The sequence below is a fragment of the Bubalus kerabau genome, chromosome 6, assembly GCF_029407905.1.
Source record: "Bubalus kerabau isolate K-KA32 ecotype Philippines breed swamp buffalo chromosome 6, PCC_UOA_SB_1v2, whole genome shotgun sequence".
Taxonomy (NCBI): Eukaryota; Metazoa; Chordata; class Mammalia; order Artiodactyla; family Bovidae; genus Bubalus; species Bubalus kerabau.
In genome coordinates, this window is record NC_073629.1 from 12368885 (window position 1) to 12440793 (window position 71909).

Genomic DNA, 71909 nt, shown 5'->3' on the forward strand with positions numbered 1-71909 from the left:
GCTTTTGAATATGCTATCTAGGTTGGTCATAACTTTCCTTCCAAGGAGTAAGCGTCTTTTAATTTGATGGCTGCAGTCACCATCTGCAGTGATTTTCGATCCCAGAAACATAAAGTCTGACACTGTCTCCACTGTTTCCCCATCTGTTTCCCATGAAGTGGTGGGACCGGATGCCATGATCTTCGTTTTCTGAATGTTGAGCTTTAAGCCAACTTTTTCACTCTCCACTTTCTTTCGTCAAGAGGCTTTTGAGTTCCTCTTCACTTTCTGCCATAAGGGTGGTGTCATCTGCATATCTGAGGTTATTGAGATTTCTCCCAGCAACCTTGATTCCAGTTTGTGTTTCTTCAAGTCAACTATAGTTAGTTCAATTTGAAAAATGATATTTCAGCAGAAGCAAAAAAAAAGTTTTAAATAAGAAATCAAAGACATGTCACCATGAATTGTGTACATCATTTCATTTATTCCAAGGTATATTCTTTCTCACAAATAACATCTATGAAATCTGAGTGGATCCTGCTAGTGGTATTGTCTCATAATAACAATTTTCATTTATGTTTCTGCTAGGGTATAAATTATGATTTATCTTGCAACCTACAGCAACAATGATTTGATCAAATGTGATGATTATTTGATGAAATATGATGAGCTTGACTCCTAGACTGACAACTTGAGTTTCAGGGTTCCTGGATACTTATTCCAAATGGAAAAGGAGACATGGTCAGGGCTCACAAGATATTTCATATGACCTGTTAAGAACACAAGCAAAAAAATGATCAACTTAAGAGATATTTGTACACTATGTTCATAGCAGCAATATTCACAACAGCTAAAATGTGAATTAACCCAAGTGTCTGTTGAGAGATGAACAGGTAAACAAAACAACATTTAAAAGGAAAGAAATTCTAATACAGGCCACCACATGAATGAATTATGAGGACATAATACTAGGTGGAGTAAGCCATTCACAAAATGACAAATGATTTCATTTCTATGAGGTACCTAGAGTAGACAGATTCATATAGACAGAAAGTAGAATGATGGTTGGCAAGGCCTGAGGGAGAAAGGATTGGGGAAAGTGGTTTAATAGGCATAGACTTCTAGTTGTTCAAGATGAAAAGAATTCTAAGGATTGGCTGCATAAATGTGAATGTACTTAATACTACTAAACTATATGTGTAAAAATGGCTAATGCAGTAAATTTCCCAAGACATATTTTACTCAATTTAAAAAAAATAAATTTACCTACAGATGAGAGTTGGGGACAAAAGGGAAATGTTCTAGCAGAAATTTTGAGACTAAAGAGATGTAATATTAATAGATAAAAAGGAGGGAAAGAATAAAAGGATGGACAGAAAAAAAAAAAGATTAAAAAATGAAAACTCACCTGCGTCTCCAGAACCATAATGCAAGGCATATCAAAAGGATCAAGGAGGGTACTATTATTGCCACAAGTATCAAGCCAATGGATGTGGGGGGTCCTGGCAATTGGGAGAAGACAAAGGAATGTCACTTCAAACCCATTCTCTAGTTCTCCAGGCCTTCTTGCCCATCTGAGTGTCAGCACCATCATTAACTGCTTCTGATGCATGGGCATCTCCGGGTCCCTTTCTCATATTCCCAGAGGTCTTATACGCACAGCCACCCTTAATCTTTCCTTCTTGCTGAATCCCACCGAGACTACAGTGGGACTACTACTCTAGTAGTGAAGACTACTTCATTTTTATCTACTGTACAGCTTAGATCAGCTATTTTCATTCCTCTGGCACTGTAGTCCTAGAAATAAATCTCAAACTCTGTCTCTCTGACTCTGTCTCTTTCTGTCTCCCTGATTCTCTTTCCTCCCCGCCTATCCTCTCTCCATGCCTGTCTTCCTCTCTCCATCCTTCCCTCATCCATCAAATCCCTCCCCTTCCTGTGTCCCCCTCTCTGTTCTTGAGGGCCATTTCCTCCCATTCCCAGTTGGGCCGCAGTTCCTTCTTACCCCAGTACAGGATGATGTCCTGGTCTCCTAGACTGCTGTGCTTCACTCGGCAATTCAGGCCAGCTGCCTCCCCAGCTGCCACGTTTAGGGTTACTCGGAGATACCAAGTCCAGTCTGCATTGGGCATGAGGTCTCCTTGCTGAGTGCCAGGCTGCTCCTGCTCGCCCCTCATCCACATCACCCGCACAGGTTTTGGGTAGAATCCTGAGACGTGGCACACCAGCAGTAGGCGGCCAGGCCCAGGAGTGGGGCCACTGGACAGCCAGGCTTCAGGCTTCACTGGGGTAGGAAGGAGCAGTAAGAATGTCAGATTATGACTCTAATCCAGAGCATGGGGACTCAGAAACCCACAAATTTGGACAGTTTCCTCTTCCACTCCTATGGGCACCAAATGACTTATTGATTAATCATCTCTCTATTTAGGTACTTCTCACTTTTGAATTTAAAGAAAGTTGTGAGAGGAGAAATAGAAACATCTTGGGGAGAGCACGAGACTAACCTTGCCTCTGCAGTTCTGCCTTCCCTGCATCGAGGACACCCAGGAGATATCGAGGACAGGTTTCTGAGAGGAGTCTCTCAATGATATCAGAGATGCCTTGATACTGAGTCATGAGTGCACAAAACTTCTGCCCCCTGCTGCTGCTGTCTGGTGCAGGCACACAGGAATGATTCTGGATACTCACAAAATCCAGTCCTCCTAAAGCTCCTCTCAAAGAGCTTTCTATGGCCTCCCCAGAATGCAGCTCACAGCCTGCTGTGACCTGGATCACAAAGGGGTCTGTGTAAAGGAAAACTGAGACAAGTTATTAAAAAGCAAACAGGAAAGAAAGAGACGAGAAAAAGGCATAGGATTTTTTACTTTAGTGGCAAGAAGTTGAGGGGTGAAATTATTCACATAAAACCAATTGCAGTATTCAGGACTTTTCAGAAAGAGCACTGGGGAGAGGTATGCATATCATCAATGGTGGGGTTAAGCTGTTTTAAGGATGTAGAGGGGGCAAGAGGGGAGAGGGGCAACGTGTGATGGAGTCAGAAGTGCAGCATTCCACGGTGTAGGGAATGGTTACGTGTAGAGAAGGGATCAGGCAGAAGATGCTTGAGCACATCAATTGGAGGAGTAGGAAGTCACACTTAAGTTCACTCAAGCACAGAGTAGGAAAAGGAGATTCTTCCTTGGGGTTTTAGAGAAGCAAGTTACATAGATGCAAATAAGAAATAACCACAAGAGTCGTCATGTACACAGAAGAGAGCAAGAAACAGGAACAATCTCAGATACTAGATGGAGGTATGGAGTCGGGGTTGAAGGCTACTCTGGACAAGTGTGTACATGAAGTTGGATAAAGAGGGGGGAAAGGGACCATCATCAGAGGGAGCAGTAGCCTGACACAAGAAAAGAAAAGTCATTGAGAGTCTTTCCAGATCACAGGACTATACTCACATTCCAACTGGAACTCATTGACTCGATCCTGCACTTCCCGAGTGAATCCAATGAAGTAGGCTCGGAAGAAGTCCTCCAGCTCAGTCATCTCATCATCACTAAAGTTGCCCTTGGACCAGGGCTTCAGGAAGATGGCAGTGCCCGAGTCACTCTCCCAGCCATGAATCTGCAAGTCATCCAACCAGCCTGAGCCTTGATTTTGAGCACATGTGCTATTGACAAAGGTTGAAATCGGCATGAGATGAAAGGAGGTTGGCCCCTGGAACACTATAGTGGTGGAAAGATAAGAAGAATGAGGGGGAAATGTGGAATCAGGATAGTATGAAAAAGAACCCAGAGTCTGAGCAACAATACAGAACTTGAAACGGTCCCCTGCCCCCAAAGCTTCTGGCTCCATCTCCAGCCTCCAGAATAGGGGAAAGGGCTGGAGACAGCAGAGCCCAGACCCTTAGTGGTAGGTAAAGCATGCTTTTATCCAGAACCCCTGCACCTGTGCTGGGAGCAGCCAGAGTTATTCTTACCATCCTCATTGTCACCACCTGGGAGGATAACTCCAAGTAACAGAAGTGGTAGAAGCAGCATTTCACTGGGAAATAGAACTTCTGACTCTCAGAGCTGGTATTTGATCTCTAATTTCAGCATTTTTTTTTCAGTACTCTAAATTGACTTCCTCTCTTCCCCAACTGAAAAATCTTTGACCCACATTGCACATCTCAGAAAAACTGTGCCTCCCACAGCTCTGAACTCCCACTCCATCTCATTTCCATTCTTTGGTCTTCATCTCTTTTATATGTACTACCCTGGAAAAGCTCCCTTGTGATGCTGAAGAGTTATTTCACCTTCCTAATCCTTTATTGTCACATCTATTCAGTAAGAAGGTAATACTAAACAATTGCTCAACTTCCAGTCTCTTTTAATCTAGAAGTATTCCTTTGGTTTGCCCACCTATCTCATTCTCTCATACGGCAAATATAACACTGACAGTGATGTAGCAGTAACAGAGAGGTTGTGCAGGTAGTCTTGGAGAGAATACCAAATGGATCAGTGTGAGTGGCCACAGTACCTTGGTGTACATTCACAGAGAGACCTCCTCTGAGAATGGAGACATACCATAGAAAGGGAGATTCTGAGAACCCTAGCCCCATTTCAGGGAGTCAGACACTGGAAAAGTGAACCTATGCTCTCTATACCATTTTTATCATCACCATTAGTATCTCCTGCTTGGCTAATACTTGGCTAAAGGTACTGACAGACTCACTGGAACACGAAGATGATGTCCAGGAAGTATGGTGCTCAGAGCTTGATTTTCACTCCGCACTAATACTACAAAGGCTGCTCTCTCAATGGCCCTTGGTACCAAAGTGAAAACCTGAGTGGAAACAAATTATTTTAAATCTCAATTACTCCAATCAAGAGGATCAGTAAACAAGATCTTGCCTTTAATGGTGAAAATTAGACTGAGATGGTAGAGATAAAAAGGTGAAAATTTACCTCTGATTCCCTTAAGTTCCCTTTAAAAATAAATACAACAAGTACCTTAAACTCTACTCCAAAAGTAAGGAAGACACACACCTCAGGTCCAGAAGTAAGATTTCTGCAAACACCAGAGTTCCTTCCACTGAAGTACAAGGCAAGCTTGTATCTAATGGTTGCCTGAGGACAGCTACTGAGCAATCCTATACAGTCTGAGTGGTGGTCACATATCTAAAGAGTGTTAAAACTACATAAACATGGAGTATGGATGTGAGAATTTCCTGAACAGATGAAAACGTTTAAGCTGTGTAAGAAAACTAAAACCAACTTATTTCACAAAAGTAAGTGAAACTCATGCCAGGTTTGTTTTGTAAATGGCTCTGACAATCATAAAAGAAACAGCAGTCAACCACATAAAAATGGCAAGAGAAACTTCTACTGTAGTAACCAATCATTGTAAAAATTAATAACTTCCTCATTTTTGCTCTGTAAGTCATTCTGTAATTTCATGCCCCTGAACTTCACATCAATCTTTTAATTTGGAATCTCCCCATTTGTGAACTGCTTTCATATCCACAATAAATTCTTACTAAATATTACTCACTGATTTGGTGGTTTTAATTTTTCCATTTCTGGATTTGGGGCATGTTGATAAACTAAACAAAGGAAACTCAAGCAACATGTAACCTGTGCTATAACTTTTGTTTTTAATGTTGTAATTTAAACCCTGTGCCAAAAGTTAACCTCTAGATGTCCAAGCTGGATTTAGAAAAGGTAGGGGAACCAGAGATCAAATTGTTAACATCTGCTGGAACATAGATAAAGGAAGGGAACTCCAAACAAAGAACAACAACAAAAAAAGAGTATTAAAACTACATACATATGGAGTATGGATGTGAGAATTTCCTTCTGCATCACTGAAGATCTCCCTTGTGGCTCAGCTAGTAAAGAATCCACCTGCAATGCAGGAGACTTGGGTTTGATCCCTGGGTTGGGAGGATCCCCTAGAGAAGGCAAAAGCTACCCTCTCCAGTATTTTGGTCTAGAGAATTCCATGGACTGTATAGTCCATGGGGTGGCAAAGGGTCTGACACAGCTGAGAGACTTTCACTTTCTGCTTCACTGACTATGCTAAAACCTTTGACTGTGTGGATCACAACAATTTTTTGAAAATTCTTCAAGAGTTGGTTTGAGAAACCTGTATGCAGGTCGAGGAGCAACAGTTAGAACTGGACGTGGGACAACAAACTGGTGAAAACTGGGAAAGGAGTACATCAAGGCTGTATATTGTCAACCTGCTTATTTAGCTTCTGTGCAGAGTACATCATACAAAAAGCCAGCCTGGATGAAGCACAAGCTGTAATCAAGATTGCCAGGAGAAATATCAATAACCTAAGATGTGCAGATGACACTACCCTTATGGAAAAAGTGAAGTGCAACTAAAGAGTCTCTTCATGAAGGTGAAATAGGAGAGTGAAAAGGCTGGCTTAAAACTCAATATTCAGAAAACTAAGATCATGGCAGCTGGTCCCATCACTTGACAGCAAATGCTGCTGCTGCTGCTAAGTCGCATCAGTCGTGTCCGACTCTTAGCAACCCCATGGACTGCAGCCCACCAGGTTCCTCCGTCCATAGGATTTTCCAGGCAAGAGTACTGGAGTGGGGTGCCATTGCCTTCTCTGTGACAGCAAATAGACGGGGAAAAATGGAAACAGTGGCAGATTTCATTTTCTTGGGCTCCAAAATCACTGTGGACAATGACTGCAGCCACAAAATTAAGACACTTGCCCTTGGAAGAAAAGCAATGACAACCATAGACAGCATATTGAAAAGAAGAGACATCACCTTGACAACAAAGGTCTGTATTGTCACAGTTATGGTTTTTCCAGTAGTCGTGTACAGATGTGAGATTTGGACCATGAAGAAAGCTGAGTGCCTAAGAAAAGATGCTTTCAAACTGTGGTGCCAAAGAAGACTCTTGATAGTCCCTTGGACAGCAAAGAGATCAAACCAGTGTATCTTAAAGGAAGCCAAACTTGAACATTCATTGGAAGGATGGATGCTGAAGCTCCTATACTTTGGCCACCTGATGCGACAAGTTGACTCATTGGAAAAGACCTTGATGCTGGGAAAGATCGAAGGCAAGAGGAGAAAGGGGCAACACAGGATGAGATGATTGGATAGCATCACTGATTAAATGGACATGAGTTTGAGAAAACTCCAGATTTGTGATGAACAGGGAAACCTGGTAGGTATGCTGCAGTCCATGGGGTCACAAAGAGTCGGACAGGACTGAGAGACTGAGCAACAGCAACAATGTATGGATGTAAGATTTGGACTGTTCAGAAGGTTGAGTGACAAAGAATTGATGTTTTCTAACTGAAGGGCTGAATAAGACTCTTGAGAGTTCCTTGGACTGCAAAGACATCAAACCAGTCAGGCTTAAAGGAAGTCAACCCTGAATATTCATTGGATAGACTGATGATGAAGCTGAAGCTCCAGCACTTTGGCCACCTGATGCAAGGAGCCGATGAATTGGAAAAGACTCTGATGCTGGGAAAGATGGAAGGCAAAAGGAGAAGGGAGTGTCACAGGATGAGATGATTAGATAGCTTCACTGATTCAGTGGACATGAATTTGAGCAATCTCCAGGAGACCATGAAGGACACTGAAGCCTGGCATGTTGCAGTCCATGGGGTCAAAAAGATTCAACACAACTTAGCTATTAAACAACAACATCAAATCCTAGCCATTGTTTCTCTTGAGACTCAAACTGTCCCAATTATGACGTGGGAGTTTTTTCAACCCAGTCGCGTATTAATCCTTTTATCATACATTTATCATTGAGCTTCCCTTCACCTTCAGGTATAGCAAAGGTGTTCCAGACTCTTGGAGAAACTTCCTGCTCCAAACTAGAAATCAGCCATTTCTCCAAGGTACTTTGGTTCCTTGTAGTGGGAAAATATTATGTGAAAGCCTTAATCTGAGTTCTAAGCCTTCATTTTAGGGTTTTCTAAGTGGCCAGGACCTTTTTTTTAACTCTTAATATTATGATTTTTTATTTATACTTGCAATTCAAGTTTAAAACTACAGTTTTACTCATTTACTCACATCAACTTTTCCACATAGAAAAATTCTAGTTTCCTGGGAATCAACACAATTATGTACTCACTTAAATCCACTATACGCTATATTTCATACTATCCACCTGTCTCACTATACACCATATCTCACTAGCCTATACACACAGATAGCTTTAGAATAACAGTAAAAACACTACACACAAAAATATGATTTGGGCCAGAGATCCACCAAAAGCCAGTTCTTCTCTTAAGGAACTTATAAGTAGAAAGAAAAGAAAAACAATAAGAACTGTAGTGTTCTGGGTATGAGTAAAGTGGGTCTATGCAGGATACCAGTCAAGGGAGGGTTACTTCCACTGTAGCACTAAGGAAGGCTTTCTGGAGAAACAAGTTGCTCAGCTAACCATTATAGTTAGAAAATCATCAGGCCAAGATGGAGACATTTTGTTAAAAATGCCCAGCAGCTCTGCAAATACAATTACCTCAGCATAATTACAGTTAGTTCAATTTGAAAAATGATATTTCAGCAGAAGCAAAAAAAAGTTTTAAATAAGAAGTCAAAGGCATGTCACCATGAAGTAGTGTACATCATTTCATTTATTTCAAGGTATGTTCTTTCTCCAACTCACATCTATGAAATCTGAGTGGATCCTGCTAGTGATATTGTCTCATAATAACAATTTTCATTTATGTTTCTGCTAGTGTATAAATTATGATTTATCTTACAACCTACAGGAACAATGATTTGATCAAATGTGATGATCATTTGATGAAATATGATGAGACTGACTCCTAGGCTGACAACTTGAGTTTCAGGGTTCCTGGATACTTATTCCAAATGGAAAAGGAGACATTCAGGGCTCATGAGATATTCTGATATGACCTGTTAAGAACATAAGTGAAAAATTGCTCTTCTTAAGTAATATTTGTACACTATGTTTATAGCAGCATAATTCACAACAGGCAAAAGGTGACTGTTGAATTAACCCAAGTGTCTGTTGAGAGATCAACAGGTAAACAAAACAATCTTTAAAAGGAAAGAAATTCTAATACAGATCATCACACGAATGAAATATGAGGACATAATGCTAAATGTAATAACCATTCACAAAAAGGCAAATGATTCCACTTCTAGAGGTACCTAGAGTATAGAGATTCATATAGACTGAAAATAGAATGGTGGTTGCCAGGGTCTGAGGGAGCAAGGATTGGGGAAAATAGTTTAATGGGCATAGACTTCTAGTTTTTCAAGATGAAAAGAGTTCTAGAGATTGGCTGCATAAAATGTGAATTTACTTAAGACTACTAAACTATATGTGTAAAAATGGCTAATGCAGTAAATTTTCCATGATGTATTTTACTGCAATTTTTTAAAAATAAATTTACCTACAGATAGGAGTTGGGGAAAGTTTCTAGTGGAAATATTGAGGCTAAAAAAGGCATAATATTAATAGATAAAATGCAGGGAAAGAATAAAAGGATGGACAGAAAAGAAAGATTAAAAAATGAAAACTCACCAGCATCTCCAAAACCATAATGCAAGGCATATCGAAAGGATCAAGGAGGGCACTATTATTGCCACAAGTATCAAACCAATGGATGTGGGATGTCCTGGCAATTGGGAGAACACAAAGGGATATCACTTCAAATCCATCCTCTAGTTCTCCATGGCTTCTTGCCCACCCAAGTGTCAACACCCACTGTTACCTGCTTTTGATGACTGGACATCTCTGATCCCCTTTCTCATATTCCCCGATGTCATATTCTCACAGCCACCCACAGTCTGTTCTTGCTCCATCCCACCTAGTTTATAGTCCTTCATTCCTACCTATTGCCTGCCTTAGATCAGCTATTTTCATTCCTCTGGCACTGGAGTCTCAGAAATAAATCCCAAACTCTATCTCTCTTTCTTTGTCTCTCCCTTCCTACCTCTCCTTCTGTCACTCTTTCTTCCCCCTCTCCTTCCCTCCCTCCATAGTTCATCCATCAAGTCTCTCCCCTTCCTCAGGACTGCCCTCTGTTCTTGAAGACCACCTTCTCCCATCCCCAGCTGGGCTCCAGTTCTTTCTCACCCCAGTACAGGATGATGTTCTGGTCTCCTAGACTGCTGTGCTTCACTCGACAACTCAGGCCAGCCACATCCCCAGCCGCCACATCAAAGGTTACTTGGAGATACCAAGTCCAGTCAGCATTGGGCATGATATCTCCTTGCTGAGTGCCAGGCTGCTCCTGCTCACCCCTCATCCACATCACCCACACAGGTTTGGGTAGAATCCTGAGACATGGCAGACCAGCAGTAGGCAGCCAGGCCCAGGAGTGGGGCCACTGGACAGCCAGGCTTCAGGCTTCACTGGGGTAGGAAGGAGCAGTAAGAATGTGAAATGTAAGAATGACTCTAATCCAGAGCATGGGGACTCAGAAACCCACAAATTTGGATAGTTGCCTCTTCCACTTCTATGGAAATCAGATCATTTATTGATTAAACACCTCTCAATTTAGGTATTCTCCACTTTTTAATTTAAAGAAGGTGATAGGAGGTAAAATAGAAAAGTCTTGGGGAGAGAACAAGACTAACCTTGCTTCTGCAGTTCTGCCTTCCCTGCATCGAGGACACCCAGGAGATATCGAAGACAGGTTTCTGAGAGGAGCCTCTCAATGATATCAGAGATGCCTGGATACTGACTCTTGAGTGCACAAAACTTCTGCCCCCTGCTGCTGCTGTCTGGGGCAGGCACACAGGAATGATTCTGGATCCTCACAAAATCCAGTCCTCCTAAAGCTCCTCTCAAAGAGCTTCCTATGGCCTCCCCAGAATGCAGCTCACAGCCTGCTATGACCTGGATCACAAAGGGGTCTGTGTAAAGGAAAACTGAGACAAGTTATTAAAATGCAAACAATGAAGAAAAGGATGAGGAAAAGGCATAGGCCTTTGGATTTTAGTGGCAAGAAAGGTCTGAGATGTGAAATTATCAGTCAAAAACCAATTGCAGTATTCAGGACTTTTCAGGAAAAAGAGCATTGGTTAGAGGTATGCCTATTGTGAACGGTGGGGATTTGCTCTTTTAAGGATCTGCAGTGGACAAGAGGGAAGAAGAGGAGCAATGTGTGATGGAGTCAGGAGGGCAGCATTCCAGGATGAAGGGGAAGCTTACACTGAGAGAGGAGATTAGGCAGCAGATGCTTGAGGATACGAATTGGAGGATGGGGAAGTCATACTTTAGTTCATTCAGGCACACAGTAGGAAAAGGAGTTTTTCCTAGGTTTTGAGAGTGGCAAGTGACATACACGCAAAACAGGAAACGGCTACAAAGCATGAACATCATCTATTACACAAAAGTGCAAGAAACAGGAAGAATATGGGATACTGGGTGGAGATAAGGAGTCAGGGTTGGAGACTACTCTGGAGAGCTGTGTGCATGCAGTTGAGTAAAGAGGGAAGGAGTAGACCATGATCAGAGGGAACAGTAGCCTGACCAAGGGAGAGAAAAGTCATTGAGAGTCTCTCCAGATCAGAGGACTGTACTCAAATTCCAACTGGAACTCACTGACATGGTCCTGCACAACCCAAGTGAATCCAATGAAGTAGACTCGGAATAGGTCCTGCAGCTCAGTCATCGCCTCATCACTAAAGTTCCCCTTGGACGAGGGCTTCAGGAAAATGGTAGTGCCCAAGTCAGAATCCCAGCCTTGAATTTGCAAATTATCCAACCAGCCTGAGCCTTGGTTTTGAGCCCAGGAGCTGTTGGCAAAGGTCCAAATATGGATGATATGGTAGGAGGTTGGCCAGTGGAACACTGTGTTGGTGGAAGATTGAAAAGAACGAGGAAAAATGTAGAATCAGGATGGAATGAAAAGGCACCCAGAGTCTGAACAATATAGAGCCTGAAACAGTTCTCTCCCCCAGCCCTCTGACTCAATCCCCAGCCTCCAGAATAGGGGAGAGGGCTGGAGACAGCAGAGCCCAGACCTTGAGTGGTAGGTGTGGCATGCTTTTATCCAGAACCCCTGCACCTGTGCTGGGAGCAGCCAGAGTTATGCTTACCATCCTTACTGTCACCATGTGGGAGGATAATCACTAGCAATAGAAGAGGTAGAGGCAGCATTTCACTGGGAAGTAGAACTTCTGACTCTCAGAGCTGGTATGTAATCTCTTATTTCAGCAAACCCTTTTCTCAGTACTCTAAAGTGACTTCCTCTCTTCCCCAGCTGAAAAATCTCGGAACCAAATTGCACGTCTCAGAAAAACTGTACCTCCCACAGCTCTAGACTCCCACTCTGCTTCTCATTTCCATTCCTTGAACTCAGTCTCCTTTATACTTACTACCCTGGAAAAGCATTTTCCAAGGTAGCAAATGATGATGAAAGGTTATTTCACCTTCCCAGTTCTTATTTCCACATCTTTGAAATAAAAGGATAATATTAAACAATTGCTTAGCTTCCCATCTCTGTAATATAGAATACCTTTGGCTTCTCTACCTGTCTTGTTCTCCCTCCCCATGGCCTTCTCACCACTGGCACTTTGTCATTACCTCTTCCCAACATCTCAATGGTCCTTCTTTCTTATCTCATTCTTCTTACCTGGCTTTTTAATTCCACGTTAAATTTTCTGAGTGTGCATGTGTGTTAACAATCACTGTCTTTTTTATATTGATTCTGGGGCCCAAATCCCAGAATTAAATATAATAAATACTTTATATTCTGACCAAAATTCTCTTACACCACAGGAATTTTTGAGGTTGACAATTACATTGGCCAATGGTATGTGACCTTCTGTTCAGTAGCTCTTCTCCTCTACTACTTTCAGTAACCAATCTTCATGAGACAAATAAAACTTCAGGAATTATGCCCCAGCTTCAGGCCAAGTCAAAATAACTTTTTGTAGTAGGCTCATTAACAGTAGAACTTCCTTCTCCTTTTGTAATATTTTATAATCTCCATCTATATTTTGATCTTTCCTATTACCAAATAAAGCATTGTTATGTCAGCAAGTAACTTGGCATTTTTTCACCAAAATTCAGAGATGTTTTTCTTAAGATGTCATATCCTACATCCTCTTTATATACATTTGGCAAGTTTCAACAATACATTTAGCATTCACTGGAGAAATATTCGGACTGTAATCAATATGTTGGCTCTCAGGATAATTCTTGGTTTTCTCCACTCAGGAAAATATTCCAAATTTGTGGATATATATCATCTATATTTTGAGTGTAAAGAGAGGTTTTCACTAGTCATCCTATTTACATAGATAAGAAGATACAATATGAGTAATAAAACATTCTTTTTTCCTGGAAATAAATCAAATAGACTTCATCCTTCAATACTCAAAGTCCCTCAAGCTAGGCTTCAACAGCACATGAACCAAGAGCTCCCAGATGTATAACTTGGATATAGAAAAGGCAGAGGAACAGCAGATCAAATTGCTAACATCTATTGGATCATAGATCACAAGAAAAAAAAACAGGGGAAATCCAGAAAAACATCTACTTGTGCTTTATTGACTACACTAAAGCCTTTGGCTGGGTGGAGCAGAACAAACTGTGGAAAATTCTTCAAGAGATGGGAATACCAGGCCATCTTACCTGCCTCCTGAGAAACCTGTATGCAGGTCAAGAAGCAGCAGTTAGAAACAAACTTGGAAAAACGAACTGGTTCAACATTGGGAAAGAACTACATCAGGGATGTATATTGTCAACCTGATTATTTGACGTCACTGCAGAATACATCATGTGAAATGCTGGGCTGGGTAAAGCTCAGCTTGGAATCAAGGTTGCCAGGAAAAATATCAACAACCACAGATAAGCAGATGATACAACTCTAATGGCAGAAAGTGAAGAGAACTAAAAAGCCTCTTGATGAGGACGAAAGAGGAGAGTGAAAAAGCTGGCCTGAAACTCAGTATTCTAAAACTAAGATCATGGCAACCAGTCCCATCACTTACTGGCAAATTGTTGCCACGGTTCAGTTGCTCAGTTGTGTCTGCCTGTTTGCAACCCCATGGACTGCAGCATACCAGGCTTCCCTGTCCTTCACCATTTCCCAGAGCTTGCTCAAACTCATATCCATTGAGTTGGAGATGCCATCTGAACATCTCATCCTCTGTCACCCCCTTCTCCTCCTGCCCTCAATATTTCCCAGCATTGGAGCCTTTTCTAAAGACTCAGCTCTTCATATCAGGTAGCCACAATATTGGATCTTCAGCTTCAGCAACAGTCCTCCCAATGAATATTCAGGATTGATTTCTTTAAGATTGCCTGGTTTGATCTCCTTGTTGTCCAAGGGACTCTCAAGACTTTTCTCCAAGAGCACAGTTCAAAAGCATCAATTCTACAGCACTCAGCCTTCTTTATGGTTCAATTCTCACATCCAAACATGACTTCTGAAAAATCATAGCTTTGACTCTATGGACCTTTGTTGGTAAAGTAATGTCTCTGCTTTTTAATACGTTGTATAGGTTTGTCATAGCTTTTCTTCCAAGGAGCAAGTGTCCTTTAATTTCATGGCTGCAGTCACCATCTGCAGTGATTTTGGAGCCCCCCAAAGTACAGTCTGTCAGTGTTTCCACTGTTTCCCCATCTATTTGCTGTCAAGTGATGGGACCAGATGCCATGATCTTATTTTTCTGAATGTTGAGCTTTAAGACAACTTTTTCACTCTCTTCTTTCACTTTCATCAAGAGGCTTTTTAGTTCTTTTTCACTTTCTGCCATAAGGGTGAGGTCATCTGCATATCTGAGGTTATTGGTATTTCCCCCGGCAGTCTTGATTCAAACTCGTGCTCATCCAGCCCAGTATTTCTCATGATGTACTCTGCATATAAGTTAAATAAGCATATAAGTTAAATAAGGTGACAATATACAGCCTTTTTTTCCCCAATTTTGAATCAGTTTTTTACTCTTTATCTGGTTCAAACTGCTGCTTCTTGACCTACATACAGGTTTCTCAGGAGGCAGGTCAGGTGGTCTGGTATTCCCATCTCTTGAGGAACTTTCCACATTTTGTTCTACTCCACACAGCCAAAGGCTTTAGCATAGTTAATGAAGCAGAAGGGGGTATTCTTCTGGAATTCTCTTGCTTTTCCTATGATTCAATGGATGTTGGCAATTTGATCTCTGGTTACTCTGCCTTTTCTAAATCCAGCTTTTACATCTGGAAGTTCTAGGTCCACATACTGTTGAAACTTAGCTTGGAGAATTTTGAGCATGACCTTGATAGCATGAGAAATGACTGCAATTGTAAGTAGTTTGAAATTCTTTGGAATTGCCCTTCTTTGGGATTGGAATGAAAACTGACATTTTCCAGGCCTGTAGCCTGTGCTGAGTTTTCCAAATTTGCTGGCATATTCAGTGCAGCACTTTCACAGCATCATCTTTTATGATTTGAAATAGCTCAGCTAGAATTCCATCACCTCCACTAGCTTTGTTCGAAGTGCTGTTTCCTGAGGCTCACTAGACTTCTCACTCCAGGATGTCTGGCTGTAGGTGACTGATCACACCTTTTGGTTATCCAGATCATTTTTGTGTAGTTCTTCTGTTATTCTTGCCACTTTTCTTAATGTCTTCTGTTTCTGTTAGGTCCATACCATTTCTGTCCTTTATTGTGCCCATCTTTGCATGAAATGTTGCCTTGGTATTTTTATTTTCTTGAAGAGAATGCTAATCTTTCCCATTCTATTTTTTTCCTCTATGTCTTTACATTGTTCACTTAGAAAGGTTTTCTTATCTCTCCTTGCTCTTCTTTAGAACTCTCCATTCAGATGGGTATATCTTTCCTTTTCTCCTTTGCCTTTCACTTCTTGTCTTTCCTCAGCTATTTGTAAGGCTTCCTCAGACAACCATTTTGCCTTTTTGCATTTCTTTTTCCTGGGCATGGTTTTGATCACTGCCTCCTGTACAATGTTACAAACCTCTGTTCATAGTTCCTCAGGCACTCTATCTGTCAAATCTAATCCCTTGAATCTATTTCTCACTTCCACTGTATAATTGTAAGGGAATCGATTTAGGTCATACCTGAATGACCTAGTGGTTTTGCCTACTTTCTTCGATTTAAGTCTGATAGTTGCAATAAGGATCTGAGCCACAGTCAGATCCCAGTCTCCTTTTTTCTGACTGTGTAGAATTTCTTTTGGCTGCAAAAAATATGATCGATCTGATTTCAATATTGACCATCTGATGATGTCCATGTGTAAAGTCATCCCTTTTGTTGTTGGAAGTGTTTCTTTGCTATGACCAGTGCATTCTCTGGGCAAAACGTTGTTAGCCTTTGCCCTGCTTCATTTTGGACTCCAAAGCCAAACTTGCCTGTTACTCCAGGTATCTCTCAACTTGCTACTTTTGCATTCCAGTCTCCTATGATGAAAAGGACATCTTTTTTGGTGTTAGCTCTAGAAGTTCTTGTAGGTCTTAGAACTATTCAACTTCAGTTTCTTTGGCATTAGTGGTTGGGGCATAGACTTGGATTACTATGATACTGAACATTCTGTCATTTTTGAGATTTCACCCATATACTGCATTTCAAACTCTTTTGTTGACTATGAGGGTTACTCCATTTCATCTAAGGGATTCTTGCCCACATTCTTGCCCATTTGAATTAAATTCGCCCTTTCCAGTCCATTTTAGTTCACTGATTTCTAAAATGTCAATGTTCACTCACCATCTCCTGTTTGACCACTTCCAATTTATCTTGATTCATGGACCTAACATTCCAGGTTCCTATGCACTATTGCTCTTTATAGCATCAGAATTTAATTTCACCACCAGGCACATTCACAGCTGGACTTTTTTTTTCCACTTTGGGCCATACTTTTCTTTTCTTTTCTTTTAATTTTATTTTATTTTTAAACTTTACATAATTGTATTAGTTTGGCCAAATATCAAAATGAATCCACCACAGGTATACATGTGTTCCCCATCCTGAACCCTCCTCCCTCCTCCCTCCTCCCTCCCCATACCATCCCTCTGGGTCGTCCCAGTGCACCAGCCCCAAGCATCAGGGATCGTGCATCGAACCTGGACTGGTGACTCATTTCATACATGATATTTTACATGTTTCAATGCCATTCTCCCAAATCTCCCCACCCTCTCCCTCTCTCACAGTCCATAAGACTGTTCTATACATCAGTGTCTCTTTTGCTGTCTCATACACAGGGTTATTGTTAACATCTTTCTAAATTCCATATATATGCATTAGTATACTGTATTGGTGTTTTTCTTTCTGGCTTACTTCACTCTGTATAATAGGCTCCAGTTTCATCCACCTCATTAGAACTGATTCAAGTGTATTCTTTTTAATGGCCGAGTAATACTCCATTGTGTATATGTACCACTGCTTTCTTATCCATTCATCTGCTGATGGACATCTAGGTTGCTTCCATGTCCTGGCTATTATAAACAGTGCTGCGATGAACATTGGGGTACACGTGTCTCTTTCCCTTCTGGTTTCCTCAGTGTGTATGCCCAGCAGTGGGATTGCTGGATCATAAGGCAGTTCTATTTCCAGTTTTTTAAGGAATCTCCACACTGTTCTCCATGGTGGCTGTACTAGTTTGCATTCCCACCAACAGTGTAAGAGGGTTCCCTTTTCTCCACACCCTCTCCAGCATTTATTACTTGTAGACTTTTGGATCGCAGCCATTCTGACTGGTGTGAAATGATACCTCCTAGTGGTTTTGATTTGCATTTCTCTGATAATGAGTGATGTTGAGCATCTTTTCATGTGTTTGTTAGCCATCTGTATGTCTTCTTTGGAGAAATGTCTATTTAGTTCTTTGGCCCATTTTTTGATTGGGTCATTTATTTTTCTGGAGTTGAGCTGTAGAAGTTGCTTGTATATTTTTGAGATTAGTTATTTGTCAGTTGCTTCATTTACTATTATTTTCTCCCATTCTGAAGTCTGTCTTTTCACCTTGCTAATAGTTTCCTTTGATGTGAAGAAGCTTTTAAGGTTAATTGGGTCCCATTTGTTTATTTTTGCTTTTATTTCCATACTTTCATTCCATCTGGAGCTACATCTCTGCTCTTCTCCAGCAGTATATTGGGCACCTACTTTCCTGTGGACTTCATCTTTCAATTTCATACCTTTTTATCTTTTCATATTGTCCATGGGGTCCTCAAGACAAGAATGCTGAAGTGATTTGCCATTCCCTTCTCCAGTGGACAACATTTTGTCAGAACTCCCCACCATCCGTCTTGGGTGGCCCTACATGGCATGCCTCATAGTTTCACTGAGTTAGACAAAACTGTGATCCATGTGATCAGTTTGGTTTTCTGGGATTGTGGTTTGCATTCTGTCTGCCCTCTAATGGATGAGGATAAAAGCTTGTGGAAGCTTCCTGGTGGGAGATACTGACCGTGGTGAAAACCGTGTCTTGCTCTGATGGGCAAGGTCATGCTCAGTAAATCTTTAATCCAATTTTCTGCTGATGGGAGGGCCTAAAGCCAAACCCTGGTAGGGGTAATGGCAACCTCCTCCAGGACTTATGCCAGCATGCTGCATATCCCAGGACTATTGTACTCAATGTCTCTGGCCTGGGACAGGCCAATGTGGACCCACACCTCTGCCAGAGACTCCCAAATACTCACAGGCAAGTCTGGTTCAGTCTCTTGTGGGATCAGTGCTCTTTTCTCCTGGGTCCTGGTGCACACAATGTTTTGTTTGTGCCTTCCAATAGTCTGTTTACCCAGTCTTGTGGAAGTTCTGTAATCAAATCCCACTGGCCTTCAAAGGTATATTCTCTGGGGGTTCTTAGCCCCTCTGCAAGATCCCCAGGTTGGGAAATTTCTTGTGGCCCCAGAACTTTCACAGTGAGAAAGAACTGTTGTTAAATTTGTTATACCAGAACTCCTTTGATTCTCCAGCTTGTGGGTCGTATGCTCAGTTGCTCTATTCAGTTCAGTCACAATCATGTTCAACTCTTTGCAAACCCATGGACTGCAGCACATCAGACTTCCCTGTCCATCAGCAACTCCTAGATCTTACTCAAAGTCACATTCATGAAGTCAGTGATGCCATCCAACCATCTTATCCTTTATTGTCCCCTTCTCCTCCTGTCTTCAATCTTTCCCACCTTCAGGGTCTTTTCAAATGAGTCAGTTCTTCGCATCAGGTGGCCACAGTATTGGAGCTTCAGCTTCAGCATCAGTCCTTCCAGAGAATATTCAGGACTGATTTCCCTTAGGATTGACTGGTTTGATTTCCTTGCAGTCCGAGAAACTCAAGAGTCTTCTCCAACACCACAGTTCAAAAGTATCAATTCTTTGGTGCTCAGTATTCTTTATGGTCCAGCTTTGACATCCTTATATGACTACTGGAAAAATCACAGCTTTGACTAGATGCACCTTTGTCAGCAAAGTAACGCCTCTGCTTTTTAATATGCTGTCTAGATTAGTCACAGGATTTCTTACAAGGAGCAAGTGTTTTAATTTCATGGTTGCAATCGCCATCTACAGTGATTATGGAGCCCAAGAAAATAAAGTCTCTCACTGTTTCTATTATTTCCCCATCTATTTACCATGAAGTGATGGGACCAGATGCCATGGTCTTCGTTTTCTGAATGTTGAGTTTTAAGCCAACTTTTTCACTCTCCTCTTTCACTTTCGTCAAGAGGCTCTTTAGTTCCTCTTCAATTTCTGCCGAAAGGGTGGTGTCATCTGCATATCTGAGGCTCTGTAGTGGGGCTAAAGGTGACCTCCTCCAAGAGGACTTATGCCACACACTGCAACTCTCAGGACTGCTGCTGCCAAAGTCCTTGTCACCATGACAGGCCACTACTTACCCCCACAACCTCCACAGGAGACACTCAAATACTCAAAGGCAGGTCTGGCTCAGTCAGCTGTGCAGGTCACTGCTCCCTCCCTAGAACCTGGTGCACACAAGTTTCCTTTGCATGCTCCAAGTGTCTCTAGAGGGTATGAGGTTTATTTTAAGTGCAATTGCCTCACTCTTGCCATCTTGTTTCAGGTTCTCCTTTGCCCTTGGACATGAGGTATCTTTTTTTGGTGGGATCCAATATTCTGTCTATGCTTTTTCAGCAGCCCATTGAAATATTGCTGTTCTTGACAGAGAAGATAAATGTGCATTCTTCTACTCTGCCATCTTATGGGTATGAGATGGTAAATAGAAAGGGAAATAGAAGTTGAAACAGTGAGATATTTTTGTGTGTGTGCTCCAAAATCGCTGCATACTGTGACTGCAGCCATGAAATTAAAAGGTGCTTGCTCCTTTGAAGGAAAGCTATGACAGACTTGTACAGCATGTTACAAAAAACAGAGATATCCCTTTGCCAACTAAGGTCCACATAGTCAAAGCTTTGGTTTTTCCAGTAGTCATGTACAGATAAAAGAGTTGGACCACAAAGAAGGTTGAGCATCAAAGAATTGACGCTTTTGAATTGTGGTGCTGGAGAAGACTTGAGAGTTCCCTGGACTGCAAGGAGATCAAGCCAGTCAATTATAAAGGATATCCACCCTGATTATTCATTAGAAGCACCGATGCTGAATCTGATGCTCTGATAATTTGGCCACATAATGTGAAGAGCTGATGCACTGGGAAAAAAAAAACCCTGATGATGGGAAAGATTGACGACAAAAGGAGAGGAGGCAACAGAGGATGAAATGGTTAGATAATATCATTAATATAATCAATATAATATCATTAACTCAATGTGACAAAATTCAGGAAAAAGCGAAGTAGAGGGAAGACTAGCATGCTGTAAAGTCCCTGGGATTACAAGGAGTCAGACTCCTGTGTAACTGTTGTTCAGTTACACAGGAGTGACTGAACAACAACAAATGCTAGCCATTGTTTCTTGAGGCTCAAACTGTCCCAACTGTGACATGGGAGCCTTTTCACACCAGTCATTTGTGAATTCTTTCAACACACATTTATCATTGAGCTTCCCTTTATCTTATGGCATGCAGAGTTCCAAAGAATAGCAAGGAGAGATAAGAAAGCCTTCCTCAGTGATCAATGTAAAGAAATAGAGGAAAACAACAGAATGGGAAAGACTAGAGCTCTCTTCAAGAATATTAGCGATACCAAGGGAACATTTCATGCTAAGATGGGCTTGATAAAGGACAGACATGGTATGGACCTAACAGAAGCAGAAGATATTAAGAAGAGGTGGCAAGAATACACAGAAGAAGTGTACAAAAAGGATCTTCACGACCAAGATAATCACGATGGTGTGATCACTCACCAGAACCAGACATCCTGGAATGTGAAGTCAAGTGGGCCTTGGAAAGCATCGCTACGAACAAAGCTAGTGGAAGTGATAGAATTCCAGTTGAGCTCTTTCAAATCCAAAAAAGATGATGCTGTGAAAGTGCTACACTCAATATGCCAGCAAATTTGGAAAACTCATCAGTGGCCACAGCACTGGAAAAGGTCAGTTTTCTTTCCAATCCCTAAGAAACGCAATGCCAAAAATGCTCAAACTACCACACAATTGCACTCATCTCACATGCTAGCAAAGTAATGCTCAAATTTCTCTAAGTTAGGCTTCAGAAATACGTGAACCATGAACTTACAGATGTTCAAGCTTGTTTTAGAAAAGGCAGAGGAACCAGAGATCAAATTGCCAACACCCATTGGAACATCAAAAAAGCAAGAGAGTTCCAGAAAAAAACATCTATTTCTGCTTTATTAACTATGCCAGAGCCTTTGACTGTGCAGATCACAATAAACTGTGGAAAATTCTGAAAGAGATTGGAATACCAGACCACCTGACCTGCCTCTTGAGAAACCTATATTCAGGTCAGGAAGCAACAGTTAGAACTGGACATGGAACAACAGACTGGTTCCAAATAGGAAATGGAGTATGTCAAGGCTATATATTGTCACCCTGCTTATTTAACTTAATGCAGAGAGCATCATGAGAAACCCTGGGCTGGAAGAGGCACAAGCTGGAATCAGGATTGCCAGGAGAAATCTCAATAACCTCAGATATGCAGATGACACCACCCTTATGGCAGAAAGTGAAGACGAACTAAAAAACCTCTTGATGAAAGTGAAAGTGGAGAGTGAAAAAGTTGGCTTAAAGCTCAACATTCAGAAAACGAAGATCATGGCATCTGGTCCCATCACTTTATGGCAAATAGATGGGGAAACAGTGAAAAAAGTGTCAGATTTTATTTTTTGGGCTCCAAAATCACTGTAGATGGTGACTGCAGCCATGAAATTAAAAGATGCTTACTCCTTGGAAGGAAAGTTACGACCAACCTAGATAGCATATTCAAAAGCAGAGACATTGCTTTGCCAACAAAGGTCCATCTAGTCAAAGCTATGGTTTTTCCAGTGGTCATGTATGGATGTGAGAGTTGGACTGTGAAGAAGGCCGAGCACTGAAGAATTGATGCTTTTGAACTGTGGTGTTGGAAAAGACTCTTGAGATTCCCTTGGACTGCAAGGAGATCCAAATAGTCCATTCTAAAGGAGATCATTCCTGGGTGTTCTTTGGAAAGACTGATGCTAAAGCTGAAACTCCAATACTTTGGCCACCTCATGCGAAGAGTTGACTCATTGGAAAAGACTCTAATGCTGGTAGGGATTAGGGACAGGAGGAGAAGGGGACGACAAAGGATGAGATGGCTGGATGGCATCACCAACTCGAAGGACATGAGATTGGGTGAACTCTGGGAGTTGGTGATGGACAGGGAGGCCTGGTGTGCTGGAATTCATGGGGTCACAAAGAGTTGGACATGACTGAGCAAATGAACTGAACTAAACTGAATTGATGGCAAAGTTTTTTCAGATTCTTGAAGAATCTTTCTGCCCCAACTAGAAATCAGCCATTTCTTCAAGGTGTTTTGGTTCCTTTAGTGTGAAAATATGTCAAAGCCATAATGTGAGCACTAAGTCTTGGTTTTGTGGTTTTTTAAGTAGTCAGGACATTTTTTAAGCCTAAATATTATGATTTTTTAATTATGCTTGCAATTCAAGTTTAAGATTAAAGAGTTTAATATTACATCTATCTCACATCACCTTCTCTAAACAGAAAATTTGGTTCCAAGTGAATTAACACAACTATATAATCACCTAAACTATCCACCTATCACACTGTATACTATATTTCACTAGCCTATACAAACATGATAATCTTAAAATAACAGTAATAACTCTACCATCAAAAAAAAGTTTTTGACAGAGATCCACTGAGAACAAGCCATTCTCTCAAGGAACTCATGAGTAGAAGGAAAAGAAAAAGAAAAGGAACTGCAGTGTTCTGGGTACAGAGTAAAATGAATCTCTGCACAATACCAGTCAAGGGAGAGTTACTTCTACTCTAACAGTAAGGAAGGCTATCTAGAGAAACAAGCTGCTCAGCTGACCCTCATAGTTAGAAAATCATCCAAATAAAGAGATTGAAATTATGTTAAAAATGTTCAGCAACTCTTCAAATACAATTACCTCAGCATAACTATCAGATCAGATCAGATCAGTCACTCAGTCCTGTCCAACTCTTTGCGACCCCATGAATCGCAGCACGCCAGGCCTCCCTGTCCATCACCAACTCCCGGAGTTCACTCAGACTCACATCCATCGAGTCAGTGATGCCATCCAGCCATCTCATCCTCTGTCGTCCCCTTCTCCTCCTGCCCCCAATCCATCCCAGCATCAGAGTCTTTTCCAATGAGTCAACTCTTCGCATGAGGTGGCCAAAGTACTGGAGTTTCAGCTTTAGCATCATTCCTTCCAAAGAAATCCCAGGGCTGATCTCCTTCAGAATGGACTGGTTGGATATCCTTGCAGTGCAAGGGACTCTCAAGAGTCTTCTCCAACACCACAGTTCAAAAGCATCAATTCTTCGGCGCTCAGCCTTCTTCACAGTCCAACTCTCACATCCATACATGACCACAGGAAAAACCATAGCCTTGACTAGATGAAACTTTGTTGGCAAAGTAATGTCTCTGCTTTTGAATATGCTATCTAGGTTGGTCATAACTTTCCTTCCAAGGAGTAAGCGTCTTTTAATTTGATGGCTGCAGTCACCATCTGCAGTGATTTTCGATCCCAGAAACATAAAGTCTGACACTGTCTCCACTGTTTCCCCATCTGTTTCCCATGAAGTGGTGGGACCGGATGCCATGATCTTCGTTTTCTGAATGTTGAGCTTTAAGCCAACTTTTTCACTCTCCACTTTCTTTCGTCAAGAGGCTTTTGAGTTCCTCTTCACTTTCTGCCATAAGGGTGGTGTCATCTGCATATCTGAGGTTATTGAGATTTCTCCCAGCAACCTTGATTCCAGTTTGTGTTTCTTCAAGTCAACTATAGTTAGTTCAATTTGAAAAATGATATTTCAGCAGAAGCAAAAAAAAAGTTTTAAATAAGAAATCAAAGACATGTCACCATGAATTGTGTACATCATTTCATTTATTCCAAGGTATATTCTTTCTCACAAATAACATCTATGAAATCTGAGTGGATCCTGCTAGTGGTATTGTCTCATAATAACAATTTTCATTTATGTTTCTGCTAGGGTATAAATTATGATTTATCTTGCAACCTACAGCAACAATGATTTGATCAAATGTGATGATTATTTGATGAAATATGATGAGCTTGACTCCTAGACTGACAACTTGAGTTTCAGGGTTCCTGGATACTTATTCCAAATGGAAAAGGAGACATGGTCAGGGCTCACAAGATATTTCATATGACCTGTTAAGAACACAAGCAAAAAAATGATCAACTTAAGAGATATTTGTACACTATGTTCATAGCAGCAATATTCACAACAGCTAAAATGTGAATTAACCCAAGTGTCTGTTGAGAGATGAACAGGTAAACAAAACAACATTTAAAAGGAAAGAAATTCTAATACAGGCCACCACATGAATGAATTATGAGGACATAATACTAGGTGGAGTAAGCCATTCACAAAATGACAAATGATTTCATTTCTATGAGGTACCTAGAGTAGACAGATTCATATAGACAGAAAGTAGAATGATGGTTGGCAAGGCCTGAGGGAGAAAGGATTGGGGAAAGTGGTTTAATAGGCATAGACTTCTAGTTGTTCAAGATGAAAAGAATTCTAAGGATTGGCTGCATAAATGTGAATGTACTTAATACTACTAAACTATATGTGTAAAAATGGCTAATGCAGTAAATTTCCCAAGACATATTTTACTCAATTTAAAAAAAATAAATTTACCTACAGATGAGAGTTGGGGACAAAAGGGAAATGTTCTAGCAGAAATTTTGAGACTAAAGAGATGTAATATTAATAGATAAAAAGGAGGGAAAGAATAAAAGGATGGACAGAAAAAAAAAAAGATTAAAAAATGAAAACTCACCTGCGTCTCCAGAACCATAATGCAAGGCATATCAAAAGGATCAAGGAGGGTACTATTATTGCCACAAGTATCAAGCCAATGGATGTGGGGGGTCCTGGCAATTGGGAGAAGACAAAGGAATGTCACTTCAAACCCATTCTCTAGTTCTCCAGGCCTTCTTGCCCATCTGAGTGTCAGCACCATCATTAACTGCTTCTGATGCATGGGCATCTCCGGGTCCCTTTCTCATATTCCCAGAGGTCTTATACGCACAGCCACCCTTAATCTTTCCTTCTTGCTGAATCCCACCGAGACTACAGTGGGACTACTACTCTAGTAGTGAAGACTACTTCATTTTTATCTACTGTACAGCTTAGATCAGCTATTTTCATTCCTCTGGCACTGTAGTCCTAGAAATAAATCTCAAACTCTGTCTCTCTGACTCTGTCTCTTTCTGTCTCCCTGATTCTCTTTCCTCCCCGCCTATCCTCTCTCCATGCCTGTCTTCCTCTCTCCATCCTTCCCTCATCCATCAAATCCCTCCCCTTCCTGTGTCCCCCTCTCTGTTCTTGAGGGCCATTTCCTCCCATTCCCAGTTGGGCCGCAGTTCCTTCTTACCCCAGTACAGGATGATGTCCTGGTCTCCTAGACTGCTGTGCTTCACTCGGCAATTCAGGCCAGCTGCCTCCCCAGCTGCCACGTTTAGGGTTACTCGGAGATACCAAGTCCAGTCTGCATTGGGCATGAGGTCTCCTTGCTGAGTGCCAGGCTGCTCCTGCTCGCCCCTCATCCACATCACCCGCACAGGTTTTGGGTAGAATCCTGAGACGTGGCACACCAGCAGTAGGCGGCCAGGCCCAGGAGTGGGGCCACTGGACAGCCAGGCTTCAGGCTTCACTGGGGTAGGAAGGAGCAGTAAGAATGTCAGATTATGACTCTAATCCAGAGCATGGGGACTCAGAAACCCACAAATTTGGACAGTTTCCTCTTCCACTCCTATGGGCACCAAATGACTTATTGATTAATCATCTCTCTATTTAGGTACTTCTCACTTTTGAATTTAAAGAAAGTTGTGAGAGGAGAAATAGAAACATCTTGGGGAGAGCACGAGACTAACCTTGCCTCTGCAGTTCTGCCTTCCCTGCATCGAGGACACCCAGGAGATATCGAGGACAGGTTTCTGAGAGGAGTCTCTCAATGATATCAGAGATGCCTTGATACTGAGTCATGAGTGCACAAAACTTCTGCCCCCTGCTGCTGCTGTCTGGTGCAGGCACACAGGAATGATTCTGGATACTCACAAAATCCAGTCCTCCTAAAGCTCCTCTCAAAGAGCTTTCTATGGCCTCCCCAGAATGCAGCTCACAGCCTGCTGTGACCTGGATCACAAAGGGGTCTGTGTAAAGGAAAACTGAGACAAGTTATTAAAAAGCAAACAGGAAAGAAAGAGACGAGAAAAAGGCATAGGATTTTTTACTTTAGTGGCAAGAAGTTGAGGGGTGAAATTATTCACATAAAACCAATTGCAGTATTCAGGACTTTTCAGAAAGAGCACTGGGGAGAGGTATGCATATCATCAATGGTGGGGTTAAGCTGTTTTAAGGATGTAGAGGGGGCAAGAGGGGAGAGGGGCAACGTGTGATGGAGTCAGAAGTGCAGCATTCCACGGTGTAGGGAATGGTTACGTGTAGAGAAGGGATCAGGCAGAAGATGCTTGAGCACATCAATTGGAGGAGTAGGAAGTCACACTTAAGTTCACTCAAGCACAGAGTAGGAAAAGGAGATTCTTCCTTGGGGTTTTAGAGAAGCAAGTTACATAGATGCAAATAAGAAATAACCACAAGAGTCGTCATGTACACAGAAGAGAGCAAGAAACAGGAACAATCTCAGATACTAGATGGAGGTATGGAGTCGGGGTTGAAGGCTACTCTGGACAAGTGTGTACATGAAGTTGGATAAAGAGGGGGGAAAGGGACCATCATCAGAGGGAGCAGTAGCCTGACACAAGAAAAGAAAAGTCATTGAGAGTCTTTCCAGATCACAGGACTATACTCACATTCCAACTGGAACTCATTGACTCGATCCTGCACTTCCCGAGTGAATCCAATGAAGTAGGCTCGGAAGAAGTCCTCCAGCTCAGTCATCTCATCATCACTAAAGTTGCCCTTGGACCAGGGCTTCAGGAAGATGGCAGTGCCCGAGTCACTCTCCCAGCCATGAATCTGCAAGTCATCCAACCAGCCTGAGCCTTGATTTTGAGCACATGTGCTATTGACAAAGGTTGAAATCGGCATGAGATGAAAGGAGGTTGGCCCCTGGAACACTATAGTGGTGGAAAGATAAGAAGAATGAGGGGGAAATGTGGAATCAGGATAGTATGAAAAAGAACCCAGAGTCTGAGCAACAATACAGAACTTGAAACGGTCCCCTGCCCCCAAAGCTTCTGGCTCCATCTCCAGCCTCCAGAATAGGGGAAAGGGCTGGAGACAGCAGAGCCCAGACCCTTAGTGGTAGGTAAAGCATGCTTTTATCCAGAACCCCTGCACCTGTGCTGGGAGCAGCCAGAGTTATTCTTACCATCCTCATTGTCACCACCTGGGAGGATAACTCCAAGTAACAGAAGTGGTAGAAGCAGCATTTCACTGGGAAATAGAACTTCTGACTCTCAGAGCTGGTATTTGATCTCTAATTTCAGCATTTTTTTTTCAGTACTCTAAATTGACTTCCTCTCTTCCCCAACTGAAAAATCTTTGACCCACATTGCACATCTCAGAAAAACTGTGCCTCCCACAGCTCTGAACTCCCACTCCATCTCATTTCCATTCTTTGGTCTTCATCTCTTTTATATGTACTACCCTGGAAAAGCTCCCTTGTGATGCTGAAGAGTTATTTCACCTTCCTAATCCTTTATTGTCACATCTATTCAGTAAGAAGGTAATACTAAACAATTGCTCAACTTCCAGTCTCTTTTAATCTAGAAGTATTCCTTTGGTTTGCCCACCTATCTCATTCTCTCATACGGCAAATATAACACTGACAGTGATGTAGCAGTAACAGAGAGGTTGTGCAGGTAGTCTTGGAGAGAATACCAAATGGATCAGTGTGAGTGGCCACAGTACCTTGGTGTACATTCACAGAGAGACCTCCTCTGAGAATGGAGACATACCATAGAAAGGGAGATTCTGAGAACCCTAGCCCCATTTCAGGGAGTCAGACACTGGAAAAGTGAACCTATGCTCTCTATACCATTTTTATCATCACCATTAGTATCTCCTGCTTGGCTAATACTTGGCTAAAGGTACTGACAGACTCACTGGAACACGAAGATGATGTCCAGGAAGTATGGTGCTCAGAGCTTGATTTTCACTCCGCACTAATACTACAAAGGCTGCTCTCTCAATGGCCCTTGGTACCAAAGTGAAAACCTGAGTGGAAACAAATTATTTTAAATCTCAATTACTCCAATCAAGAGGATCAGTAAACAAGATCTTGCCTTTAATGGTGAAAATTAGACTGAGATGGTAGAGATAAAAAGGTGAAAATTTACCTCTGATTCCCTTAAGTTCCCTTTAAAAATAAATACAACAAGTACCTTAAACTCTACTCCAAAAGTAAGGAAGACACACACCTCAGGTCCAGAAGTAAGATTTCTGCAAACACCAGAGTTCCTTCCACTGAAGTACAAGGCAAGCTTGTATCTAATGGTTGCCTGAGGACAGCTACTGAGCAATCCTATACAGTCTGAGTGGTGGTCACATATCTAAAGAGTGTTAAAACTACATAAACATGGAGTATGGATGTGAGAATTTCCTGAACAGATGAAAACGTTTAAGCTGTGTAAGAAAACTAAAACCAACTTATTTCACAAAAGTAAGTGAAACTCATGCCAGGTTTGTTTTGTAAATGGCTCTGACAATCATAAAAGAAACAGCAGTCAACCACATAAAAATGGCAAGAGAAACTTCTACTGTAGTAACCAATCATTGTAAAAATTAATAACTTCCTCATTTTTGCTCTGTAAGTCATTCTGTAATTTCATGCCCCTGAACTTCACATCAATCTTTTAATTTGGAATCTCCCCATTTGTGAACTGCTTTCATATCCACAATAAATTCTTACTAAATATTACTCACTGATTTGGTGGTTTTAATTTTTCCATTTCTGGATTTGGGGCATGTTGATAAACTAAACAAAGGAAACTCAAGCAACATGTAACCTGTGCTATAACTTTTGTTTTTAATGTTGTAATTTAAACCCTGTGCCAAAAGTTAACCTCTAGATGTCCAAGCTGGATTTAGAAAAGGTAGGGGAACCAGAGATCAAATTGTTAACATCTGCTGGAACATAGATAAAGGAAGGGAACTCCAAACAAAGAACAACAACAAAAAAAGAGTATTAAAACTACATACATATGGAGTATGGATGTGAGAATTTCCTTCTGCATCACTGAAGATCTCCCTTGTGGCTCAGCTAGTAAAGAATCCACCTGCAATGCAGGAGACTTGGGTTTGATCCCTGGGTTGGGAGGATCCCCTAGAGAAGGCAAAAGCTACCCTCTCCAGTATTTTGGTCTAGAGAATTCCATGGACTGTATAGTCCATGGGGTGGCAAAGGGTCTGACACAGCTGAGAGACTTTCACTTTCTGCTTCACTGACTATGCTAAAACCTTTGACTGTGTGGATCACAACAATTTTTTGAAAATTCTTCAAGAGTTGGTTTGAGAAACCTGTATGCAGGTCGAGGAGCAACAGTTAGAACTGGACGTGGGACAACAAACTGGTGAAAACTGGGAAAGGAGTACATCAAGGCTGTATATTGTCAACCTGCTTATTTAGCTTCTGTGCAGAGTACATCATACAAAAAGCCAGCCTGGATGAAGCACAAGCTGTAATCAAGATTGCCAGGAGAAATATCAATAACCTAAGATGTGCAGATGACACTACCCTTATGGAAAAAGTGAAGTGCAACTAAAGAGTCTCTTCATGAAGGTGAAATAGGAGAGTGAAAAGGCTGGCTTAAAACTCAATATTCAGAAAACTAAGATCATGGCAGCTGGTCCCATCACTTGACAGCAAATGCTGCTGCTGCTGCTAAGTCGCATCAGTCGTGTCCGACTCTTAGCAACCCCATGGACTGCAGCCCACCAGGTTCCTCCGTCCATAGGATTTTCCAGGCAAGAGTACTGGAGTGGGGTGCCATTGCCTTCTCTGTGACAGCAAATAGACGGGGAAAAATGGAAACAGTGGCAGATTTCATTTTCTTGGGCTCCAAAATCACTGTGGACAATGACTGCAGCCACAAAATTAAGACACTTGCCCTTGGAAGAAAAGCAATGACAACCATAGACAGCATATTGAAAAGAAGAGACATCACCTTGACAACAAAGGTCTGTATTGTCACAGTTATGGTTTTTCCAGTAGTCGTGTACAGATGTGAGATTTGGACCATGAAGAAAGCTGAGTGCCTAAGAAAAGATGCTTTCAAACTGTGGTGCCAAAGAAGACTCTTGATAGTCCCTTGGACAGCAAAGAGATCAAACCAGTGTATCTTAAAGGAAGCCAAACTTGAACATTCATTGGAAGGATGGATGCTGAAGCTCCTATACTTTGGCCACCTGATGCGACAAGTTGACTCATTGGAAAAGACCTTGATGCTGGGAAAGATCGAAGGCAAGAGGAGAAAGGGGCAACACAGGATGAGATGATTGGATAGCATCACTGATTAAATGGACATGAGTTTGAGAAAACTCCAGATTTGTGATGAACAGGGAAACCTGGTAGGTATGCTGCAGTCCATGGGGTCACAAAGAGTCGGACAGGACTGAGAGACTGAGCAACAGCAACAATGTATGGATGTAAGATTTGGACTGTTCAGAAGGTTGAGTGACAAAGAATTGATGTTTTCTAACTGAAGGGCTGAATAAGACTCTTGAGAGTTCCTTGGACTGCAAAGACATCAAACCAGTCAGGCTTAAAGGAAGTCAACCCTGAATATTCATTGGATAGACTGATGATGAAGCTGAAGCTCCAGCACTTTGGCCACCTGATGCAAGGAGCCGATGAATTGGAAAAGACTCTGATGCTGGGAAAGATGGAAGGCAAAAGGAGAAGGGAGTGTCACAGGATGAGATGATTAGATAGCTTCACTGATTCAGTGGACATGAATTTGAGCAATCTCCAGGAGACCATGAAGGACACTGAAGCCTGGCATGTTGCAGTCCATGGGGTCAAAAAGATTCAACACAACTTAGCTATTAAACAACAACATCAAATCCTAGCCATTGTTTCTCTTGAGACTCAAACTGTCCCAATTATGACGTGGGAGTTTTTTCAACCCAGTCGCGTATTAATCCTTTTATCATACATTTATCATTGAGCTTCCCTTCACCTTCAGGTATAGCAAAGGTGTTCCAGACTCTTGGAGAAACTTCCTGCTCCAAACTAGAAATCAGCCATTTCTCCAAGGTACTTTGGTTCCTTGTAGTGGGAAAATATTATGTGAAAGCCTTAATCTGAGTTCTAAGCCTTCATTTTAGGGTTTTTTAAGTGGCCAAGACCTTTTTTTTAACTCTTAATATTATGATTTTTTATTTATACTTGCAATTCAAGTTTAAAACTACAGTTTTACTCATTTACTCACATCAACTTTTCCACATAGAAAAATTCTAGTTTCCTGTGAATCAACACAATTATGTACTCACTTAAATCCACTATACACTATATTTCATACTATCCACCTGTCTCACTATACACCATATCTCACTAGCCTATACACACAGATAGCTTTAGAATAACAATAAAAACACTACACACAAAAATATGATTTGGGCCAGAGATCCACCAAAAGCCAGTTCTTCTCTTAAGGAACTTATAAGTAGAAAGAAAAGAAAAACAATAAGAACTGTAGTGTTCTGGGTATGAGTAAAGTGGGTCTATGCAGGATACCAGTCAAGGGAGGGTTACTTCCACTGTAGCACTAAGGAAGGCTTTCTGGAGAAACAAGTTGCTCAGCTAACCATTATAGTTAGAAAATCATCAGGCCAAGATGGAGACATTTTGTTAAAAATGCCCAGCAGCTCTGCAAATACAATTACCTCAGCATAATTACAGTTAGTTCAATTTGAAAAATGATATTTCAGCAGAAGCAAAAAAAAGTTTTAAATAAGAAATCAAAGGCATGTCACCATGAAGTAGTGTACATCATTTCATTTATTTCAAGGTATGTTCTTTCTCCAACTCACATCTATGAAATCTGAGTGGATCCTGCTAGTGATATTGTCTCATAATAACAATTTTCATTTATGTTTCTGCTAGTGTATAAATTATGATTTATCTTACAACCTACAGGAACAATGATTTGATCAAATGTGATGATCATTTGATGAAATATGATGAGACTGACTCCTAGGCTGACAACTTGAGTTTCAGGGTTCCTGGATACTTATTCCAAATGGAAAAGGAGACATTCAGGGCTCATGAGATATTCTGATATGACCTGTTAAGAACATAAGTGAAAAATTGCTCTTCTTAAGTAATATTTGTACACTATGTTTATAGCAGCATAATTCACAACAGGCAAAAGGTGACTGTTGAATTAACCCAAGTGTCTGTTGAGAGATCAACAGGTAAACAAAACGATCTTTAAAAGGAAAGAAATTCTAATACAGATCATCACACGAATGAATTATGAGGACATAATGCTAAATGTAATAACCATTCACAAAAAGGCAAATGATTCCACTTCTAGAGGTACCTAGAGTATAGAGATTCATATAGACTGAAAATAGAATGGTGGTTGCCAGGGTCTGAGGGAGCAAGGATTGGGGAAAGTAGATTAATGGGCATAGACTTCTAGTTTTTCAAGATGAAAAGAGTTCTAGAGATTGGCTGCATAAAATGTGAATTTACTTAAGACTACTAAACTATATGTGTAAAAATGGCTAATGCAGTAAATTTTCCATGACGTATTTTACTGCAATTTTTTAAAAATAAATTTACCTACAGATAGGAGTTGGGGAAAGTTTCTAGTGGAAATATTGAGGCTAAAAAAGGCATAATATTAATAGATAAAATGCAGGGAAAGAATAAAAGGATGGACAGAAAAGAAAGATTAAAAAATGAAAACTCACCAGCATCTCCAAAACCATAATGCAAGGCATATCGAAAGGATCAAGGAGGGCACTATTATTGCCACAAGTATCAAACCAATGGATGTGGGATGTCCTGGCAATTGGGAGAACACAAAGGGATATCACTTCAAATCCATCCTCTAGTTCTCCATGGCTTCTTGCCCACCCAAGTGTCAACACCCACTGTTACCTGCTTTTGATGACTGGACATCTCTGATCCCCTTTCTCATATTCCCCGATGTCATATTCTCACAGCCACCCACAGTCTGTTCTTGCTCCATCCCACCTAGTTTATAGTCCTTCATTCCTACCTATTGCCTGCCTTAGATCAGCTATTTTCATTCCTCTGGCACTGGAGTCTCAGAAATAAATCCCAAACTCTATCTCTCTTTCTTTGTCTCTCCCTTCCTACCTCTCCTTCTGTCACTCTTTCTTCCCCCTCTCCTTCCCTCCCTCCATAGTTCATCCATCAAGTCTCTCCCCTTCCTCAGGACTGCCCTCTGTTCTTGAAGACCACCTTCTCCCATCCCCAGCTGGGCTCCAGTTCTTTCTCACCCCAGTACAGGATGATGTTCTGGTCTCCTAGACTGCTGTGCTTCACTCGACAACTCAGGCCAGCCACATCCCCAGCCGCCACATCAAAGGTTACTTGGAGATACCAAGTCCAGTCAGCATTGGGCATGATATCTCCTTGCTGAGTGCCAGGCTGCTCCTGCTCGCCCCTCATCCACATCACCCACACAGGTTTGGGTAGAATCCTGAGACATGGCAGACCAGCAGTAGGCAGCCAGGCCCAGGAGTGGGGCCACTGGACAGCCAGGCTTCAGGCTTCACTGGGGTAGGAAGGAGCAGTAAGAATGTGAAATGTAAGAATGACTCTAATCCAGAGCATGGGGACTCAGAAACCCACAAATTTGGATAGTTGCCTCTTCCACTTCTATGGAAATCAGATCATTTATTGATTAAACACCTCTCAATTTAGGTATTCTCCACTTTTTAATTTAAAGAAGGTGATAGGAGGTAAAATAGAAAAGTCTTGGGGAGAGAACAAGACTAACCTTGCTTCTGCAGTTCTGCCTTCCCTGCATCGAGGACACCCAGGAGATATCGAAGACAGGTTTCTGAGAGGAGCCTCTCAATGATATCAGAGATGCCTGGATACTGACTCTTGAGTGCACAAAACTTCTGCCCCCTGCTGCTGCTGTCTGGGGCAGGCACACAGGAATGATTCTGGATCCTCACAAAATCCAGTCCTCCTAAAGCTCCTCTCAAAGAGCTTCCTATGGCCTCCCCAGAATGCAGCTCACAGCCTGCTATGACCTGGATCACAAAGGGGTCTGTGTAAAGGAAAACTGAGACAAGTTATTAAAATGCAAACAATGAAGAAAAGGATGAGGAAAAGGCATAGGCCTTTGGATTTTAGTGGCAAGAAAGGTCTGAGATGTGAAATTATCAGTCAAAAACCAATTGCAGTATTCAGGACTTTTCAGGAAAAAGAGCATTGGTTAGAGGTATGCCTATTGTAAACGGTGGGGATTTGCTCTTTTAAGGATCTGCAGTGGACAAGAGGGAAGAAGAGGAGCAATGTGTGATGGAGTCAGGAGGGCGGCATTCCAGGATGAAGGGGAAGCTTACACTGAGAGAGGAGATTAGGCAGCAGATGCTTGAGGATACGAATTGGAGGATGGGGAAGTCATACTTTAGTTCATTCAGGCACACAGTAGGAAAAGGAGTTTTTCCTAGGTTTTGAGAGTGGCAAGTGACATACACGCAAAACAGGAAACGGCTACAAAGCATGAACATCATCTATTACACAAAAGTGCAAGAAACAGGAAGAATATGGGATACTGGGTGGAGATAAGGAGTCAGGGTTGGAGACTACTCTGGAGAGCTGTGTGCATGCAGTTGAGTAAAGAGGGAAGGAGTAGACCATGATCAGAGGGAACAGTAGCCTGACCAAGGGAGAGAAAAGTCATTGAGAGTCTCTCCAGATCAGAGGACTGTACTCAAATTCCAACTGGAACTCACTGACATGGTCCTGCACAACCCAAGTGAATCCAATGAAGTAGACTCGGAATAGGTCCTGCAGCTCAGTCATCGCCTCATCACTAAAGTTCCCCTTGGACGAGGGCTTCAGGAAAATGGTAGTGCCCAAGTCAGAATCCCAGCCTTGAATTTGCAAATTATCCAACCAGCCTGAGCCTTGGTTTTGAGCCCAGGAGCTGTTGGCAAAGGTCCAAATATGGATGATATGGTAGGAGGTTGGCCAGTGGAACACTGTGTTGGTGGAAGATTGAAAAGAACGAGGAAAAATGTAGAATCAGGATGGAATGAAAAGGCACCCAGAGTCTGAACAATATAGAGCCTGAAACAGTTCTCTCCCCAAGCCCCCTGACTCAATCCCCAGCCTCCAGAATAGGGGAGAGGGCTGGAGACAGCAGAGCCCAGACCTTTAGTGGTAGGTGTGGCATGCTTTTATCCAGAACCCCTGCACCTGTGCTGGGAGCAGCCAGAGTTACGCTTACCATCCTTACTGTCACCACGTGGGAGGATAACCACTAGCAATAGAAGAGGTAGAGGCAGCATTTCACTGGGAAGTAGAACTTCTGACTCTCAGAGCTGGTATGTAATCTCTTATTTCAGCAAACCCTTTTCTCAGTACTCTAAAGTGACTTCCTCTCTTCCCCAGCTGAAAAATCTCGGAACCAAATTGCACGTCTCAGAAAAACTGTACCTCCCACAGCTCTAGACTCCCACTCTGCTTCTCATTTCCATTCCTTGAACTCAGTCTCCTTTATACTTACTACCCTGGAAAAGCATTTTCCAAGGTAGCAAATGATGATGAAAGGTTATTTCACCTTCCCAGTTCTTATTTCCACATCTTTGAAATAAAAGGATAATATTAAACAATTGCTTAGCTTCCCATCTCTGTAATATAGAATACCTTTGGCTTCTCTACCTGTCTTGTTCTCCCTCCCCATGGCCTTCTCACCACTGGCACTTTGTCATTACCTCTTCCCAACATCTCAATGGTCCTTCTTTCTTATCTCATTCTTCTTACCTGGCTTTTTAATTCCACGTTAAATTTTCTGAGTGTGCATGTGTGTTAACAATCACTGTCTTTTTTATATTGATTCTGGGGCCCAAATCCCGGAATTAAATATAATAAATACTTTATATTCTGACCAAAATTCTCTTACACCACAGGAATTTTTGAGGTTGACAATTACATTGGCCAATGGTATGTGACCTTCTGTTCAGTAGCTCTTCTCCTCTACTACTTTCAGTAACCAATCTTCATGAGACAAATAAAACTTCAGGAATTATGCCCCAGCTTCAGGCCAAGTCAAAATAACTTTTTGTAGTAGGCTCATTAACAGTAGAACTTCCTTCTCCTTTTGTAATATTTTATAATCTCCATCTATATTTTGATCTTTCCTATTACCAAATAAAGCATTGCTATGTCAGCAAGTAACTTGGCATTTTTTCACCAAAATTCAGAGATGTTTTTCTTAAGATGTCATATCCTACATCCTCTTTATATACATTTGGCAAGTTTCAACAATACATTTAGCATTCACTGGAGAAATATTTGGACTGTAATCAATATGTTGGCTCTCAGGATAATTCTTGGTTTTCTCCACTCAGGAAAATATTCCAAATTTGTGGATATATATCATCTATATTTTGAGTGTAAAGAGAGGTTTTCACTAGTCATCCTATTTACATAGATAAGAAGATACAATATGAGTAATAAAACATTCTTTTTTCCTGGAAATAAATCAAATAGACTTCATCCTTCAATACTCAAAGTCCCTCAAGCTAGGCTTCAACAGCACATGAACCAAGAGCTCCCAGATGTACAACTTGGATATAGAAAAGGCAGAGGAACCGCAGATCAAATTGCTAACATCTATTGGATCATAGATCACAAGAAAAAAACAGGGGAAATCCAGAAAAACATCTACTTCTGCTTTATTGACTACATTAAAGCCTTTGGCTGGGTGGAGCAGAACAAACTGTGGAAAATTCTTCAAGAGATGGGAATACCAGGCCATCTTACCTGCCTCCTGATAAACCTGTATGCAGGTCAAGAAGCAACAGTTAGAAACAGACTTGGAAAAACGAACTGGTTCAACATTGGGAAAGAACTACATCAGGGATGTATATTGTCAACCTGATTATTTGATGTCTCTGCAGAATACATCATGTGAAATGCTGGGCTGGGTAAAGCTCAGCTTGGAATCAAGGTTGCCAGGAAAAATATCAACAACCACAGATAAGCAGATGATACAACTCTAATGGCAGAAAGTGAAGAGAACTAAAAAGCCTCTTGATGAGGACGAAAGAGGAGAGTGAAAAAGCTGGCCTGAAACTCAGTATTCTAAAACTAAGATCATGGCAACCAGTCCCATCACTTACTGGCAAATTGTTGCCACGGTTCAGTTGCTCAGTTGTGTCTGCCTGTTTGCAACCCCATGGACTGCAGCACACCAGGCTTCCCTGTCCTTCACCATTTCCCAGAGCTTGCTCAAACTCATATCCATTGAGTTGGAGATGCCATCTGAACATCTCATCCTCTGTCACCCCCTTCTCCTCCTGCCCTCAATATTTCCCAGCATTGGAGCCTTTTCTAAAGACTCAGCTCTTCATATCAGGTAGCCACAATATTGAATCTTCAGCTTCAGCAACAGTCCTCCCAATGAATATTCAGGATTGATTTCTTTAAGATTGCCTGGTTTGATCTCCTTGTTGTCCAAGGGACTCTCAGGACTTTTCTCCAAGAGCACAGTTCAAAAGCATCAATTCTACAGCACTCAGCCTTCTTTATGGTTCAATTCTCACATCCAAACATGACTTCTGAAAAATCATAGCTTTGACTCTATGGACCTTTGTTGGTAAAGTAATGTCTCTGCTTTTTAATACGTTGTATAGGTTTGTCATAGCTTTTCTTCCAAGGAGCAAGTGTCCTTTAATTTCATGGCTGCAGTCACCATCTGCAGTGATTTTGGAGCCCCCCAAAGTACAGTCTGTCAGTGTTTCCACTGTTTCCCCATCTATTTGCTGTCAAGTGATGGGACCAGATGCCATGATCTTATTTTTCTGAATGTTGAGCTTTAAGACAACTTTTTCACTCTCTTCTTACACTTTCATCAAGAGGCTTTTTAGTTCTTTTTCACTTTCTGCCATAAGGGTGAGGTCATCTGCATATCTGAGGTTATTGGTATTTCCCCCGGCAGTCTTGATTCAAACTCGTGCTCATCCAGCCCAGTATTTCTCATGATGTACTCTGCATATAAGTTAAATAAGCATATAAGTTAAATAAGGTGACAATATACAGCCTTTTTTTCCCCAATTTTGAATCAGTTTTTTACTCTTTATCTGGTTCAAACTGCTGCTTCTTGACCTACATACAGGTTTCTCAGGAGGCAGGTCAGGTGGTCTGGTATTCCCATCTCTTGAGGAACTTTCCACATTTTGTTCTACTCCACACAGCCAAAGGCTTTAGCATAGTTAATGAAGCAGAAGGGGGTATACTTCTGGAATTCTCTTGCTTTTCCTATGATTCAATGGATGTTGGCAATTTGATCTCTGGTTACTCTGCCTTTTCTAAATCCAGCTTTTACATCTGGAAGTTCTAGGTCCACATACTGTTGAAACTTAGCTTGGAGAATTTTGAGCATGACCTTGATAGCATGAGAAATGACTGCAATTGTAAGTAGTTTGAAATTCTTTGGAATTGCCCTTCTTTGGGATTGGAATGAAAACTGACATTTTCCAGGCCTGTAGCCAGTGCTGAGTTTTCCAAATTTGCTGGCATATTCAGTGCAGCACTTTCACAGCATCATCTTTTATGATTTGAAATAGCTCAGCTAGAATTCCATCACCTCCACTAGCTTTGTTCGTAGTGCTGTTTCCTGAGGCTCACTAGACTTCTCACTCCAGGATGTCTGGCTGTAGGTGACTGATCACACCTTTTGGTTATCCAGATCATTTTTGTGTAGTTCTTCTGTTATTCTTGCCACTTTTCTTAATGTCTTCTGTTTCTGTTAGGTCCATACCATTTCTGTCCTTTATTGTGCCCATCTTTGCATGAAATGTTGCCTTGGTATTTTTATTTTCTTGAAGAGAATGCTAATCTTTCCCATTCTATTTTTTTCCTCTATGTCTTTACATTGTTCACTTAGAAAGGTTTTCTTATCTCTCCTTGCTCTTCTTTAGAACTCTCCATTCAGATGGGTATATCTTTCCTTTTCTCCTTTGCCTTTCACTTCTTGTCTTTCCTCAGCTATTTGTAAGGCTTCCTCAGACAACCATTTTGCCTTTTTGCATTTCTTTTTCCTGGGCATGGTTTTGATCACTGCCTCCTGTACAATGTTACAAACCTCTGTTCATAGTTCCTCAGGCACTCTATCTGTCAAATCTAATCCCTTGAATCTATTTCTCACTTCCACTGTATAATTGTAAGGGAATCGATTTAGGTCATACCTGAATGACCTAGTGGTTTTGCCTACTTTCTTCGATTTAAGTCTGATAGTTGCAATAAGGATCTGAGCCACAGTCAGATCCCAGTCTCCTTTTTTCTGACTGTGTAGAATTTCTTTTGGCTGCAAAAAATATGATCGATCTGATTTCAATATTGACCATCTGATGATGTCCATGTGTAAAGTCATCCCTTTTGTTGTTGGAAGTGTTTCTTTGCTATGACCAGTGCATTCTCTGGGCAAAACGTTGTTAGCCTTTGCCCTGCTTCATTTTGGACTCCAAAGCCAAACTTGCCTGTTACTCCAGGTATCTCTCAACTGCTACTTTTGCATTCCAGTCTCCTATGATGAAAAGGACATCTTTTTTGGTGTTAGCTCTAGAAGTTCTTGTAGGCCTTAGAACTATTCAACTTCAGTTTCTTTGGCATTAGTGGTTGGGGCATAGACTTGGATTACTATGATACTGAACATTCTGTCATTTTTGAGATTTCACCCATATACTGCATTTCAAACTCTTTTGTTGACTATGAGGGTTACTCCATTTCATCTAAGGGATTCTTGCCCACATTCTTGCCCATTTGAATTAAATTCGCCCTTTCCAGTCCATTTTAGTTCACTGATTTCTAAAATGTCAATGTTCGCTCACCATCTCCTGTTTGACCACTTCCAATTTATCTTGATTCATGGACCTAACATTCCAGGTTCCTATGCACTATTGCTCTTTATAGCATCAGAATTTAATTTCACCACCAGGCACATTCACAGCTGGACTTTTTTTTTCCACTTTGGGCCATACTTTTCTTTTCTTTTAATTTTATTTTATTTTTAAACTTTACATAATTGTATTAGTTCGGCCAAATATCAAAATGAATCCACCACAGGTATACATGTGTTCCCCATCCTGAACCCTCCTCCCGCCTCCCTCCTCCCTCCCCATACCATCCCTCTGGGTCGTCCCAGTGCACCAGGCCCAAGCATCAGGGATCGTGCATCAAAACTGGACTGGTGACTCATTTCATACATGATATTTTACATGTTTCAATGCCATTCTCCCAAATCTCCCCACCCTCTCCCTCTCTCACAGTCCATAAGACTGTTCTATACATCAGTGTCTCTTTTGCTGTCTCATACACAGGGTTATTGTTAACATCTTTCTAAATTCCATATATATGCATTAGTATACTGTATTGGTGTTTTTCTTTCTGGCTTACTTCACTCTGTATAATAGGCTCCAGTTTCATCCACCTCATTAGAACTGATTCAAGTGTATTCTTTTTAATGGCCGAGTAATACTCCATTGTGTATATGTACCACTGCTTTCTTATCCATTCATCTGCTGATGGACATCTAGGTTGCTTCCATGTCCTGGCTATTATAAACAGTGCTGCGATGAACATTGGGGTACACGTGTCTCTTTCCCTTCTGGTTTCCTCAGTGTGTATGCCCAGCAGTGGGATTGCTGGATCATAAGGCAGTTCTATTTCCAGTTTTTTAAGGAATCTCCACACTGTTCTCCATGGTGGCTGTACTAGTTTGCATTCCCACCAACAGTGTAAGAGGGTTCCCTTTTCTCCACACCCTCTCCAGCATTTATTACTTGTAGACTTTTGGATCGCAGCCATTCTGACTGGTGTGAAATGATACCTCCTAGTGGTTTTGATTTGCATTTCTCTGATAATGAGTGATGTTGAGCATCTTTTCATGTGTTTGTTAGCCATCTGTATGTCTTCTTTGGAGAAATGTCTATTTAGTTCTTTGGCCCATTTTTTGATTGGGTCATTTATTTTTCTGAAGTTGAGCTGTAGAAGTTGCTTGTATATTTTTGAGATTAGTTATTTGTCAGTTGCTTCATTTACTATTATTTTCTCCCATTCTGAAGTCTGTCTTTTCACCTTGCTAATAGTTTCCTTTGATGTGAAGAAGCTTTTAAGGTTAATTGGGTCCCATTTGTTTATTTTTGCTTTTATTTCCATACTTTCATTCCATCTGGAGCTACATCTCTGCTCTTCTCCAGCAGTATATTGGGCACCTACTTTCCTGTGGACTTCATCTTTCAATTTCATACCTTTTTATCTTTTCATATTGCCCATGGGGTCCTCAAGACAAGAATGCTGAAGTGATTTGCCATTCCCTTCTCCAGTGGACAACATTTTGTCAGAACTCCCCACCATCCGTCTTGGGTGGCCCTACATGGCATGCCTCATAGTTTCACTGAGTTAGACAAAACTGTGATCCATGTGATCAGTTTGGTTTTCTGGGATTGTGGTTTGCATTCTGTCTGCCCTCTAATGGATGAGGATAAAAGCTTGTGGAAGCTTCCTGGTGGGAGATACTGACCGTGGTGAAAACCGTGTCTTGCTCTGATGGGCAAGGTCATGCTCAGTAAATCTTTAATCCAATTTTCTGCTGATGGGAGGGCCTAAAGCCAAACCCTGGTAGGGGTAATGGCAACCTCCTCCAGGACTTATGCCAGCATGTTGCATATCCCAGGACTATTGCACTCAATGTCTCTGGCCTGGGACAGGCCAATGTGGACCCACACCTCTGCCAGAGACTCCCAAATACTCACAGGCAAGTCTGGTTCAGTCTCTTGTGGGATCAGTGCTCTTTTCTCCTGGGTCCTGGTGCACACAATGTTTTGTTTGTGCCTTCCAATAGTCTGTTTACCCAGTCTTGTGGAAGTTCTGTAATCAAATCCCACTGGCCTTCAAAGGTATATTCTCTGGGGGTTCTTAGCCCCTCTGCAAGATCCCCAGGTTGGGAAATTTCTTGTGGCCCCAGAACTTTCACAGTGAGAAAGAACTGTTGTTAAATTTGTTATACCAGAACTCCTTTGATTCTCCAGCTTGTGGGTCGTATGCTCAGTTGCTCTATTCAGTTCAGTCACAATCATGTTCAACTCTTTGCAAACCCATGGACTGCAGCACATCAGACTTCCCTGTCCATCAGCAACTCCTAGATCTTACTCAAAGTCACATTCATGAAGTCAGTGATGCCATCCAACCATCTTATCCTTTATTGTCCCCTTCTCCTCCTGTCTTCAATCTTTCCCACCTTCAGGGTCTTTTCAAATGAGTCAGTTCTTCGCATCAGGTGGCCACAGTATTGGAGCTTCAGCTTCAGCATCAGTCCTTCCAGAGAATATTCAGGACTGATTTCCCTTAGGATTGACTGGTTTGATTTCCTTGCAGTCCGAGAAACTCAAGAGTCTTCTCCAACACCACAGTTCAAAAGTATCAATTCTTTGGTGCTCAGTATTCTTTATGGTCCAGCTTTGACATCCTTATATGACTACTGGAAAAATCACAGCTTTGACTAGATGCACCTTTGTCAGCAAAGTAATGCCTCTGCTTTTTAATATGCTGTCTAGATTAGTCACAGGATTTCTTACAAGGAGCAAGTGTTTTAATTTCATGGTTGCAATCGCCATCTGCAGTGATTATGGAGCCCAAGAAAATAAAGTCTCTCACTGTTTCTATTATTTCCCCATCTATTTACCATGAAGTGATGGGACCAGATGCCATGGTCTTCGTTTTCTGAATGTTGAGTTTTAAGCCAACTTTTTCACTCTCCTCTTTCACTTTCGTCAAGAGGCTCTTTAGTTCCTCTTCAATTTCTGCCGAAAGGGTGGTGTCATCTGCATATCTGAGGCTCTGTAGTGGGGCTAAAGGTGACCTCCTCCAAGAGGACTTATGCCACACACTGCAACTCTCAGGACTGCTGCTGCCAAAGTCCTTGTCACCATGACAGGCCACTACTTACCCCCACAACCTCCACAGGAGACACTCAAATACTCAAAGGCAGGTCTGGCTCAGTCAGCTGTGCAGGTCACTGCTCCCTCCCTAGAACCTGGTGCACACAAGTTTCCTTTGCATGCTCCAAGTGTCTCTAGAGGGTATGAGGTTTATTTTAAGTGCAATTGCCTCACTCTTGCCATCTTGTTTCAGGTTCTCCTTTGCCCTTGGACATGAGGTATCTTTTTTTGGTGGGATCCAATATTCTGTCTATGCTTTTTCAGCAGCCCATTGAAATATTGCTGTTCTTGACAGAGAAGATAAATGTGCATTCTTCTACTCTGCCATCTAATGGGTATGAGATGGTAAATAGAAAGGGAAATAGAAGTTGAAACAGTGAGATATTTTTGTGTGTGTGCTCCAAAATCGCTGCATACTGTGACTGCAGCCATGAAATTAAAAGGCGCTTGCTCCTTTGAAGGAAAGCTATGACAGACTTGTACAGCATGATACAAAAAACAGAGATATCCCTTTGCCAACTAAGGTCCACATAGTCAAAGCTTTGGTTTTTCCAGTAGTCGTGTACAGATAAAAGAGTTGGACCACAAAGAAGGTTGAGCATCAAAGAATTGACGCTTTTGAATTGTGGTGCTGGAGAAGACTTGAGAGTTCCCTGGACTGCAAGGAGATCAAGCCAGTCAATTATAAAGGATATCCACCCTGATTATTCATTAGAAGCACCGATGCTGAATCTGATGCTCTGATAATTTGGCCACATAATGTGAAGAGCTGATGCACTGGGAAAAAAAAAACCCTGATGATGGGAAAGATTGACGACAAAAGGAGAGGAGGCAGCAGAGGATGAAATGGTTAGATAATATCATTAATATAATCAATATAATATCATTAACTCAATGTGACAAAATTCAGGAAAAAGCGAAGTAGAGGGAAGACTAGCATGCTGTAAAGTCCCTGGGATTACAAGGAGTCAGACTCCTGTGTAACTGTTGTTCAGTTACACAGGAGTGACTGAACAACAACAAATGCTAGCCATTGTTTCTTGAGGCTCAAACTGTCCCAACTGTGACATGGGAGCCTTTTCACACCAGTCATTTGTGAATTCTTTCAACACACATTTATCATTGAGCTTCCCTTTATCTTATGGCATGCAGAGTTCCAAAGAATAGCAAGGAGAGATAAGAAAGCCTTCCTCAGTGATCAATGTAAAGAAATAGAGGAAAACAACAGAATGGGAAAGACTAGAGCTCTCTTCAAGAATATTAGCGATACCAAGGGAACATTTCATGCTAAGATGGGCTTGATAAAGGACAGACATGGTATGGACCTAACAGAAGCAGAAGATATTAAGAAGAGGTGGCAAGAATACACAGAAGAAGTGTACAAAAAGGATCTTCACGACCAAGATAATCACGATGGTGTGATCACTCACCAGAACCAGACATCCTGGAATGTGAAGTCAAGTGGGCCTTGGAAAGCATCGCTACGAACAAAGCTAGGGAAGTGATAGAATTCCAGTTGAGCTCTTTCAAATCCAAAAAAGATGATGCTGTGAAAGTGCTACACTCAATATGCCAGCAAATTTGGAAAACTCATCAGTGGCCACAGCACTGGAAAAGGTCAGTTTTCTTTCCAATCCCTAAGAAACGCAATGCCAAAAATGCTCAAACTACCACACAATTGCACTCATCTCACATGCTAGCAAAGTAATGCTCAAATTTCTCAAAGTTAGGCTTCAGAAATACGTGAACCATGAACTTACAGATGTTCAAGCTTGTTTTAGAAAAGGCAGAGGAACCAGAGATCAAATTGCCAACACCCATTGGAACATCAAAAAAGCAAGAGAGTTCCAGAAAAAACATCTATTTCTGCTTTATTAACTATGCCAGAGCCTTTGACTGTGCAGATCACAATAAACTGTGGAAAATTCTGAAAGAGATTGGAATACCAGACCACCTGACCTGCCTCTTGAGAAACCTATATTCAGGTCAGGAAGCAACAGTTAGAACTGGACATGGAACAACAGACTGGTTCCAAATAGGAAATGGAGTATGTCAAGGCTATATATTGTCACCCTGCTTATTTAACTTAATGCAGAGAGCATCATGAGAAACCCTGGGCTGGAAGAGGCACAAGCTGGAATCAGGATTGCCAGGAGAAATCTCAATAACCTCAAATATGCAGATAACACCACCCTTATGGCAGAAAGTAAAGACGAACTAAAAAACCTCTTGATGAAAGTGAAAGTGGAGAGTGAAAAAGTTGGCTTAAAGCTCAACATTCAGAAAACGAAGATCATGGCATCTGGTCCCATCACTTTATGGCAAATAGATGGGGAAACAGTGAAAAAAGTGTCAGATTTTATTTTTTGGGCTCCAAAATCACTGTAGATGGTGACTGCAGCCATGAAATTAAAAGATGCTTACTCCTTGGAAGGAAAGTTACGACCAACCTAGATAGCATATTCAAAAGCAGAGACATTGCTTTGCCAACAAAGGTCCATCTAGTCAAAGCTATGGTTTTTCCAGTGGTCATGTATGGATGTGAGAGTTGCACTGTGAAGAAGGCTGAGCGCTGAAGAATTGATGCTTTTGAACTGTGGTGTTGGAGAAGACTCTTGAGATTCCCTTGGACTGCAAGGAGATCCAAATAGTCCATTCTAAAGGAGATCATTCCTGGGTGTTCTTTGGAAAGACTGATGCTAAAGCTGAAACTCCAGTACTTTGGCCACCTCATGCGAAGAGTTGACTCATTGGAAAAGACTCTAATGCTGGGAGGGATTAGGGACAGGAGGAGAAGGGGACGACAAAGGATGAGATGGCTGGATGGCATCACCAACTCGAAGGACATGAGATTGGGTGAACTCTGGGAGTTGGTGATGGACAGGGAGGCCTGGTGTGCTGGAATTCATGGGGTCACAAAGAGTTGGACATGACTGAGCAAATGAACTGAACTAAACTGAATTGATGGCAAAGTTTTTTCAGATTCTTGAAGAATCTTTCTGCCCCAACTAGAAATCAGCCATTTCTTCAAGGTGTTTTGGTTCCTTTAGTGTGAAAATATGTCAAAGCCATAATGTGAGCACTAAGTCTTGGTTTTGTGGTTTTTTAAGTAGTCAGGACATTTTTTAAGCCTAAATATTATGATTTTTTAATTATGCTTGCAATTCAAGTTTAAGATTAAAGAGTTTAATATTACATCTATCTCACATCACCTTCTCTAAACAGAAAATTTGGTTCCAAGTGAATTAACACAACTATATAATCACCTAAACTATCCACCTATCACACTGTATACTATATTTCACTAGCCTATACAAACATGATAATCTTAAAATAACAGTAATAACTCTACCATCAAAAAAAAGTTTTTGACAGAGATCCACTGAGAACAAGCCATTCTCTCAAGGAACTCATGAGTAGAAGGAAAAGAAAAAGAAAAGGAACTGCAGTGTTCTGGGTACAGAGTAAAATGAATCTCTGCACAATACCAGTCAAGGGAGAGTTACTTCTACTCTAACAGTAAGGAAGGCTATCTAGAGAAACAAGCTGCTCAGCTGACCCTCATAGTTAGAAAATCATCCAAATAAAGAGATTGAAATTATGTTAAAAATGTTCAGCAACTCTTCAAATACAATTACCTCAGCATAACTATCAGATCAGATCAGATCAGTCACTCAGTCCTGTCCAACTCTTTGCGACCCCATGAATCGCAGCACGCCAGGCCTCCCTGTCCATCACCAACTCCCGGAGTTCACTCAGACTCACATCCATCGAGTCAGTGATGCCATCCAGCCATCTCATCCTCTGTCGTCCCCTTCTCCTCCTGCCCCCAATCCATCCCAGCATCAGAGTCTTTTCCAATGAGTCAACTCTTCGCATGAGGTGGCCAAAGTACTGGAGTTTCAGCTTTAGCATCATTCCTTCCAAAGAAATCCCAGGGCTGATCTCCTTCAGAATGGACTGGTTGGATATCCTTGCAGTGCAAGGGACTCTCAAGAGTCTTCTCCAACACCACAGTTCAAAAGCATCAATTCTTCGGCGCTCAGCCTTCTTCACAGTCCAACTCTCACATCCATACATGACCACAGGAAAAACCATAGCCTTGACTAGATGAAACTTTGTTGGCAAAGTAATGTCTCTGCTTTTCAGTATGCTGTCTAGGTTGGTCATAACTTTCCTTCCAAGGAGTAAGCGTCTTTTAATTTGATGGCTGCAGTCACCATCTGCAGTGATTTTCGATCCCAGAAACATAAAGTCTGACACTGTCTCCACTGTTTCCCCATCTATTTCCCATGAAGTGGTGGGACCGGATGCCATGATCTTCGTTTTCTGAATGTTGAGCTTTAAGCCAACTTTTTCACTCTCCACTTTCTTTCGTCAAGAGGCTTTTGAGTTCCTCTTCACTTTCTGCCATAAGGGTGGTGTCATCTGCATATCTGAGGTTATTGAGATTTCTCCCGGCAACCTTGATTCCAGTTTGTGTTTCTTCCAGTCAACTATAGTTAGTTCAATTTGAAAAATGATATTTCAGCAGAAGCAAAAAAAAAGTTTTAAATAAGAAATCAAAGACATGTCACCATGAATTGTGTACATCATTTCATTTATTCCAAGGTATATTCTTTCTCACAAATAACATCTATGAAATCTGAGTGGATCCTGCTAGTGGTATTGTCTCATAATAACAATTTTCATTTATGTTTCTGCTAGGGTATAAATTATGATTTATCTTGCAACCTACAGCAACAATGATTTGATCAAATGTGATGATTATTTGATGAAATATGATGAGCTTGACTCCTAGACTGACAACTTGAGTTTCAGGGTTCCTGGATACTTATTCCAAATGGAAAAGGAGACATGGTCAGGGCTCACAAGATATTTCATATGACCTGTTAAGAACACAAGCAAAAAAATGATCAACTTAAGAGATATTTGTACACTATGTTCATAGCAGCAATATTCACAACAGCTAAAATGTGAATTAACCCAAGTGTCTGTTGAGAGATGAACAGGTAAACAAAACAACATTTAAAAGGAAAGAAATTCTAATACAGGCCACCACATGAATGAATTATGAGGACATAATACTAGGTGGAGTAAGCCATTCACAAAATGACAAATGATTTCATTTCTATGAGGTACCTAGAGTAGACAGATTCATATAGACAGAAAGTAGAATGATGGTTGGCAAGGCCTGAGGGAGAAAGGATTGGGGAAAGTGGTTTAATGGGCATAGACTTCTAGTTGTTCAAGATGAAAAGAATTCTAAGGATTGGCTGCATAAATGTGAATGTACTTAATACTACTAAACTATATGTGTAAAAATGGCTAATGCAGTAAATTTTCCAAGACATATTTTACTCAATTTAAAAAAAATAAATTTACCTACAGGTGAGAGTTGGGGACAAAAGGGAAATGTTCTAGCAGAAATTTTGAGACTAAAGAGATGTAATATTAATAGATAAAAAGGAGGGAAAGAATAAAAGGATGGACAGAAAAAAAAAAGATTAAAAAATGAAAACTCACCTGCGTCTCCAGAACCATAATGCAAGGCATATCAAAAGGATCAAGGAGGGTACTATTATTGCCACAAGTATCAAGCCAATGGATGTGGGGGGTCCTGGCAATTGGGAGAAGACAAAGGAATGTCACTTCAAACCCATTCTCTAGTTCTCCAGGCCTTCTTGCCCATCTGAGTGTCAGCACCATCATTAACTGCTTCTGATGCATGGGCATCTCTGGTTCCCTTTCTCATATTCCCAGAGGTCTTATACGCACAGCCACCCTTAATCTTTCCTTCTTGCTGAATCCCACCGAGACTACAGTGGGACTACTACTCTAGTAGTGAAGACTACTTCATTTTTATCTACTGTACAGCTTAGATCAGCTATTTTCATTCCTCTGGCACTGTAGTCCTAGAAATAAATCTCAAACTCTGTCTCTCTGACTCTCTCTTTCTGTCTCCCTGATTCTCTTTCCTCCCCGCCTATCCTCTCTCCATGCCTGTCTTCCTCTCTCCATCCTTCCCTCATCCATCAAATCCCTCCCCTTCCTGTGTCCCCCTCTCTGTTCTTGAGGGCCATTTCCTCCCATTCCCAGTAGGGCCCCAGTTCCTTCTTACCCCAGTACAGGATGATGTCCTGGTCTCCTAGACTGCTGTGCTTCACTCGGCAATTCAGGCCAGCTGCCTCCCCAGCTGCCACGTTTAGGGTTACTCGGAGATACCAAGTCCAGTCTGCATTGGGCATGAGGTCTCCTTGCTGAGTGCCAGGCTGCTCCTGCTCGCCCCTCATCCACATCACCCGCACAGGTTTTGGGTAGAATCCTGAGACATGGCACACCAGCAGTAGGCGGCCAGGCCCAGGAGTGGGGCCACTGGACAGCCAGGCTTCAGGCTTCACTGGGGTAGGAAGGAGCAGTAAGAATGTCAGATTATGACTCTAATCCAGAGCATGGGGACTCAGAAACCCACAAATTTGGACAGTTTCCTCTTCCACTCCTATGGGCACCAAATGACTTATTGATTATCATTTCTCTATTTAGGTACTTCTCACTTTTGAATTTAAAGAAAGTTGTGAGAGGAGAAATAGAAACATCTTGGGGAGAGCACAAGACTAACCTTGCCTCTGCAGTTCTGCCTTCCCTGCATCGAGGACACCCAGAAGATATCGAGGACAGGTTTCTGAGAGGAGTCTCTCAATGATACAAGAGATGCCTTGATACTGACACATGAGTGCACAAAACTTCTGCCCCCTGCTGCCGCTGTTCAGTGCAGGCACACAGAAATTATTCCGGATCCTCACAAAATCCAGTCCTCCTAAAGCTCCTCTCAAAGAGCTTTCTATGGCCTCCCCAGAATGCAGCTCACAGCCTGCTGTGACCTGGATCACAAAGGGGTCTGTGTAAAGGAAAACTGAGACAAGTTATTAAAAAGCAAACAGGAAAGAAAGAGACGAGAAAAAGGCATAGGATTTTTTACTTTAGTGGCAAGAAGTTGAGAGGTGAAATTATTGACATAAAACCAATTCAGGACTTTTCAGAAAGAGCACTGGGGAGAGGTATGCATATCATCAGTGGTGGGGTTAGGCTGTTTTAAGGATGTAGAGGGGGCAAGAGGGGAGAGGGGCAACGTGTGATGGAGTTGCGATGGCAACGATGTGATGCATCACACAAAAATGTGATGCAGCATTCCACGGTGTAGGGAATGGTTACGTGTAGAGAAGGGATCAGGCAGAAGATGCTTGAGCACATCAATTGGAGAAGTAGGAAGTCACACTTAAGTTCACTCAAGCACAGAGTAGGAAAAGAAGATTCTTCCTTGGGGTTTTAGAGAAGCAAGTTACATAGACGCAAACAAGAAATAACCACAAGAGTGGTCATGTACACAGAAGAGAGCAAGAAACAGGAAGAATCTCAGATACCAGATTGAGGTATGGAGTCGGAATTGAAGGCTACTCTGGACAAGTGTGTACATGCAGTTGGATAAAGAGGGGGGAAAGGGACCATCATCAGAGGGAGCAGTAGCCTGACACAAGAGAAAGAAAAGTCATTGAGAGTCTTTCCAGATCACAGGACTATACTCACATTCCAACTGGAACTCATTGACTCGATTCTGTACTTCCCGAGTGAATCCAATGAAGTAGGCTCGGAAGAGGTCCTCCAGCTCAGTCATCTCATCATCACTAAAGTTGCCCTTGGACCACGGCTTCAGGAAAGTGACAGTGCCCGAGTCACTCTCCCAGTCATGAATCTGCAAGTCATCCAACCAGCCTGAGCCTTGATTTTGAGCACATGTGCTATTGACAAAGGTTGAAATCATCATAACCTGGTAGGAGGTTGGCCCCTGGAACACTGTAGTGGTGGAAAGATAAGAAGAATGAGGGGGAAATGTGGAATCAGGATAGTATGAAAAAGAACCCAGAGTCTGAGCAACAATACAGAACTTGAAACGGTCCCCTGCCCCCAAAGCTTCTGGCTCCATCTCCAGCCTCCAGAATAGGGGAAAGGGCTGGAGACAGCAGAGCCCAGACCCTTAGTGGTAGGTAAAGCATGCTTTTATCCAGAACCCCTGCACCCGTGCTGGGAGCAGCCAGAGTTATTCTTACCATCCTCATTGTCACCACCTGGGAGGATAACTCCAAGTAACAGAAGTGGTAGAAGCAGCATTTCACTGGGAAATAGAACTTCTGACTCTCAGAGCTGGTGTTTGATCTCTAATTTCAGCATTTTTTTCAGTACTCTAAATTGACTTCCTCTTTTCCCCAACTGACAAATCTTTGACCCACATTGCACATCTCAGAAAAACTGTGCCTCCCACAGCTCTGAACTCCCACTCCATCTCATTTCCATTCTTTGGTCTTCATCTCTTTTATACATTCTACTCTGGAAAAGCTCTCTTGTGATGCTGAAGAGTTATTTCACCTTCCTAATCCTTTATTGCCACATCTATTCAATAAGAGGGTAATACTAAACAATTGCTCAACTTCCAGTCTCTTTTAATCTAGAAGTATTCCTTTGGTTTGTCCACCTATCTCATTCTCTCATACAGCAAATATAACACTGACAGTGATGTAGCAGTAACAGAGAGGTAGTGCAGGTACTCTTGGAGAGAATACCAAATGGATCAGTGTGAGTGGCCACTGTACCTTGGTGTACATTCACAGAGAGACCTCCTCTGAGAATGGAGACATACCATAGAAAGGGAGATTCTGAGAACCCCAGCCTCATTTCAGGGAGTCAGACACTGGAAAAGTGAATCTGTGCTCTTGTACTGTTGTTACCGTCACCATTAGTATCTCCTACTTGGCTTAAACTTGGTTAAAGGTATTGACAGACTCGCTGGGACATGAAGATGATGGCCAGGAATAAGGGCTCTCAGAACTTAATTTTTGTTCCATACTAATACTATAAAACACAGTCCAGTTTTCTTGGGCTCCCCTAGTGGCTCAGATGATAAAGAATCTGCCTGCAATGCAGGAGACCCTTGTTCATATCCTCTCTCAAAAGCCCATGTTGCCAAAGCAAAAACCTGAGTGAAAATAAATTATTTCTGAAGCTCAGTTACAGCAATCAAGAAGCTCAGAAGACAAGGTCCTATCTTTATTGGTGAAAAGCAGAGTGAAAGGGTAGCAAGGAAAAGGTAAAAATTTACCTCTGATTCCCTAAAAAAATAAATACAACAAATATCTTACAGTCTACTCCAAAAGCAGGAGAAACATACACCGTGGGTCCAGAATTAAGACTTCTAAGCCTGAGGACAACAGAGGACCTTCCACTGAAGTACCTGGCAGGTGCCCAAGTGAGCTGGTGCCTAATGGTTGCCTGAGGGCCGCTACTGCGTGCAATCTTATACAGTTTGAGTGGTGTTCACAGTATCTAAGAGTATTAGTATTAAATACAAATGGAGTCTGTATTTGGGAATTTCCTGAGCAGACATTTAAACCATGTAACAAAAATTAAATCCGGCTTATTTCATGACTGTAAGTGAAATTCAACCTAGATTATTCTTTGTAAATGGCTCTGACAATCATGAAAGAAAAAGTCATCTTCCTAAAAATGGCATGAGAAACTTCCACTATAATAACCAATCACTGTAAAAATTAATAACGTCCTCATTTTTACTCTGTAAGTCATTCTGTAAATTCATGTCCCCAAGCTTCACATCAGTCTGCAGACTTCATGGCTTCAGTAACCATCTGCAGTGATTTTGGAGCCTATAAAAATAAAGTTTGACACTTTTTCCAGTTTCCCCATCTATTTCCCATGAAGTGATGGGACCATATGCCATGATCTTCGTTTTCTGAATGTTGAGCTTTAAGCCAACTTTTTCACTCTCCACTTGCACTTTCATCAAGAGGCTTTTGAGTTCCTCTTCACTTTCTGCCATAAGGGTGGTGTCATCTGCATATCTGAGGTTATTGAGATTTCTCCCGGCAATCTTGATTCCAGCTTGTGTTTCTTCCAGTCCAGCGTTTCTCACGATGTACTCTGCATAGAAGTTAAATAAACAGGGTGACAATATACAGCCTTGATGAACTCCTTTTCCTATTTGGAACCAGTCTGTTGTTCCATGTCCAGTTTTAACTGTTGCTTCCTGACCTGTATACAAATTTCTCAAGGGGCAGATCAGGTGGTCTGGTATTCCCATCTCTTTCAGAATTTTCCACAGTTTATTGTGATCCACACAGTCAAGGCTTTGGCATAGTCAATAAAGCAGAAATAGATGTTTTTCTGGAACTCTCTTGCTTTTTCCATGATCCAGCAGATGTTGGCAATTTGATCTCTGGTTCCTCTGCCTTTTCTAAAACCAGCTTGAACATCAGGAAGTTCACGGTTTGCATATTGCTGAAGCCTGGCTTGGAGAATTTTGAGCATTACTTTACTAGCGTGTGAGATGAGTGCATTTGTGCAGTAGTTTGAGCATTCTTTGGCATTGCCTTTCTTTGGGATTGGAATGAAAACTGACCTTTTCCAGTCCTGTGGCCACTGCTGAGTTTTCCAAATTTGTTGGCATATTGAGTGCAGCACTTTCACAGCATCATCTTTCAGGATTTGGAATAGCTCAAGTGGAATTCTATCACCTCCACTAGCTTTGTTTGTAGTGATGCTTTCTAAGGCCCACTTGACTTCACATTCCAGGATGTCTGGCTCTAGGTCAGTGATCACACCATCGTGATTATCTGGGTAGTGGAGATCTTTTTTGTACAGTTCTTCCGTGTATTCTTGCCATCTCTTCTTAATATCTTCTGCTTCTGTTAGGTCCATACCATTTCTGTCCTTTATCGAGCCCATCTTTGCATGACATGTTCCTTTGGTATCTCGGATTTTCTTGAAGAGATCTCTAATCTTTCCCATTCTGTTGTTTTCCTCCATTTCTTTGCATTGGTCACTGAAGAAGGCTTTCTTATCTCTTCTTGCTATTCTTTGGAACTCTGCATTCAGATGTTTATATCTTTCCTTTTCTCCTTTGCTTTTCGCTTCTCTTCTTTTCACAGCTATTTGTAAAGCCTCCCCAGACAGCCATTTTGATTTTTGCATTTCTTTTCCACGGGGATGTTCTTGATCCCTATCTCCTGTACAATGTCACGAACCTCACTCCATAGTTCATCAGGCACTCTATCTATCAGATCTAGGCCCTTAAATCTATTTCTCACTTCCACTGTATAATCATAAGGGATTTGATTTAGATCATACCTGAATGGTCTAGTGGTTTTCCCTACTTTCTTCAATTTAAGTCTGAATTTGGCAATAAAGAGTTCATGGTCTGAGCCACAGTCAGCTCCTGGTCTTGTTTTTGCTGACTGGATAGAGCTTCTCCATCTTTGGCTGCAAAGAATATAATCCATCTGATTTCAGTGTTGACCATCTGGTGATGTCCATGTGTAGAGTCTTCTCTTGTGTTGTTGGAAGAGGGTGTTTGTTACAACCAGTGCATTTTCTTGGCAAAACTCTATTAGTCTTTGCCCTGCTTCATTCCATATTCCAAGGCCAAATTTGCCTGTTACTCCAGGTGTTTCTTGACTTCCTACTTTTGCTTTCCCGTCTCGTATAATGAAAAGGACATCTCTTTTGTGTGTTAGTTCTAAAAGGTCTTGTAGATCTTCATAGAACCGTTCAACTTCAGCTTCTTCAGCGTTACTGGTTGGGGCATAGACTTCGATTACTGTGATATTGAATGGTTTGCTTTGGAAACAAACAGAGATCATTCTGTCGTTTTTGAGATTGCATCCAAGTACTGCATTTCAGACTCTTTTGTTGACCATGGTGGCCACTCCATTTCTTCTGAGGGGATTCCTGCCTGCGGTAGTAGATATAATGGTCGTCTGAGTTAAATTCACCCATTCCAGTCCATTTCAGTTCACTGATTCCTAAAATGTCGACATTCACTCTTGCCATCTCTTGTTTGGCCCCTTCCAATTTGCCTTGATTCATGAACCTGACATTCCAGGTTCCTATGCAATATTGCTCTTTACAGCATCGGACCTTGCTTCTATCACCAGTCACATCCACAGCTGGTATTCTTTTTGCTTTGTCTCCATCCTTTCGTTATTTCTGTAGTTATTTCTCCACTGATCTCCAGTAGCATATTGGGCACCTACTGACCTGGGGAGTTCCTCTTTCAGTATCCTATCATTATAGGTTATTACAGATATTTACTATAGTTCCCTGTGCTAAACAGTAAACCTTCTTGCTTGCTGCATATCTATTTTTTAAATTAGAAATCTAGCATTCTATTCATACCAATTCAAACAAGTTCTATCAAAATGTCATTAATTTTAAATTAGGCAAAAATTCATGCTTTCTAAATTATATATATTATACACATTTTATATATATATATATATATATGTATACAGAAGTTTTTCTACTACTCTTGATAAAGGTTTGAGAAAGAACATCAGAACAACAACAACAAAAAAAAGAGATGGAGAAATTGGAAAACATAAATTAAATGAAATGGGAGCTCTGAATATAAAATAGAAAAAATGAAGCAAACTAGATAAAGTATAAGATCATCATACAGTCCAGTTATTTTCAAGCATAGCTGCTCATTAGAAACATATCTGGAGCTCTGGAAAAAAGAAAATAATACCTGAGCATTTGTATTTTTCAAAAAATTCCAAAATAATTCTGATACACATCTGGATTTTGAAAAGTGATGAGATCTTTCTATTAAACTGTAGTTTGGGTGATATAAAGTTCTATTTTTCTGTTGGCCAATCATGACATAATGGTATTAAGTGAGTAATACTTATATAATCACAATAGTAAAAGATGTTTAGGTTTCACCATCAAGAGCCAGACAAAAAACAAAATTACAATTGCAAGCCATAATGGGAACATGATTAACTTAATATAAAATAATTACATACAATTTGGGAGGGCCAAGCAGAGCGATGTGATAAATAGAAGTGCATGCATGCACATGTTTTCATCTGCTCAGCCAGTCTGTGGCTTTTGGTTGGTGCATTTAATCCATTTACATTTAAGGTAATTATTGGTAAGTATGATTCTATTACCATTTTCTTAATTATTTTGTGTTTATTTTCTGTAGGTCTTTTCATTCTCTTGTGTTTTCTGCCTAGAGAAATTCCTTTAGCATTTGTTGTAAAGTCAGTTAAGTGGTGCTGCATTCTCTTAACTTTTACTTGTCTGGAAAGCTTTTGATTTCTCCATCAAATCTGAATGAGAGTCTAGATGGGCAGAGTATTCCTGGTTGTAGTTTCTTCTCTTTCATCACTTTAAATGTATCGTGCCTTTCCCTTCTGACTTGTAGAGTTTCTGTTGAGAAATCAGCTGATAGCCTGAAGGAAGTTCCCTTACATGTTATTTGTCATTTTTCCCTTGTCGTTTTTAATATTGTATCTTTGTCTTTAAGTTTTGTCAGTTTGACTATGTATGTCTTGGTATGTTCTTCCCTGGGTTTATCCTGCCTGGGACTTGCTGTGCTTCCTGGACTTGATTGACTATTTCACTTCCCATGTTAGAGATATTTTCAGCTATTTTCTTCAAATATTTTCTCTTCAAATATTTCAGGATCCATAGATTCTTAAGTATTAGAGAAAAACCTCAAAATTGATCTGAAAGGGACATCTTTTCAGTGAAAATTTGCCTGCCTCCCCAGTTACTTGGACACAGAAAGATTTCAGCTTCTGAGACAGACTGATTGACTGATTAGTTACGGTTCTCTACCTTTTAAGACTGCACATAGTGAGGTCCATATCAGCCTTGTAGCTGAATAACAGATACAGATCCAGGTAAATCTGTATTTCAAATTCTAGTATCAAATTCTATTTTATGGTTTGCTGCACCTGCTATTGATGAGGAAACTACGGCTAGTCTACCTGTTACTACTTTATAAGCAATTTGTCTCTCTAAAGATTTTCCATCTTTTCTTCCATTATTATATAATGGACCATCTTAGACTCTAGAGTTTCTATTATAGTGTGAGTATCTCACAATTGTTTATTCATTTTTCACTGGAGTGAAATATAACAAAAATTACTAATAACTGCACAATTCAATGACATGTAGTATACTATTTTGTTGTGCAACCACCAGCTCTAACAACTTCCAAAACATTTTTGTCACCCCAAAAATATCCTGTACCCATTAAGCAGTGACCAATCTCCATTTTTCCTTCACTTCAAACCCTTACCAGTAATCTTCTTTCTGTCTCTATGGATTTACCTATTTGAGATACTTCTTTTTTCTTCTTCTTCTTCTTCTTCTTTTTTAATTTTATTTAATTTAACTTTACAATATTGTATTGGTTACTTCTTATAAATGGAATCGCATATTATGTCTTTTAGTGTATAACTTCTTTCACTTAGCATAATACACTGATCATAATATTTTTGGAGTACATCAAGGCTGCATCCTTCATGCCGTTTTGGGCTGGATAATATTCCATTGTACGTACATACCTTTTTTTGTTTGTTTATTTATTCAGTCATCAATGAGAAGACATTTGGCTATTTCCTCCTATTTACTATTCACTATTCTAAAGGAGATCAGTCCTGGGTGTTCTTTGGAAGGACTGATGCTAAAGCTGAAACTCCAGTACTTTGGCCACCTCATGCGAAGAGTTGACTCATTGGAAAAGACTCTGATGCTGGGAGGGATTGGGGGCAGGAGGAGAAGGGGACGACAGAGGGTGAGATCCTGGATGGCATCACCGACTCGATGGACGTGAGTTTGAGTGAACTCTGGGAGTTGGTGATGGACAGGGAGGCCTGGCATGCTGCAATTCATGGGGTCACAGAGTCGGACACAACTGAACGACTGAACTGAAATGAACTGATTGTGAACAGTGCTTCTATGTACCTCCATGTACAAATATTTCTTTGAACATCTGTTTTCAGTCATTATGGGTATTACACCTAGAAGTGGAATTGTTGAGTGAAATGATTACCTCAATGTCTAATTTTGTGTAATAATCAGTTTTCCATAGCACCTGTACAATCTTACATTCACACAAGCAATGTGTGAGGGATGGAATTTTAAATGGGTGGATAGATACATACATATATAATAGATGCATACTATATTAGGGGTAAAAAATAACATTTTAAAATACACATTATTAACTATTAAAAATAAAAATAAACTAATAGTAATAGAGAATTTTTAAATATTTTTGCAGTTGTTTTGAACATCTGACTTAGTAGAATACAGGTATATTTTCATATCTGCTCCCAAATACAATCTGATGTCCTATAGTCTCTGGAAAACAATATACACTCAAATGACATCTTGGTTTTGGTATAAAAATAGCTTTGAACTCATGTCAGGAGCAGGCAAGTGTCCCTGAACACACCTCAAGAACAACTGACCTAGATCTGTTATTTCTGTAGGGGATGTGTGAAGGTATCATGTCTTCTAAGTTAGAATATTTCCAAAAAAAATTCATTTTAAATAACTATCTCATTACCCTGAGGTAACCAAAGGCAGAATGAGTACTTGATTCTTTCCATATATTTACCAATTTTTGAGAGAATGAATTGCTTATACTGCTTCCTAGGAGAACAATGGTAAGTTTTTGCATTCTTGAACAGTCATGAATTTCAGCATATTAAAAATACTTGAATCTATCCTGGCCATTGTTTTTCTTGAGATTCAAACTGTCCCCAGCTGTGACATGGGAGCCTTTTAAAGCCAGTCACTTATGAATCCTTTCAACATGGCTTTATCATTTAGCGTCCCTTTACCTTCTGGTACAGCAAAGTTGGTCAAGACTCTTGTAGAAACTTCCTACCCCAAACTAGAAATTAGCCATTTCCCCAAGATGCTTTGGTGACTTTCAATGGGAAAATAATATGTGGAAACCATACTCTGAGTCCTAAGCATTGGTTTGGGGGATTTTCAAGTGGCTAGGACCTTTTTCTGAAGTTTAAATATTATGATTTTTTTTTAATTTATACTTGCAATAAATATATTTTATACTTTTATGTATATTTCAAGTTTAAAACTACAGTTTTATTTGTCCATCTCATATCAACTTCTCTTCTCCACAAAGAAAATCCTGGTTCCCAGGTAATCAACACAAATGTACTCATCTAATTTCACTATATACTATACTCTATACTATCTACCTGTCCCACTGTACACTCTATCTCACTAGCCTATATACACACGATAGTCTTAGAACAACAATAAAAACCCTACCACCAAAAATATGATGTGGGATAATTTAAGATTTTTTTTCTTACCCTACAGTGTATCCCCTGGAGACAAATAAATTTTTATGCTTTAAATCACCCTGAATTCTGGTGTGTTACAAACTTTATAAGCAGTTATGCTCCTTGTTGCATTTTGCTTTAATTTTTAGGAATTAAAACTCCTGTTTGTTCAATTTATCATGTTATTAAATGTCTATGTGGAGCAGGACATCCTGAATGTCAGAGTTAGGAGCTCAGCAAATCCTTTCTCCAAATATTGATAATAATAGTTGGACAAAATTTTCAAAATAACCAATTTTAGATTTCTAGAAAATCACCAAAGATATGGAACAAAAGCTATTCAAAGAACTACCTGAACCTCAGCAAGAACAATGGGAGAAGCAACTAACATGGGGTTGTTTCCATGCTTTCCTTGACTTCTGGATACAGGTATTTGGCAACCTCTTTGACCTCCAAACTCCTCCAAGAACCAAACACAATTTAAGCCCCACCCAAATCACTCACAAGCACCAGATCTCATCTTTATTGAATCTTCTTGTCAGTAGCAAGCACTTAGTTTGCAGTTTTAGGAAGCTATAGCTGATATAATGCTACATGTTAACCATATTTTTTGCCTAGTAACCTATTCTTAAAATGCCTCTGTTTTTCTCTCTTGTAATTGACTCAAGGCCATGTTACGGAGTTCTGAGCAATGAAATGGAGTGTGCTGGAGATGTAGCTTCCTCTAGGCCTGACCATGTAGGCAATGGCGGCTGATCATCTTGCCATGCAGTGCCATCCTGGAGGTCACCTGTTAGGGAATGTTTAACAGGAGGATTCCTATGTGCTGTTTCTCATAAATCGTCTGTTCCTTATCAGTGGAACAGCAAGCTGCTCCCAGGACTGAGGTCATTATATGATACAGGTTTGTTCTCCTTCAGTAAACATTCTCTTTATGACAAAACTGCTTAGTCTTGATCCTCTTTCTTGAGATATGGATTGTCTCCTGACCTTTTGACCAATATTAATCCCTTGTTCCCTTGGTAACAGTTGCTGTACATTTGGTTTTCTGATCTTTATCATTGTCGAAAGAAATTTCTTGTACAACAGCCTATATATACTCACAGAAAGATCATCAAAGCACCTTTGCTCCATCAGAGCTTGGGTCCCTGTGTCTTTCTTTCTTTTCTCTCTTTCTCTCCGGTTAATTCTCTGGAGTGTAGAAACCCATCGTGCTCATTCTCCTGCCTGGGCTTCCAAGACCCCATCGAGAGGGCACCCTGTGCCTTTGTGAGCAATGCAAGCCCTGTGTCAAGGTCTTTATTGGTTTTCTGCATAAACCAGGGAATATCAGCCTCTTTCTCTCTTTCACTTTCTTATCGTCAACTCTGAACCACCAGGTTCCGGTCCATTAAAGGATCCCAAAAGTTACCTGTTACAGATGGCAAATACAAAGGGCTGTCTGGCCTACATGAGATTTGCTTGCATGAGAAATATACTTTGTTGTCTTTAGCCGCTAAGATTCTCAGATTTATTTATAACTGCAACACAACTAGCTTTACTGGTTAATATTGTTACCAGACCAAACTTGGGTCCACTTGTCCAACTTGCAGTAAAATCAATCTACTGACATTGCATGATGGTGAAGGAAAATACAGCATTTATTGCAAGGTGCCCAGCATGGGACCAAGCAAGGAGAATGGGCAACTCATGCTCGAAAGACCTGAACTCCCTGAAGGCTTTCAAGGAACGATTTTTTAAAGACTGAATGAGGGAGAAGGTCTCCAGGTGCATGATCAGATTGTGCACACCCTTCTGATGGGTTGATGATGAGGTAACTGGGTGGTATTTCAGCAGTTAAAATCATCAACCTCTGGTTCCAACTAGTCTGGGATTTATCTGTTGGTGGTCAGCCTGCAGTTAACTTCTTTCACCTGACAAAGGTTTTAGCATCTGCAAAATAGCACACAGATATGGTTTGGAATATTATCTATGTCCCTTGAGGAGGAATTAAAGGCTGTTGACTTTGTTCTGTAGCTAAACTATAATATTATCTTGTCATGCTTGACTATTTTCCTTTGTTTCTGCATTTCCTCACTTCTCCAATTAAGTTTGCCCTTGGGAATTCAGAGATGGCCTAGGAGGGGAAAGCTTTTCTACAGACAAAAAACAGAGAACACTGGGTTTGTTCCCAGAAAGGCCTTGCAGGGTCCTGCTCAGTTACCATATTATAGATCCCAGTAACTAGTATTCTTTCCCTTCTCCTGAATTCAGAACGAAATGAGATACAGATATAGAGGATAAGATATGTGGATCAAATTGTCAATTTAATTTCTGATAAACTTCCTAGAGAATTTTTCTTAAGTGTGTAATCCAAGTAATCTTGCTGGCACTGAAAATTGAAGTGGCCTTACTCACTCGTATAAACTGTTTTTGTTCAAGCCCCAAAATCCATATGTTGAAGCCCTAACTTCCTGTGTGGCTATATTTAAAATGAAGCCTCTAAGAAAGTATTGATAATTGAGGTTAAATAATGTCCTGAGTGTGGGAACTTTTAAGAAGAGACACCAGAGAACTCTCACCTTCTGTCTCTCCCTCTCTCTCTTTCCCTTTCTCTCTCTTTCTCCTATCCCCCACCCCCCGCTCACCACAAGCACTGAAGAAAGGTCACACGAGGACATATCAAAAAGGTGGCTGTCTATAAGCAAGCCAAAAAGAGAACCTTCACCAGACTTCTCAAGAATTGTGAAAAAATATGTCTGTGGTGTTATGTAACCCAGGTTGTGTGTTTTGCTATGCAGCCTAGACAGACTAATATACTCATCTAGTCCAGGCAATTCTGGAAAATCTCCAAGCACCCCCACCTGAGGGTGTGTTTCTGATCAAGTCAGGGGATGGAGGAGAGACCAGAGCTGACACTTCTGAGAGCTGCTTGGCTCCAGAGACAAAGAGCAGGAAGAAGCTGTTGAGACATATCACAAACCCAGTTTCTCTCCTGGAGTCACCAGAGAGCTAATTCACTCTATTGTCATGGGAAAGAATAGGAATAAGAAAAAAAAATATTTAGGGGAAATAAGATGGTATCAGCTCCACCCCTGAAATGACAATGCCCATCCACGCATTCAAACAGAAACCTAGAAACCTGTATTTTTTAAAAATTGATCTCTCCTTTACTCCTCACAGTCACCATGGCATTTGTCTCCATAATCTATAAAATATGCCTCTTCCTCTCTAACCTCACTATCATTTAGTTCTACTTTCATCACATATGACCCAGGTCAAGGCCGCAACCCTTTATCTAGACAATGCAATCCAAACCCTCTCTCTATCTTTTCAGCACTCTGGTCATCATTGCTACAAAAGAAAGCAAACTTCATCATGTCAAGTTCGTGCTTTTATTTTATTTATTTATTTATTTATTTTTTTTTTTTTAATTTTATTTTATTTTTAAACTTTACATAACTGTATTAGATTTGCCAAATATCAAAATGAATCCGCCACAGGTTTACATGTGTTCCCCATCCTGAACCCTCCTCCCTCCTCCCTCCCCATTCCATCCCTCTGGGTCGTCCCAGTGCACCAGCCCCAAGCATCCAGTATCGTGCATCGAACCTGGACTGGCTTTTAATAACTCATTTACTTTCAAAAAAAATAATCCAAACTCCTATATATGTCAGTTTTATACACAAAGGTTTGTATATTAATATATCATTACCCAACAAAAAGGGTTGAGGAGGTGAAAGGAGTGAGATGTGCAAGAAGGGAAACTGACAGACTATTTATATCAGGGAACATTTATGAACATGTATCCAAGAGTCTGAAATCTGTATGAAGTGCAACAGGGAAAGAAGGAGGTGGTTATATAAGCTCTCTAGACACACATGATCCCCACAAAATAATCTGATATGGGTGGGACATCCTGATTAAAATCCAACCTGGGACTTCCCTGGTGGTCCAGTGGTTAAGAATCCACCTTGCAATGCAGGAGACATGGGTTCAATCCCTGGTCAGGGAACTAAGATCCCACATCCTGCAGAGCAACTAAGCCCACACACTGCAACTAGAGAGTCCATGCACAGCAACAAAATATCCCACATGATGCAATGAAGACCCACATGCCACAAGGAAGAACTGAGGTAGCCACATAAGTAAATAAATATTAAAAAGAATGTGTCCTGCCTGAGGGCCCTTGCCCATCATGGGGGATCCCAGTGCTCTTCCTCTGTCACCAGCCTTCCCCACGCTCCCTCTTCTCACCCCATTGGTGCCTAGCCACTGGTGTCCTCATGCTCACCTTTGCCTGGGCTCTTACCTGGCCCTCCACCAAGCTCACATCAGTGGGTTGTTTAACCGCTAGAGATCACTGTCCTCAGCACTCCACTGTTGTATGCCCACCCCACAGTGTCACACTCTACTCCATCATCCCCTCTCTGCCAGCATAAACCTCACCCTCTGACCACTTCCCTGCTCAAGAAACCATACTGCCTCCCATAACACATGCCTTTTACTGGTCTTTCATTTCCCCATCAGCACTTCTTCAAGTGATTCTCTCCCCTTCCTGGCTCCCAGCATCAGTCTCTGCTTCTGTTCTGGGTCCTCCTACCTCTCACATCTACAGCAGTGGAAAGGGTACCACCCTGAGATCCAGGATAAACTTCTTACTAGAGTACACTGATTATTGCCCAGGGTCTCAATTTCTCCCACTGTAAAATGACTGCACTAAAAGAATTTGACATTCTCCAATTCTGCTTAAACTCTAACATTTTTTAACTTGGTTTGTATATACATTTATTTTTATTTACATAGTCTTTTCTTTCTCTACCTCCTGGACCTCTTTTCTGTGGTTCTATAATATTCTCTATTTACCTTTAACCTGAGTCCCCTAGGTCTCCTCTCTTTTATCACCACTCTTCCTTATCCATTCATTCTAAGTGCTGCCCACCACCTTGGCTAAATTTTGAAACCTAAAGTATTGCCTTATCACTGGACCTTAACTTTTCTTTGTGTAAATATATTAACAACAGGCAAAATGCTTTTTTTGTAAAATAAAAGCCAAGAAATGAACAAGAAATAACTACCACAAGACAGAGGTATATCAGGTAAGCTATATAGCTTTGTAAATTACTAATACATGCATATGCTAACCTCACAAGATGGATAAAATCTTTAAGAAGGAACTCAAATAAGACATTGAAAATAAGAGTGGGAAATGGAAGCCGACACTTAGGCTTCCCAGGGCATTGTCATTAGTTGGTTCCCAAGACTTATGTCTATGGTAGCCACATGGGTGAGGAAGTAATGTCTTGAGATCACCCCCCTCCCAAAATGCAAGTTATCATGGGACTTTTTGGGGCTTCCCAGGTAGGGCTAGTAGTAAAGAACCCATCTGCCAATGTACAAAACATAAAAGATGTGTGTTTGATCCCTGGGTTGGGAAGATCCCCTGGAGGAGGGCATGGCAACCCACTCCAGTATTCTTGCCTAGAGAATCCCACGGACAGAGAAACCTCACGGGCTACCGTCTGTAAGGTCACAAAAAGTTGGACACAACTGAAGTAACTTGGCATGCACGAGTGCATGGGACTTTTTGCTACACTCTCAGTGAAACTGAATTAGGAAAAAAGAAAATCCACCCATATGAACAGGGAAATAATAAGAAAACTTATGGTTGCCTTATGCTCTGCCTAGAAAATTTTTACATTATTCTTATGAAAGTTCTTAATCACAGGTTTACTAACATGAGTTTGGCATTGAAAATATCTACTTAATTTTTAATGCCCAATCTAAGAATTTAATATCTTCCCCACCCAGAGATCAAACCCATGTCTTTTATGTCTCCTACATTGGCAGGCAGGTTCTTTACCACTAGTGCCACCTGGGAAGCCCATATGCCACTATACACTTGCCCAAATCCACAGAATGCCGCAGGTGATACTAGAGGTAAAGAACCTGCCTGCCAATACAGGAGATGTAGGAGATGTGGGTTCGACCTCTACGTTGGGAAGATTCCCCTGGAGGAGGGCATGGCAACCCACTCCAGTTTTCTTGCCTGGAGAATCTCATGGACAGAGGACCTGGCGGGCTACAGCTCATGGGTATGCAAAGAGTTTGTGACCTGAAGTGACTGAGCATGCACAGAATGCACAAAACCTTTTCTAAACAGCCAGTTTAAAAAGAAAATCAATTCTGATCAACTTATGCTAGACAACAGACTGAATTACCTTGCCATGCTCTCTAAGTAAGATGATAATTTTTTAATTTTCTTATTTCTTTGGATGATATATTACTTCTGGTATTTTTTCAGCTTTTTTAAAACTGAAGTACAGTTTACATAAAACTGTATATAAATCACAGGCATATGATATAGTGATTCAGAATTTTTAGATGTTATACTCCATTTGTAGATATTATAAGATATTGACTATACTCTCTGTTGTGCAATATATCCTTGTTTGTCAGCCTTTTAAAATAAAAAGTTATTGTCATTTCTGTTGTGTCTTTTAAATATCGAGTATCTCATAGCTAATTTTTTAAAACGTTTCAGACTGTTCACTTGGCAAAAGTGAACACAGAACTGAATTCTAGGGATCCATGACCAACATAATCTTCTTTTTTTCTAATATATGCTGTCCTTGCTTTATGCAATTTCAATATATAAAGGTTTTAGTTACCATTTTTTTTAATGGTAACTTAAATAGTTTATTTAAATAACACCAAATCCCCAACATGGCTCAAATTTCAGTTACCACAGTATTTTAAATACTAGTAATTGAATAAAGCACAAACTTTACTAGTAGCTCTTCATTCTATGAAAGACAGCGGAAATAATAAATGTGCAATCAGTAACCAATGACATCAGTGATCAATCACAACAATCACAAGCTTCTTTCAAAGTTTGTTCAGTTCAGTTCAGTTGCTCACTCGTGTCCGACTCTTTGCGACCCCATGAATCACAGCATGCCAGGCCTCCCTGTCCATCACTACCTCCCAGAGTTCACTCAGACTCACATCCATCAAGTCAGTGATGCCATCCAGCCATCTCATCCTCTGTCGTCCCCTTCTCCTCCTGCCCCCAATCTCTCCCAGCATCAGAGTCTTTTCCAATGAGTCAACTCTTCGCATGAGGTGGCCAATGTTTCAGCTTTAGCATCATTCCTTCCAAAGAAATCCCAGGGCTGATCTCCTTCAGAATGGACTGGTTGGATCTCCTTGCAGTCCAAGGGACTCTCAGGAGTCTTCTCCAACACCACAGTTCAAAAGCATCAATTCTTCGGTGCTCAGCCTTCTTCACAGTCCAACTCTCACATCCATACATGACCACTGGAAAAACCATAGCCTTTACAGATGGACCTTTGTTGGCAAAGTAATGTCTCTGCTTTTCGACATGCTATCTAGGTTGGCCATAACTTTTCTTCCAAGGAGTAAGTGTCTTTTAATTTGATGGCTGCAGTCACCATCTGCAGTGATTTTGGAGCCCAAAAAAATAAAGTCTGACACTGTTTCCACTGTTTCCCCATCTATTTCCATGAAGTGATGAGACCAGATGCCATGATCTTCGTTTTCTGAATGTTGAGCTTTAAGCCAACTTTTTCACTCTCCTCTTTCACCTTCATCAAGAGGCTTTTTAGTTCCTCTTCACTTTCTGCCATAAGGGTGGTGTCATCTGCATATCTGAGGTTTTTGATATTTCTCCCGGCAATCTTGATTCCAGCTTTTGCTTCTTCCAGTCCAGCGTTTCTCATGATGTACTCTGCATAGAAGTTAAATAAGCAGGGTGACAATATACAGCCTTGACATACTCCTTTTCCTATTTGGAACCAGTCTGTTGTTCCATGTCCAGTTCTAACTCTTGCTTTGTGACCTGCATACAGGTTTCTCAAGCTTGTTAGTGACTATTAATTCCATGCACAGATAGCAAAGTGTGTAGAGTTGGCCCTTGAATAATGTGATTTGAGCTACATGAGTCCACTTATAGGTGACTTTTTTTTCAGTTAATACAGTCTACAGTATTGCATGATCAGAGGTCAGTTGAATCTGCACGTGTAGAACTGTGGTTTTGGAGGGTCAACTGTGAAGTTATACATGGATTTTCAACTGCAGAAAGAGTTGGCCCCCTAACTCCAGCTTGTTTCAGAGTCAACTGTACCTACATTATTTCCTTGTATTTCAATAATCAATCCATGTGACATTTATATGGACAAAAATAGAAAAAAAGGAATCAGCCAACATAGATGAAAATGAAAATGCTAGAAGTGAGATTTGAATTGAATCTAAATGAAGCCATAGGAGATATAGCAGACCTGGGGAATGTTGATACTACCACTGGTTGAGAAATTATAGGTATGAACTTAAAGGAACTTAGTGAAGGCAAACTTATGAACATAAATGAGGAAAATAATTGTGACAAGAGGATGAAGGTGTCCCAGATTAAGTGATGCCTACAGAAAATTTCACATTTGAGGAACCCTCAATGTATCAAAGAGTCAGTGTTAATTGGAGACTGATCCATTCTTAGAAGGAATTATGAAATTTCACCAAGGCCTAGAAAAGATATTCCATATCTATAAGTGATATAAGGAGAATAAGGGATGCATGGCTAAAATAGCTCTAGATAAATATTTACAAGAAAATAAAACATTTAAATTCTGGACATTTCTATTGTTTTCAGTGTTGCTGTTGTTGTTCAGTTATTCAGTCATGTCCATCTCTTTGAAACCCATGGACTGCAGCATGCCAGGCTTCTCTGTCCTTCACTATATCCCAGAGTTTGCTCAGACTCATGCTCATTGCGTTGGTGATGCCATCCAACCATCTCATCCTCTGCTGCCTTCTTCTCCTTTTCCCTTCAATCTTTACCAACATCAGGGTCTTTCTCACCTGAGTTGGCTCTTATCAGGTGGCCAAAGTACTGGAGCTTCAGCTTCAGCATCAGTACTTCCAATGAATATTCAGGGTTGACTTCCTTTAGGATTGACTTTTGATCAAATCCTTTAGGATTTGACTTTTGACTTCAAATCAAAAAGGATTTCCTCTTGATCTCCTTGTTGTCCACGGGACTCTCAAGAGTCTTCTCCAGCACCATAGTCTCTTTTCAGTGTTTTCACTATTTTTCTCTGTTTCACTGTTTTCAGTGACAGTGTGCTAAAGTAATAGTAGTGTTACTATTTTTTTCAACTTCTCTATACAGTTGACCCTTGAACACCATGGTTTTAAACTATGTGAGTCCACTTTTACATGAATTCTTTTCAATAAATATGTACTACAGCACTGCACAATCCACAGATATTGAACCACAGATATAGAGGGCCAGCCTCTGCACAGTTTTACACAGATTTCATGACCTCAACCCCTACATTGTTCAAGGATCAACTGTGTATTTAAAACCAACAATAAGAAAATTTTGAATGCTGTGACAAAAACTTTTAAAGGTGATGGAATGATCCTAATTTTCCCATTGATAATTTAAGTCTTTTTGCTTGGTTTCACCTTGCCATGATCATTTTTTAGAGTCCCACACTATCATGCAAGGAAAAATTTACTTTACATTGTAAGATTTAGACTCAATATTTAAAAATTATAATTTATTAGCATTCATAATATCTTCTTTTTTTTTTAACCACTTACTATATAGCAGGCACTGCACTAAGCATTCTACATTTTTTTCCCTTTCTTTTTTTTTTAATTTTATTTTATTTAACTTTACAATATTGTATTGGTTTTGCCATATATCAAAATGAATCTGCCACAGGTATACATGTGTTCCCCATCCTGATCCCTCCTCCCTCCTCCTTCCCCATACCATCCCTCTGGGTCATCCCAGTGCACCAGCCCCAAGCATCCAGTATCGTGCATTGAACCTGGACTGGTGACTCGTTTCATATATGATATTATACATATTTCAATGCCATTCTCCCAAATCCTCCCAACCTCTCCCTCTCCCTCAGAGTCCAAAAGACTATTCTATATATCAGTGTCTCTTTTGCTGTCTTATATACAGGGTTATTGTTACCATCTTCCTAAATTCCATATATATGTGTTAGTATACTGTATTGGTGTTTTTCTTTCTGGCTTACTTCACTCTGTATAATAGGCTCCAGTTTCATCCACCTCTTTAGAACTGATTCAAATGTATTCTTTTTAATAGCTGAGTAATACTCCATTGTGTATATGTACCACAGCTTCTTATCCATTCATCTGCTGATGGACATCTAGGTTGCTTCCATGTCCTGGCTATTATAAACAGTGCTGCGATGAACATAGGGGTACACATGTCTCTTTCCCTTCTGGTTTCTTCAGTGTGTATGCCCAGCAGTGGGATTGCTGGATCATAAGGCAGTTCTATTCCCAGTTTTTTAATGAATCTCCACACTGTTCTCCATAGTGGCTGTACTAGTTTGCATTCCCACCAAGAGTGTAAGAGGGTTCCCTTTTCTCCACACCCTCTCCAGCATTTACTGCTTGTAGACTTTTGGAGTGCAGCCATTCTGACTGGAGTGAAATGGTACCTCATAGTGGTTTTGATTTGCATTTCTCTGATAATGAGTGATGTTGAGCATCTTTTCATGTGTTTGTTAGCCATCTGTATGTCTTCTTTGGAGAAATGTCTATTTAGTTCTTTGGCCCATTTTTTGATTGGGTCATTTATTTCTCTGGAATTGAGCTATAGGAGTTGTTTGTATATTTTTGAAATTAGTTGTTTGTCTGTTGCTTCATTTGCTATTATTTTCTCCCATTCTGAAGGCTGTCTTTTCACCTTGCTTATAGTTTCCTTTGTTGTGCAGAAGCTTTTAAGGTTAATTAGGTCCCATATGTTTATTTTTGCTTTTATTTCCAATATTCTGGGAGGTGGGTCATAGAGGATCCTGCTGTGATGTATGTCAGAGAGTGTTTTGCATATGTTCTCCTCTAGGAGTTTTATAGTTTCTGGTCTTACATTTACATCTTTAACCCATTTTGAGTTTATTTTTGTGTATGGTGTTAGAAAGTGTTCTAGTTTCATTCTTTTACAAGTGGTTGGCCCGTTTTCCCAGCACCACTTGTTAAAGAGATTGTCTTTAATCCATTGTATATTCTTGCATAATATCGTCTTTTTGACATATCATTTTATTTTTTCTTTAAAGAATTCCTTAATCCCCTGAAGTTTGGGAGGAATTAAGTGCATTGGATTAGGATTATAATATCATTCTCTTTATGGTATTAATTTACTGAATATAAAGCCAAACAACTACTAAGTCCATCAGTTTAAAGGATATTTTTAGAAGTATACATTTGGCCTGTTTTCTAAAACCCATAATTTTATCAATGTCTTCAAAATTTCCAAAAAAGTATTGAACATTATCACAAATTGAATTCTTAATCCCATGATGACATTAGCACCTCATCTTATATTTAACTATGATTTTAATTTTATATTTATTTATATTTTCAATACATCCAAGTGCCTTTTTGGAAACTGAAAAGTGATAGTCTCATTCTTGTATGATTTTTTTTAATATAATTTAATTTTACTTTTTAACTTTACAATATTGTATTGGTTTTGCCATATATCAACATGAATCCGCCACAAGTGTACATGTGTTCCCCATCCTGAACCCTCCTCCCTCCCCATACCATCCCTCTGAGTCATCCCAGTGCACCAGCCCCAAGCATCCAGTATCATTCATCGAACCTGGACAGGTGCTTTTACTATATCTTTTACTATCAAAATTTTAAAATTAATATGCACAGATCAAAGTATATAGAATGCCATCAATTTTTTTTTAAGTATTTTAAGATGCCCGTCAATTATATTTTCCACACAGGGTGGCACTATCATATACCTGATGTTTCAAATCATTTTTGTCTGTATTCGGCTTTTGTAGCTATGCAGCAAATTTGGAAAACTCAGCAGAGGCCACAGGACTGGAAAAGGTCAGTTTTCATTCCAATCCCAAAGAAAGACAATGCCAAAGAATGCTCAAACTACCGCACAATTACACTCATCTCACACGCTAGTAAAGTAATGCTCAAAATTCTCCAAGCCAGGCTTCAGCAATATGTGAACCATGAACTTCCTGATGTTCAAGCTGGTTTTAGAAAAGGCAGAGGAACCAGAGATCAAATTGCCAACATCTGCTGGATCATGGAAAAAG

At 40.8% G+C, this 71909-nt stretch overlaps 3 protein-coding genes and 2 pseudogenes across 3 annotated transcripts; all 5 read right to left on the reverse strand.

Moving 5' to 3' along the window:
* Positions 1-453: 453 nt before the first annotated feature.
* On the reverse strand, positions 454-4004 carry LOC129655983 (T-cell surface glycoprotein CD1b-2-like). The gene is made up of 6 exons (XM_055586784.1): positions 3944-4004; positions 3423-3689; positions 2484-2762; positions 1985-2263; positions 1388-1481; positions 454-749 (listed from the first exon to the last, which is right to left on the reverse strand). Exons 1-6 carry the CDS (start codon positions 4002-4004, stop codon positions 722-724), a joined length of 1008 nt encoding a protein of 335 aa, XP_055442759.1. The 3' UTR covers positions 454-721.
* A 4803-nt stretch (positions 4005-8807) lies between these two features.
* On the reverse strand, positions 8808-12081 carry LOC129655885 (T-cell surface glycoprotein CD1b-2-like; annotated as a pseudogene).
* Positions 12082-24337: 12256 nt separating this feature from the next.
* On the reverse strand, positions 24338-27553 carry LOC129655984 (T-cell surface glycoprotein CD1b-2-like). Its single transcript, XM_055586785.1, has 5 exons — positions 27307-27553; positions 26368-26646; positions 25869-26147; positions 25272-25365; positions 24338-24633 (listed from the first exon to the last, which is right to left on the reverse strand). The coding sequence occupies exons 1-5, from the start codon at positions 27542-27544 to the stop codon at positions 24606-24608; spliced, it is 918 nt and encodes a 305-aa protein (XP_055442760.1). The 5' UTR covers positions 27545-27553; the 3' UTR covers positions 24338-24605.
* A 5138-nt stretch (positions 27554-32691) lies between these two features.
* LOC129655886 (T-cell surface glycoprotein CD1b-2-like) lies at positions 32692-35965 on the reverse strand (annotated as a pseudogene).
* Positions 35966-48211: 12246 nt separating this feature from the next.
* Positions 48212-51784, reverse strand: LOC129655985 (T-cell surface glycoprotein CD1b-2-like). The gene is made up of 4 exons (XM_055586786.1): positions 51724-51784; positions 49740-50018; positions 49145-49238; positions 48212-48507 (listed from the first exon to the last, which is right to left on the reverse strand). Exons 1-4 carry the CDS (start codon positions 51782-51784, stop codon positions 48480-48482), a joined length of 462 nt encoding a protein of 153 aa, XP_055442761.1. The 3' UTR covers positions 48212-48479.
* Between the last annotated feature and the right edge of the window lie 20125 nt (positions 51785-71909).

Bases quoted from the DNA above. Each gene is read 5' to 3' on its own strand.
- LOC129655983 (XM_055586784.1), bottom strand. From the start codon at position 4,004: ATGCTGCTTCTACCACTTCTGTTACTTGGAGTTATCCTCCCAGGTGGT. The intron at 2,763-3,422 runs GTGAGTATAGTC...TCCTTTACACAG, and splicing joins CAATGAGTTCCAGTTGGAAT to ACCCCTTTGTGATCCAGGTC. The intron at 2,264-2,483 runs GTTAGTCTCGTG...TTCCTACCCCAG, and splicing joins GGCAGAACTGCAGAGGCAAG to TGAAGCCTGAAGCCTGGCTG.
- LOC129655984 (XM_055586785.1), bottom strand. From the start codon at position 27,544: ATGCCGATTTCAACCTTTGTCAATAGCACATGTGCTCAAAATCAAGGC. The intron at 26,148-26,367 runs GTTAGTCTCGTG...TTCCTACCCCAG, and splicing joins GGCAGAACTGCAGAGGCAAG to TGAAGCCTGAAGCCTGGCTG. The intron at 25,366-25,868 runs GTAAGAAGGAAC...CCCAATTGCCAG, and splicing joins GGACATCATCCTGTACTGGG to GACCCCCCACATCCATTGGC.
- LOC129655985 (XM_055586786.1), bottom strand. From the start codon at position 51,784: ATGCTGCTTCTACCACTTCTGTTACTTGGAGTTATCCTCCCAGGTGGT. The intron at 50,019-51,723 runs GTAAGAATAACT...TTCCTACCCCAG, and splicing joins AGGTGGTGACAATGAGGATG to TGAAGCCTGAAGCCTGGCTG. The intron at 48,508-49,144 runs GTGAGTTTTCAT...TGTTCTTAACAG, and splicing joins TTATGGTTCTGGAGACGCAG to GTCATATGAAATATCTTGTG.